This window comes from Homalodisca vitripennis, chromosome 3 (assembly GCF_021130785.1).
Source record: "Homalodisca vitripennis isolate AUS2020 chromosome 3, UT_GWSS_2.1, whole genome shotgun sequence".
Lineage (NCBI taxonomy): Eukaryota > Metazoa > Arthropoda > Insecta > Hemiptera > Cicadellidae > Homalodisca > Homalodisca vitripennis.
In genome coordinates this window covers 82,830,461-82,902,549 of record NC_060209.1, presented here as the reverse complement: position 1 = coordinate 82,902,549, position 72,089 = coordinate 82,830,461, and the positions used below count along the sequence as shown (strand labels likewise).

Below are 72,089 nucleotides of genomic sequence, written 5' to 3'. Positions count from 1 at the left end.
TCTGAGTTTAAAATTGAACAATTTTAAAATAAGTAGAAGTCCCCATGTGTGGAATTTGAATAAGAACTCTTTCTGGAAAAGGTGAGAAGTGTATTCCTTGCATTTGAAATGGCCTGTGTAAGGGCGGAGAAGTTTTATTTAAAAATTACCAGTGGGTAAGGTGGTAATCTCTTCACATTTCAACGAATGGTTTGAAAGGGGCTGTCTCAAGTGCATGATCGACTGATCTTTTGCTGGAATTCCGTCTATAAATCTTCAGTTCGTTCACGTAAAAATAAACTTTTTCCAAACATGAATAAATAATAGAATGCAATGAAATTGGTACTCAGATGTCTAGAGGATATGATTCTGTCTGGACTTTGACATGGAAGCTTATAAGTAAAATGGAATCAGAAAATAATAGTTGAAACGACTGATAAATGAAGTACAGTTAGCCTATACTTGATTTAAGGTTGAGACTGTGCTATAAAACGATTGCAATTAAATCTAGGTCTCCATTCCTGGTGACAATAGCTTGCCCTACCTACGGCTACTGTCATGAACCATGAACCACAGTATTTCGAATGTCAACTGAGGGACTGAAATGTGTAAATAATTGTTTTATAAACAGTGAGAACAACTAGGTTGAGGAAAATCAGTTACAATGTGCAGGGGGTTCTCTGTTTGAAGCATACTACGTAGAAGTGCGAGATTGTGGTTGGTAATTAGGATAGAACAAACTATTCTGGTAAGATATAATCAATATAATGACGGAAAGAATTATCAGGATAGGAAAAAATGTTGAATTTGATATTCTAATGGTGCAGCAACATTAGTAAAGAATATGAAGGTCGTGTTCAAGGATTAGGACACAGAGCATGACAAGAGTAGAATGATTGTGGATAGGAATGATAGATTAGACTGAATTATTACTAAGCACTTGTTAGTGTTCCTTAGAACCGTGTTGTTGTCAGACCGTTTACCCATCTGTGTAATAACTCTTAATAAAAAGGTGCTGGACACTTAAAACTTGGTACATACATTCCTCTTGGTCCGACGAAGAACCCTGTTGATTTGGTGTAAAAAGGCAAAATGTTTGTTTTGTCGTCTGTCTCTCCGTCAGTGCGATAAGTCGTGATGAAAAGGTTCTAGAGTTGAGACGGCATATATTTTCTTCTTGACTCAGAATATGACTGATAATTTTGGTGTTATTACATAAGAAATAAAACTGTGAACATGACTGGTTTATTTACTAACTCAACCAGCAACATACACACAGTAATCAATCACATATTATCTGGGCAACAGAAATATTTCAAAGAGAGTACATATCTGCCGCCAAAGGGTGTAAAGGCTGTACGTACATTTGTCCGTCTATACGATCACTCTTTTTTTACTTTCTGCCGAGCCCATTAACACTCCATTGTAATGGTGTATTTCAGAAAGTGTACATGTATAGAGAAGAAATTGGAGGACAATTAAGTGTGCTGTAGGCTAGGTGAAAGTATTAGTACAAGTTTCATGAGGATCGTGTATCTGGTAAAGACAATATATTGTCAGATAGTAAACTCTGGGCGAGACATTCGAAGGATGTATTTCTTAGACGTCGCGAGTGGAAAACATCAAAGAATGCGTGATTGTAGAAGGGTTATCATTGTTGAAAATGTGAACATGACTTCGTTTGAAAACATCATAGAACCCATGGAAGCCAAAATGTAGACGAATCTTTTCTGGTACATAAATGGAATAAGAATATTTCGTGAGTTAGTTTTGAGTTAAGTAGTGAACCCTCCGGAGCAAAACATCCAGCACAGACATAACTATGGTGACAGAAAGCAAGTGAGTAATTGACAAATAAAGGCCAATAACGAAATGTAATATATCAAATGTATATTTTTATGTAGAAGTAAAATGGATCAAGGAAATTGAGGAAATAATATGCTGGTACTCAAGTGAAAAAATTTTAAGTGGTTTAGTTACCCTGATGGAAAACTATAGGTAGGTGTTATTGAATGAGAGATTGGATATGTAGCATTTATGTACAGATAGAGCGTTGATTAAAATGGCAGCAGTTAAAGCGATCTGAGTGAACGATGCAGGAATATATGATGTTAATGGTGAGTTATGCCAATAGAATGAGGAAGTTAAAAATATGGTGACAAATTTGTTAATGGGAGAAGAGGATACTTGGTCTGGTAATTTAGAGTTAAAGCGAAGAAGGAAGTGCTGCACATAACTTAGCTACGGTGAGAAGGTTTGTTTCAGTGTGAATGTTGAGTTTAGATCCATTTCAAAATCCGCTTAGTGCAGCGTCTGAATACGATACTGCAGTATCAATAAATTTATTTATTCAATTAAAACATGTCCTTACAAGTTTAGGTTTTCCCAAGTCCAGTGTACTAGTCGGCAGACCCCACAATTTCCAAAAACTGTACATTAATTACATTACAATAATATACTTATGATGCATTTACGTTATTCTATCAAATAAATCAAAACTTTTTGTGCCTGGATAGGAGAATTCATTACTTTCAGGTGACAAAATAACACTTTGGGCAAGGGATCATTGCAAAGTGGACAGCACAGAACAACAAGTAAGAGAGAGGAAACATGGACTGTCAATTATTAATTATGGAACAGATTACAGGAATTATGTTAAAAATGGCAATCAGATCAGACTCTAGGTGGTATGGATAGACATTCACATGAATAGAGTGTTCATTCACATTAACATTCACATCAAGAAAGGCCTTCCCATCATAGCTGTTTTATAAGTAGAAGACCCGTTTGCTCCAACTTGCTTTGGGATCGTGTCAGTCAACATCGTAGTTCGCTCAATTGTGCACCTGATGAGACAATGAGAATACCACTGCACCAGATTGCACTACTTTTTGTTGTCTGGGTGTCTCTGATGTCGAAACGGTGGAAGGGGCGTCTTAGTTATTCTTCACCGACTATTTTTGGATTCCTTCAGACGAACATGACTCCAGATTTCTGGAGTCAAGTCTGCAACAGCATCAGGTTTCAGATGTGGAACTAAATAGGAAGGATACTGAAGCTAAATTCAACATTCACAGACAACAACATCTGCTGTTTCATTGGACTAAACTAACTAATAATAAAAAACAGATAAGATAAATCAATTAACAACAATAAACATTTTAATAAATACATCTAAAAATGTAAATAATGTAAAAATATATAGTAAAATATCTAACGGAAAAACTATAAAAAATACTGGAGGTATTGTTCAACCGCTAAAGGCGGTAACAGTAACTACCACAAGAGGCCAGTTTCATTATGCAGTTAGGCTAAACACACTATTTAAGATTATAATCTAACAATTTAACGTACTAATTCAATAAAAATTATAATACTTTAGGTAGATAAATTATAAACTTTGATAAACATTTGAAGTTGGAACTTCAAGTAAAAAATTTCGTTTCACAATAACAACAATAAAATTAACACTACAACTCTGTTTGAATTTTATTTTTGACGATGGAAGGATTGGGAAGGAAAGAGGATTTTCCCGGACATTTGCCATCGTTCAGTGAAACAAAAAATCAGTAATACTACGTTTCGAGATCTGCAATCTGATCTCTTATTCAGATATATAACTAACCTAGCAACTTTTGAGTACAAGTACATGCACATTTTTAGGTTCTATCTAGGATTGTGTGAAATCATTGAATGATTTCACTATGGTCAACAATATAAAAAGCTTTTAAGAAACCTATTATTAAGACAAGTGCATGACTTTTACTATCCATTGAGCTGTGTGTTATATTTACAAAGTTTTCCAGAGCTTATTATGAAGATTTATTATTTTGGAAAGCGTACTGATTGTCACTTAAACAAATATTTAGATGATAGATCAAATGTTTCTCAAAATTTTTCAATTGACGGAAGGAATGCTATAAATCGATCATTCTATTATTGATTAAGTTCTTTGCTTTTATATATTGGTAGGTTTTCTGAATGTTTTTAAAAAGTCTGAAGATGCTCGTATACCTAATTCCAAAGACGTGCTAATAAAATCAGGTAATATTCAAAGTGTGTTTTCAGTTATCAATGTTATATCCTTCATTCTTAAATTATCAATACCAGGTGATTAATCAGTTCTAATCATGTTTATTACTCTTCTAAGATGTTCTGATGTGGCAACTGGAATGTAAAAGTAACTAGTTATCTCATTAATATCTTGTTCATCAACTTTCTTGAGGCATATGTGTCTTAATTCCATCACCCCACTAAGAAATAGTCCGCAAATCCTTCAGCTATTTCCTTATTGTTTTTTACCTTTCCGATGGTGCTAATAAACATCTCGTCAATATTTTTCTTCTTCTGCCTTTCTAACAGTTCATTAACATGTTCCTACATTTTTTAGTGCTTACATTAAACAAATTGTCCCTAAAATGTGCTTTTTTCTGGTCTCCTATAGCATTATGTACTCTGTTTCTGAAACTATTATATGTATATTTATTTCCTATCATTTGTTGAATTTTTTTACCTTTCTAACTTGTGTTATTTTTGTCATTAGTAATAACCTACCACCCATCCATTTATTCCGAGCTTTATTTGAGATTAGTTTCTTTCCAGAGAGTATGTTTCTCTCAAAAGTGTTCCCATCATAAACTTCATTGAATTTTGCTATGAAATATCTAAATTCTTCATTTACTTCTTTGGGTTCTGTTTGTAAATCATTCTAGTTAATTTATTTCTAATGCTTTTAAACTTGCCTTTCATTGTATCTTCTCATTACTAGAGGTCTATAAAAGGCTGCAATATATATGTGCTCTCTGTTTAAAGCATTACTGTTATTGGGTATTTGTCTGATACTTTGGTGTTAATGACTCCTGTATTAATTGTTATTACCGTACTTCTAGTATACAAGTGATCAACGTTGGCTTTGTTTACCATTCCTAGCCTAATCTCTTCTCTTTTACTAGACCATATTCCTCTTTGTAAACCCCATTCTGACATTATTGTTTCAGCATTATTTATATTTATATCACTTACTTCGTCAATTTTAATATTTTTATCTCCAATAAAAATGTACGTTGCTATATTTCTTACCTAGTATACTATTGATTTATTGTACTGTTGTTGATATGGGTATTCTGGTTGACGATGTCGGAGTTCTGTACACAGCATGGATACAATTAGTCTCAGGGTCCATCTGCCATCTGGGCACCACTTCAAGTGTTATGATATCGTATGTGTGTGTGTGTGTGTTTTTTTTTCTAGCACTATTGCACAGAATTTAAATAACAAACAGCTCAAAATCAAACACAATTGATTTTTGTCTGAGGCAGCGTGAAGGTAGTGCATGACCTGCTGTCCTGGTGGATGACAAACTCCTAGAGAAATCTGACTCCATCAAATTCTTAGGGATGTACCTAGATCGAGGTCTGACCTGGGACAATCATGTTGAAAGTGTTTGCGCCAGAGTAAGTTTGCCAGAATCTGGCAAAACACTGTTCTCTCACGACATCCTGAGAATGGCTTATTTTGACCTTGTTTATCCGCACCTTGCATATGGAGTAAGACTCCGGGGCAGCTGTGCAAACAACAAACTGGAAAAAGTGTTTCGCCTTCAAAAGAAAACTGTGCGAATCATCAAAATTAAAGAGCAGAGAGTCGTGCAGAGATGCCTTCAGGGAGCTTGGTTTACTGACATTACCCTGCCTCTACATCTTCGAGGTGACTGTGTTCTGTAAATTAAAGGGCACATTGGCTCAGGGAAGGAACATCTCTCCAGTATGAGACAAGAGGCAGGAACAACTACCGCAGCCATCCTCATCGAACGGTGGCGTCTCACCATTTGCCATCGCAGGCTGGTGTTAGGTTGATCAATAGGCTCACTGAGGATCTTAAAACACTGGCAGATCCCAAACAATTTAAATCTCGTCTTAAACGCCTATTTGTGTCAGGTGCTTTTTACACGGTGGGTGAGTTCATGGAAAGCCGCCTGGGAAATTAAAATCGAAGCACATTTTAACAGGATCCGATATAGGAGTTGCATGTTTGTCTGGATGAGGAACTTTTGGTATGTATGATTGTGTGTGAATGAGTATATAGGCTAATGATTGTTGCTATACAATATTGTATGTTTTTCAAAGGCAATAAAGACTGATTTGATTTGATTATACTTCCAGTTCTCTAAATATTTTTGTGATGGAATTAAATGGATTTAAATTAAATATTTTCTAGTAATAAGTAAGTGTAACTATAATTACTAATACAAACAATAAAGTCTTTTTTATACAAGAAACATAAGTAGTAATAATAAATAACAGGACATAAAATATGCAATAATTCAACAAAATAACTTAACAGTTTTCCAGGAAAGCAAAAACAAACAAATATAAGAATACAATGCAAATTTCCTATCAATAGAGTGCCAAAAATGCATCTATAGCTAGAATATAGTAATCGGGAGGAATAAGGTTTGTAATTTTTCAAAATATTCCTTTTTTAAAACCGTGCTAATAACTTACGATGTTGTTTCAAGCACTAAGTTTGACTAGATCCCAATTACTTTTAATTACTACGATGATTATATCAGACTCCCTGTTCCTCACGAGAATCCTTCCACCCTGAAACCACAAAAAGACAAAATTGTACATTCTGGACTTTTTAGTGCATCTTAGCATAGTCAGGTAATATTTGTTTATGTTTTCATAATAGTAGACTCTGCTATCTTTCCTCTTCTTTACAGCCCTTAGCTAAGAGTCTCTGGTCTCTCTCGAGAAGAACTGGGTAAGCAGAGTTGGATGTTTACCATCCTTCCTTGGTTACAGACGTTGGCCTAAAGAATATCCTTTTCGTCAAATTAAACACTGGTGGATTTAGCAACATTGACAGTTTCTATCACAGCTTAATTTTCTATAGCCTTAAGTCCTTCGATCTCCAGTTTAAAGATTCGGTTATACTTTCAGGTACTTCCTGTTCAAGTGCAAGAATGGTCTCACTGACCTCCTGACCCCTTCTTCTGAGTTTAGAGAACTCCTTTCTCAGGGTTCGGTTTTCTTTCCCCAGCGCCTTGATTTCCGAAAGTATAACCTTTTACATTTCATTGAAGTGAATTCTTGAATTTTATCCAATGCATCATTTATACTTGGTAGAGCACAAATTTTATCTAATATGACTTTGAAATTGCTTGATCAATTGTTTTATCCAGTGGTTATGACATTTTCGTATTAACGAAGACTTATTTCGATATTCTTTTTTCGGTTTTCTACAGGTTAGACATTGCCAACCAATCTGGGAACACTTTTTCCAACGCTTTTCCATGTAGTATTCTGCACGGAACATTTACTAAAGTTGAAATCCTAGTTGCATTGGCCACACTCCAATTTGTTGCCATCAGTTCGTAACTTTTTACTGCATTTGCCACAATTGGGTGCTTCCATTCCGTCAATTCTCCTTAAATACTACTAAATAATAGTGTTATCTCTATTTAATAACTTTTTAATTATACAAATTTGAAAATTATAGCAAGGGTACAAGTAAGTTTAGGTGCCTTGACTAGCCACGGCTACCAAATAAAACAATCGTCTCAAAATTAAACATCGGCAAATTTATGAGACTATGTGAACATCTCTTCATCTGGCCTATATTTGATGGCTACTGGGTAAAATAGATATACGTATTTTGTAGTCTAGATGTCTCTGATGTACAATCAATGTAAGGAGTTCAATTTGAACGCTTTGTCACCTTAATTCTGCATCTTTTCAGACAGATGTGGAGTCCAAATTTCAGGATTCAAGTAAGAGGCTGCGTCAGATTTCAGACGTTGTAATAAGGGGAAGGTTAAATGGACCTAAACTCTTATGGAACACTTACTGTTAAGGAGAATGGCAAATGACGATGGTAAAAAAGGAAGAAAAAGAGGAAACTGGGATTATATCTGGAGCATCCTGGTGTTAAAATGATGTTGATGTGAAGCGGGTGCCAAGGTGCATAGAAATGGGTGAGTTTGAAAAATTACGATGAGAGGACTTTTTACAAATGAAGATATGAGATGTGAAATAAAATAATTTAAAGATGAACACTATGAATCAAGGAATAGAAGTCTTCTAGATTATCAGGACTGAATGGAGTAAATTGTCTGAATGGTGAGATGATCAATGATGTAGTTATAGTAATGAGTACTAAATATGAAACAGAAGAGGATGGGGGAGTGCATGGAAGAAAATTTGTGTAACCAGATCTCTATTAAAATATCTAATATCTTTGACTATACTTTGTGGCAAAAGATAATGGTAGTAACCTTAGAATACTCATAGGCGATATAAGATTATTTCTGAATATATCCTGTGGAGCAGCGTATTGAAATTTCAACGATGGGAAAGGTGGTGACTCCGAATAAGTGTCGTGAAGTTTGCGACTAGATTTTAGTTATAAACATAATCCATTGATTGACGAAGATAATACTTATTGCTGGTATGAGGAGAGGTAGTGAATGTTTTTCAGAGAAAAGCTGCGAAGGTATCAAACAGACTGTGGTCATGGTAAGAATAAGAGGAGCTGAAGTTCAGAGAGGAAAAGTTAATATTTCTGATTGTGAAAAGATTTTACAGGGCAAGATATAATTTAAGATGTAATTTAAGAATATTTTAAGATGTAGATGAGGAAAATATTTGCTGGCACAAGTTAAGGAAATGAAGTATTTGTATGCTAGGACTGTAAATCGATTACAATCGATACGTAGTGCATTTTACACACGCCCTGCAGGCAGTGTTTTCTGAGCTCAGAGGATATTGAGGGCGAAAGGTGGGATATGATGGTCGCATTATGAAATCAGAGTAATGGACGGGGGATATATATTAGGAATGGGGAAGGAAGAGCATGGTAGATAGGTTGTGAAAGAGAGCGAAGAGAAGAGTATGGCACACTAGTAACGTTAGGATATTTTTAAGGAATGACTCTTTAAGATGGAGATCTGGCAAGGAAAGATAATAATTTAAATTAAAGCAAGATCTAAGAGGTATGGTGATGAATTTACGAGCATCCCCCAAATATAACAATATTTCTATGTAATTTTGATTTAAAGTTGAAAGGATTCTTTAATCGAGGAAGTCTAATGTGCGCGATGCTGTGGGTTCCTCTGACATATGTTGACATGCGAGGAGTACGAGAATTGTAAGGAATAAATAAGGAGAATATTCAGAGAAGATGATTTGCAATGTGAGAGGAGATATATGTTGGTTACTGAGGACTTGTTTAGCTGAGTTAGAAGACTGATAAAGAAGCAGAGAAGTAAGAAGGAAGTCAAATACAGTAGAAGAGCAGTAGAAGATTTGTGACGGGGAGGACTTAGCTCTTGCTTTTGCGAACAGAACATACTAACCGTTATAATAAGGAGGAAGTGGTCATAATCTACTTCATTAGTCGTCTGAATAAGAACTTTACATTTGGGTTTAGAGGGAGGGTAAGAATAACGAATACTTATCCTCCTTAGGATAGCACTTTTTGGATTAGAGTACGTTACAGTATAACTACAATCCAATTAGGTTGGTTTCGTGATTTTTTATGAGAAAGAAAGATATGAAATTGTTAGTTGTGTAGTGGAAAGATGCTAAGTAGAGAAAAGGTATCCAATGAACCATAGTATTATGGTCAGAGACACGTGTCAGAACTATACAGATCCTAATTCCCTGAGTAAAGTGTGAACGTGTTACATTACGACAAAACAGAGAATAATTAAGTTTAAGATACCTATTGAGGAGGCTTTTGGCTGACAGTGGAGACTGGTAGTACTTACTTAGTCGGATGCAACCCTGATACGTGTAAAAGAGATGAATTCCCTTTGAGGAATTGACGCTCAGGTAGTTCAAGAAGCTTCTGCATTTGGTAGCATGTAAAAGTATCCAGATAAGAATATAACTAGTCACTAAGGCTTATTATATATCAGAACAGTGGTGGCAACAATTTAATGATAACAGCAATAATATTGTAAATATACATGCTCACTTAATTCGGTTATTTGATAGTCTTAGAGAGTAGACTTTAGTTTGCTTAGACCTAACATGTTGGTTGCTAAGAACATCACTATTAGTATTACAGCCATATGAACTATATTGCGTGGAATAAAACTATCCACACTAACAGTTGCAGATATTATGGATGGTCAAGTAATCCGCCAACATTCTACTCGTGTAAGTCGAGGTTATGAAACAAGCCCCGGGATTCTGCGTAATAGTTTTAATACTGTCATTCATTTTCTTTCTGCTACTTTTACTCAATGCCATTTACATTGCTGTTAACTGTAAATTAAACCTCCCTTACATTAAAGTTATACCTGGTAATGTTTCAAGCGAAAAACTAAAGAAACTACAGTGAAGTAATTGTGGCAACAATTATTTAGCGCTTGTAGTATTTCAAATACCTGATTGAGAAGATGTAAATGTTAATTTCTTCTTTTGCTTGAGGAATCTAAGCCAATACTGAGCTAGTAATATGTCCCGTAACTTCTAGATATGTTCTACAAAGGTAAACGTAGGAATTACTTCATTATTTTTTCAGACCATAAAAAGACATTTCAATTATCTCTTCCGAAGACAACTCTACGAGTAGAAGCATATTTCAGTAATAATTAAGACTTGTCTGAAGGCCTCAATTCGTCACAGTAAAATATAAGAAGTAATTGAGTGCAGAAATACGTATTCTCTTAAATCCTGTATACTTCGTAGGACCTCTAAAATTTGACTAAATGAATCCTTTCTACTCAATTCTTCATCAGGTTTATGGCACACTTTCCATACCAATCTGGTACTACTCATTCAGCAAAATTGTTAAGACATGGAAAGTATTTAATTACTAGGTAATATCTCATGGAAAAATGTGTTATTTAATTTCAATCAGAAATCTAACAAGACATATTCTTTGCTAACACAAGCATAGCCAAAGCAAAGTAGATTATTTTTTATCTATTTTTATCTATAGAATTATACTACTAATATGTGCCCGAACATTGTAATTTGTCAAAGGTTCTCTATCAAAGGTTAATTAGAGTTGAACCTTTCAGCACTGAATGTTCTATCTAAATATGTATTGGGAAGCGTTTTGAGATAACTATGTGATTAAATCAAGTATTCTTGGAATCAAGTACTAATAACTTCATAGCTTTGTGTTTGTTATAGACTTTGGTACAAAGTTTATTTGAATAATAATAGCTATCGGTTTAAAATAATGATAGGAGAGACGTTTTATGAATATCTTGCCATGTTACTGATTATCATCAAGGCCAGAATATAGTAGTCTCGCCTTAATCCAATCGGAGTGAAATTTTACGTCTCCGAAGAATCGGTCAACCTGATAAGACATGGTTTGATAATTGCCAAACAATTAATTACTGTTCTCCGGCATTACGAATAAATAACCGTTGCTTCATGATTTTGATTACACCATCTAATCGTCCCCAATAGCTCAGTTAAATTCGATACCTTTATAGTAAAGGAGGCAAAATCCAATTTACATTTTACAAACATACATATTAATATGCATTGTACAAACATCAGTAATAATAAGAATTAGATTAGTTCAATGAAGAATCAGGTGTTTTCTTCAGAAGGAAAGACATTCTTCATGGTTGTCTACGTCTCTACCTGAAGAAAGAGAGAAAAATGAGACCAATCATTGATTAGAGTATATTAATTATATGGATCTGCTTTGTCGAAGGTTGATACAGATGGTTGAGTCTAATTGTCTATGTACTACAGAATACATTGTTTGAAGAAGCTATTAATATAAAGGGAGAAGTGGAGTTTCTGAATCAAAATTTTACATTAAACCTTCCATGATGGTCTATTGATGTAATCAGAATGTCCGAGGTGTTGTTGTCCATAGAGCTCTCGCCGAGGCAGCACCTGAGGAACTAGAAATTGTCTTTAGATATTTAATACCTCTTATCATTAGCATGCTACTTTCCACCGGCTCTTACGCCCTCCAAACGACTCGCACACGTATCTTCTCCACGTCACTAGAGTGGAGTGTAACGCGAAAGGGTCTTCAGACTCTATCGGGTTTTAGTTGTTGGCACTTTCGAAACATTATTCTCATTCATAACCTTGTGACTATCAATAGTGAGTTCTTTTACAATTATTTTAGTATAAGGGTACGTAGCATATTAGGGCTAACAAGATTCGTCTTTTGGTCAAATCGAGCTGCGTTATCCGTTCTTGTATATATTCTTTAATCTTGTGGGAGATACCTCATTCCTCAGTAATGGTAAATTACAAGAAGTGATGCATTCTCCTTCCTGGTGAAGATATCTCTCTCGTCATCTAAGCCTTATGGCGTTATCAACTCATCGCCTTCAACAACGTGTTAACTCTTTTGCTCAACCATGACCTGGTTTCTGGTAGCAGCACTGATAGTCTTTTGACTATAAGGACTCATTATATTATGTCCAATACTGTTCGGCCAGGCAACTTCCAACCTATCATCATAATTTTTGTATTAGTGAAACATCTCCATGAAATCTTCCCTTGAACTAGAGCTTCAACAGAATGTAACTTACCCAAATTAAATATATCAAATAAAAAAAATTCAATCGTGACTTTCTCTTGAAGGAGAAAGGGGCCCATAATAGCAAGCGAAGTATGTTTATTTCATAGATACCTGCTTCTATATGTCCCTAGAAGCAGATATCTATGAAATATAGGCTACATAGAAGAACACATGTCATCAAGTTCTTGTTTGGAAAGGGTGTGGGAGGTTACACACTCGTTCTTGATGAAATAATCCAATTCAGTTTTAGTGATATTTGTGTGAAAGGTTTAGAAATTTGATATTACTTTATCCGTTGTTCGATTCACTCAAAGGCTGTGGCTGCCCATATGATTATCTATGGTCAGTTCCACGGTAGTGTAAGTTACTGACGACTAGTACTGTTCCACCTCTTGATTTCATCGTTAAAGCAGTTTACTATTACTAGTTGGTTGTGACATCCATATTCTTGACGGTTTCAGCTTTGTGGTTTAGTAGTTTAAGAAGATGATCTGGCACATCTTACACTGATTTTAATGTTTTAACCATTTGTAGCTAGTATGACTTTTTGAACGATTTACTGCATTTTATAACACAGTTTTGAATTTGAAATTTGGTATATTTGAGTTTTTCCCGAGGTGGAAGAATACTACGGGTTACCCAAGTAAATTTTTGTAACAGGTGACTTTTGGTTCCTTTAAATTAAAATTGTCTCCTTTAGTATTATTACGAGTATTATTATTCGGAGGCAATCTACTCTTTTAAGTTTTTAAACAGTTAAATCGTGCACTAGGGAATATCCACGATTGACAACCTCCTGTAACTTAGTGTTCATAGATGGCCATCTCAAGAAGCGGAACCTAAGTGATAGAGATATATTTGTTACAACATTGCCGATGATCCTGATCGTTGAAGCTGTCACTCAGAACTGTAAATCTATGAAACAGTTACTGCGAAAGCTTCAAAATATATTACTCAACAACTTGGAAGTTATTGTGGTTTGAAGTTTAATGGCACGTCTGCAGTTACCGCTGAAGTTTAGGAGTTGAATAGCCAGAGTGCTTCACACAGATATTTCAAAGAAATAATTCACGAGCAGATTTATCGGTGTACGAGATGTTGGGTGGGAAGGTCATGGTTAAGTGAACACAGAGACAGTAGTTTTTGTTGGCTGTGAATGTTGAATTTAGCTCCAGTTCACCTTCCTCTTCCGTGCAGCATCTGAAATCTGATGCTATTGCAGACTTGACTCTTGGAATCTGGAGTCATGTTTGTCTGAAAAGACCCAAAAAAGTCGGCGACGAAAATTTTAAAGTGACTCTTTATATCAGTTTTGACATCAGAGACACCTACCAATACTACAAAATATAGTACATCTAGGTGAATAGGTATTCTCATTGTCTCTTCTGGTGAACAATTAGGTAAACTACAACGTTTAGATACGATCTTTAAGCACGATGAAGCAAACAAAATTCTTACACATAACGTAGGTGTAGTGCCAAGTTTAATTCAAGGAGAAAGTTGAGTTTATCTCCCCAGTTCACCTCCCTCGTAGTACAGCGTTAGGAACTTGACGCTGTCAACAGATTTGACTCCTGGAATCTGGAGTCATATTCGTCTCCATTCTGGACGATTTGTCGCTGTCGTTTTTTATCTCATCAGGCAGATATGACTCAAGATTCTAGGATTCAAGTTTGATGTCAGATGCTGCACTGAAAGGAAGGTATACTGGAACTGAACTCAAAATTAACTGTGTTTAAAGTGCTGAAAAATATTTTTTGATCTACACTTCGTTAGTTTAGGCAAAGCTAGTAGTTCAGCCATCAGAAAAAAGAGCCATCACGGGAACCACCTAACAGGCTCTTACTGGGTCTTCAGAAGCCTCCAACAAGTGTTTTTTTTTTATTCTAGCAATACCGCCAAAGTCACGGACATTAATATCATTTTAACTTGTAACCTGGAACTATGGAAAAAGTAAGTGGCGCCTTAGTTTCTTCCTCGAAGGTTGTTTACGTCTTCTTTTCGATGACTGGTTGTGTTTTAGACTGAGCTGGCGTATAAGGCTAGTCTCTACTACTAATGGTGACCTCGGGAACACGTCTTGGAGTGTAGATGGCTGTGGAAGAACTTTGATGCTATAGTACTAGTAGGAGATGCTGGTGCAGGAGATGCGGACTTGTTGGAACTTACTGCAATTCAAGTATTTTTAGAAACTAAACCACTTCTTCAAGAGCCTCCTTAGTTGAAGTTATTATTTTGAAGAGATGAAAGGAGTTATTAAAAAAAATAATCAAGATTTTATACATTTCAATATACTTTAATCTTCAAATATAGCTGTTACAGGTCGCATTCTTTGTAGCATACAATGTAATATGATACTATACTTGACTTATATAAAGAGTAATTCAATGTCATTTCATGTAATTTTCTATTTTATTTTATTTGAAATTTAAAAATATATAGTTATCTTCAGAAAATTTCTATTGTAAATTTTTATATTTTGTTGGTAAATCTTGTTGTTATGGTATTATTTATACCTAAAAAGTGATCATCAGGTATGATAGCAGTAGTATGAAAGATAATTCAACACAGTAAATTTAATTTCTATATAAATAATATGCAAAAGGCTTTGAGTTAGTCCCTTATTTAGTCAGATATATACCTGATTGAGAACTATTTTTGAGTAAAATTAATTTAATATTCTTATGAATTATCTACAGTTGAAATTATTTTCAGTTAATGATACCGTACATTATTTTGGATTTTTTGCATTTGTTTAATAATTATTTATATTAAATTTACTTAAAATGTTGCCATTGCAATTAATCATAGTTTTATTTGTTTTACAGTTAAAATGCGTTATGTATTATAATCATTGCTTAGCACTCTTAAAAATTAATTATCATAAATATATTTCCAGTAATTAAACACAGAAATAAGTGTGCGATATATTTTCTTATTGTTTCTTTGTATTATAAATGTGGTAGCTTTGTTTCATAAATTCTCTTGGTTTTAATAATGCACTAGGGATGGCGGCAGCCGGAGGAGGGCTGTGATTGGTCAGGCTGTGGACCAATGGTAGGCCGCCTCCCAGTCATTAATTGTATGCATACAACAGGTGCATATGGGTAATGGAAACTGTGATCTGAGACTTCATTTGGCCGCTATAGTAGTTCCACTGAAGCATGAGCCTACAGACGCCCGGGTTTTTAATTAAAACCTGGACACGATACGCACTACTTCAATTAATGACATGTTATTATATTTCTCTCCGTAATGCAGCGATAACGACACTCTATCCCCCACATGTAGTAGATCTAGGGAGTCTTAAGCGGTAGTAGAATCGCTAGTATTCTTCAAATTGACCGTTATTTAGTATTGCTCATTAAGGATTTATGAGTAGCAATAGCAAATGTTTAATTAATGCCATTAAACGAACTCTGGACGTAGTATGCCTATATAAATTTAATAAAACTGCATTACTTCTTTGATGTCTGATATGTTTTCAATTGCAAATAAAAAAAATTATCTCGTAATTATTTTATAACAGTATGAACTATATTACAAAAGGTTAATACCTTAGAATAGATTTTATAAGTAGTCTATTATAATGTTTATGTAAAAAAGTTATGTTGTAAACCGCTGTAACTGAATATTAAAAAGAACCCTGATAGGGCTTTCTTTCTTTTACAAATTTCTTTCATTTGTAAAACTGTACATATCACCTTAGGACAAAAGACAATACTTTTTGTAAGATATTAATTAGATATTTCAGGAGAAAATGTCACTAAAGGGGATAGTCAGGGAAATTTTAAATGGAGACAGAGGAATAATGTTTCTACTTTTAAGTCTTATGTGACCAAGAATATTGGATAGCAAAAATTAATGCCAAAATGCGTTGCACTTTGTAATAACTTAGCAGGATTTGTAATTGTATACATAAACTGAATAAAATTTAAAAATGAAAGAAAATACTTTTAGAATACTATGTGGGGGTAGGAAATTGTGTGTTGCAAATGAGGTTTCCTTGAAAATTATTTTTTCCCCTCAGACTGTTCTCAAATCCCCAAAATATGTGTATATTTAAGGGAGGGTACAACTTGTGTATAAGTTTTTAGTTCCATTATGTATTCTAAACTAATATTATTTATTAAATACTATAGAAAATTCATCATAAACAATACGTAAACAGTCATCTGTTTTTTAAAGCAGTAAATATTTTCTTTCTTGATTTCATTTTGTTGTGTTTGTAACGTTTAAAATCACTTTCATCTCAATTATATGCACTTCATTTTAATCAGAATGTTCATAGGACGTATTACAGTGGGACAGAAGACAGGGTCACTTCTATTAGTTGTGGCGGTAACGTGTCAAGATATATAGATTTCTTACATACTCATTGCCAAACAATGTGGGGTAGTCAATGGTCCGTTGGTAGTTTAAGGTAATTTATGTTAATCTTTACTTAAAAATGTGATCAATAGCTTAGGGTGACCTTTGATTTACAACTATTTTCCAATATTTAAGACTATTGAACCCAACAAATCGTTGTTATAAAACTAATAAGTTAAACAATCATAAAGCTTTTTATAAATCTTTTAGCATTTATAAGTAATTAAATTACTCTATTTGTTGCTAAAACGGCAATCTTGAACAATTGAAATTCTCTACAATCTGATATAACAAATATACATTTCATTAATCTTAATGTTGCTATAAAAAGACGACTGGAAGAAAGAAACTGCTTAAGATGTACGAGTACTTCGCTCATTGCGACAGTGTGCTTTTTACTTCTCCTCCCGCTTTTAAATATGATTGAGCAAATCTTGTTCTTAAATACTTCTATAAACGTGTCGTGGTATTAAAGCTTATTTCTGAAGTTCTGTGTAGACGGTTTCACATGTGGTTTATTTTAGATGCCGTAATATTTGCAAAAATTTATAAATATATAGACTTTTAGCTAAATGAGGTAGGTCTAATATCTCCAATATATTCTACGCAATTGAAATAAATTCTTCTTGATTTTAATATCGTATTTTCTACGTTCTTATGAATCTATTTTACTTCACGATTGAGTACCAACATTTACTCAGACACACTAATGTCATCAAGTTTTATTTAAGAATATCTTATCTTTAACATTTATAAAACCATACCCATTCCAAAGTAATATATATTCTATTTACTATTTATATATTGCGAAGTTTTGCCAGATCAATGTACATGAATTTTGTTTTAGAATAGGATCCAACAATTTTTGCAAAAGTCGAACACGTTTTGTTCTTCTGTAAATTAACTAAGCTTATAGGCTAACTGTTTGTTATTTATGTGTTTTTTATACAAATAAAAAAGGACTCTTTTCAAATTGTGACTTTGTCATCAGTCAATAAAAACTGGAGTGTTATATCCAGACAGTTTTAGGGTTATGTTATAAAATATTAATATTGAAATAATTAAAGACAAAGAATAAAATTGCAAATCTAAGAGGCAGCTTAATAACTTTCGTTAATGATTAAAATTATAGCTACCTTATGATAGTATCATAGTATTATTTTTATTAACATTAAGACTGGCGGTCAACATTGATCTTACTAGAAAAGAGAACCAGAAATATTTACTTAAATATAATATTCCCAGTAAAAAATTGGCTATTCTTTATGTAAGTTCTTTACTAAATATTGATGGTTTGAAAGGATGAGAGTATAAAAGTATTTCTGTTGTAACACATTCATGCATATGTATGTAATCCTGTTATTTCAACACGAGCAGCGGCGTAGCGCAGTGGGCCAAAGGTAACAACAGTTAGATTTTATAAAACTAAACATTTTATTGAACTAATACATAGATTTTTTATTACAACTTCTACAAATAGTAACAATGTTTTGTCCATAAACATCTTTCATTCAGAAATTTTTGACTTCAAGATGAAGAACAGGATGGTTATTAAAATAATGAGTAATTTTCCAAGATGCCGATAAATTATACAGTTTATTAAAAATCCGCTACAAAAGGAACTAGCGTTAAACAAACAATATATTACAATCGTACAAACGTTTTATGATAGGTTTCTTAATCTCACGTATTTTCAAGATGAAAACTGTAAGTTATAAAACTCGTTTGAATCTTAAACTTTTTAATAAATTCTTAACGATGATTTAAATAGGTTCTTAACTAAATATGTTAAATAGGGAACAGAATAAATTATAGCTGCCAATATTTGCGTACCGATTTTGACTTTGGATAGAGAAGGAACGTTATCTTGATATAAGTAGGAGAGGGACGCGTAGAACAGGTTTGTACAAACACGATGCACCGCTTATTATAAAGTTTAATAGTGTTGTTAATATAGACACTGCCCTGATTTGATAAATTGTAGTCTTTAAATATAATTATAATAATTGGAAGTATGAGTTAATCTTTAACTCAGTTTTTACGTGATTAATCTTTTAAAATGGAAACAAATACAAATAATACGTTATAGTGCTGGTATGTGAAGTGCTTTTTAATGGCGGGAAGAATTCCGGAATTCAGAACAACAATGATATTTCCCCAAAAGTGTTAGAATCTCCTGACCTAGACATGAGGCACTTTTAGACCATAATAGAACAAAAACATCTTCCTAGAAGATGGCGCATTTTAAATGCTTTTAAACTACTTTAAATTTTCAAGTCAAGATTTCCCCTTTGTTCAGTTTGCAAATCCTTCTGAGTAGAGAAAGATTTTGTGCAACAAACTTAGGTGGTATAAATGAAATATACGTGGTACTTAACGAAAAAAAATACAAAAGTAGTGTGAAATTTAAGAAATAAAAATATTTTATGTTTGCATCAAACTTAAGAAAAATTGCGTTAAAAATATTAACGCATCAAAAAAGTATGGTCGTTTAAATATTATTTTCAAAATTCTTTGAAAATTGTGATTTGTTTTTTGATATGTAGCAAAAATGCAATCCGATAATACACCTAAAGTATTTGAAACGTCAAATAGATCTCTAATTTCCATAAATTATAATTCCATTAAATTGGTAATAAATATTTTATAGCTTAAAATATTCAATGTGTTCTCTAAATTTTATTGTTTCGCACAGTAAGTTGTAAACAGTATACACTAAATTTATGCTAATATATATATATATATATATATATATATATATATATATATATATATATATATATATATATATATATTTATGAAAATGCAGCTCATTAGTCTTGCTTGATTTTTCACAAGCCTTTGATGCGATCAACCACGAACTGCTGATAGCTAAGATGAAGTCCTACAGTTTTGGTGAAAATGTAATTGAATGGATTCAATCTTACATGAATGGAAGAAGCCAGGTGACAAGGCTGGGGAGTGAGACATCATCTCCACTTTATAAGCAGCGAGGAGTACCTCAGGGCAGTTGCCTTGGCCCTGTGTTGTTCAATTTGTACACCTCTGATTTTCCCAGTTGTGTGCAAAACTGAAAAGTGCACCTGTATGCGGATGACTGCCAGCTGCACTTGTCTTATGACGCTTCCTCCGCTGAGGACGCTCTGTTTCGAATCAATGCTGACCTGGAGGAAATATTCTCTTGGTCGACTGCAAATGGTTTGAAACTGAACGTAGACAAGTGTAGTGTTTTGCATATAGCACCACGTGATCTGGTAGAGACACTGAGGGAGAGAGGTGTGGGTGTTGTGCTCGGGGGTGTGAGTTTGCAAGTCTGCGACCAGGTGAAAACACTCGGTGTCGTACTTGACAGCGAACTCTCATTCTCCGACCATGTCACGCATGCTACTCAACGCGCCTTAGGGCGACTAAGGGGTCTCTACAGATTTAGATTATTGCTTCCCGAGTCTGCTAAATTGCAGATCGTGTTGTCCTTGGTGCTCTCTGTATTCTACTACTGCTATCCGGCGTATGGGAACAGCATTTCAAAGGGTGATATTGCCAGAATTCAACGAGTTCAAAACTCGGCTGTGCGCTTCGTGTTCTCACTCCGCAAATTCGATCACGTATCACCCCAACGAGAAGCTGCGAACATAATGCCTATGGACACAGTTTGTAGAGTACTGTCCTCATGTATGGTCCACAAGATCCTTACCATTGAGGAACCTCAGTACCTCAGGGAAAGACTACTGTATCGGGATCAAGTGTCACAAAGGGCCTCTCGACATGGAGGAAATCTTAATCTTCTAAGAGTAAATTTAGAGCTCGGAAGGAAGAGTTTCTCTTATTTCGGACCAAAGGTGTACAATGACCTTCCTGATGGCCTAAAAGGTCTTGTAAATATTGTTAAATTTAAGAAAAGGGTTAAAGAAAGATTTTGTACATAGGAACTAGCATAATAAGTGATGTGTTTTAAATGTAAATATTCCATTATATGATTAGCTCTGTTAAGTTTAGTTGTTAGAATGTTTGTGTAGTAACTTGAGTAATTCTGTAAAACAGTAATGTAACTGAGAAACGCTCCAATAAAAAGGCATTTTTATTTATTTATTTATTTAATGATTTGGAACAAATCCCTTTTTTTGCAAATTAAGTTTAAGAAGTTTTGCTGGAAAATTATTGCTTCGTTCCACTGTAGGTGAGCCTTAGGCCTAATTTTCAACATGTCTGTAGCCTTTCTAGTGAAAAAACGTTATGAAGGAATGTATCGCTATGATATTTTTTCAAATGGAAGTAATCATCTATCAAGTAAATATAATTTTAGTGTTCATGGTTAAGAGGATCAGATATTATGCAAAACGTGTGTAAGGAGCACTTCTGCTTAGAATGAATATTATATTTACGACACCGGTTTTTTCAAATATATAAAAATTTCGATCTCTGAAATCTACTTCATTCAAACATCGTATACTTTGGCCTTAGTAATCTACCGTTGGAACCAAAACCCAATGGGTGGTACATTCTCCCCATACTCATTCTCTTTAGATCTGTTTAGATTGTTTGGTAAATGCGTATCCAATTAGATTGTCAAGAACATCAGGTAGTTGAAAAACAAAAAATACAAACAACCACAAACAAAATACAAACAATAAGGTTTACAAACAACCACAACGGTTGGTTGATCTTCATGAAAATTCCTTTATCTAATTAACTCATATGACGTAAAGTATGACAAATTCAAAATTTATGACATACCAGAAGGTTCTAAAACTACTTACATGAGGCATTCCTTTTATTAAATTCACTTTATTACAAATAATAAAAATCTATAAATGGTGTCAAAGCCTTTAAAACTCAATTACATTAAAGCATCACTTTTCAATTTTATATGAAACTTTTAAATATTTAAAAAGGAGTAAACTTTGCACTGGACGGTTATTGAAAATTATTTATTTATACTATCACAATATTTTTCTTCTCAATAAGGAATTTATATAGCAAGTCTTTCGTGCATATATAATGGGAAAGCACAACATTTAAAAAATATTTGGAGTAAATCCCCGAATAAAGTATATTTAAAATCTTAGTATTTTAAAACGTACAAACTCATTACTGCTAATATATCACCTAGACTTTCGTAAACAAGATACTCCAATACTAACGAATGGATTAAAAATGGCACGGAGTTTATAAACATCACTATCAGCTTTATCCTAAAAAGAATGTTACAAACATTTCCGAGTAATTCCCCACATTGCAAATAGATCTTTGCTTTCTTAAAAAACCTTAGAGCGATTTTTTTTTTTTTATATGTATTTCAAGATTCCTAACACATCAAAAATTATTTTCTGTCACCTTCTGTTATAAATGACAAATATGTTTAATTTTAGAACAGAATAAGTACACTCGCGCTTATTGCTACCTTACAGACTACTCATGTATGTATATTTATTATTTTTCAAAACGAAAATAAATAGGTACTACTAGTAAAATATATATATATATATATATATATATATATATATATATATATATATATATATATATTTTTTTTTTTTTATTTTAAGATTGACTTATATTGGTTATTTATAATCGTATTTGTTATCAAATTAAAAACTTATGTAAACCAATAGTTAACAACACGTTTTATTTTTATTTCATCAGCAAACAAAAAATTTATAAAAATAGAATTGGCTTTTGTTAATTTAAAATTTTGAAGATTCAGTTAAAAGACCGACAGCTATTTTAATTTTTTTAAGAAATCGAAGTAAAAATTTTAAATTGGTAGCCCCTATGTGATAATTAAGTTTGATCAATCGAACGTCAATATTTTTGACCATTTTATACTTTTTTACCAATATTTGATTACGTACTGTACTCTTATCTATTAAACGGGCAGTACGTGAAAGTATGAGTTCGTAACAAAGAGGAAACGAAAGGAGCCCTTATTCTATAACTCAATAACTTGTTTGGAGAAGTTGGCAGGCCTGGCTGTAGAGTAAGACAGAGGAAGTAACCGCCCTGGCTGTCGTCAGAAGAGAGACTGAGGTCTTGTTAGGGGAAAGTAGGTGGAATCAAAACTTGCCTGATTGTCCGTATAGGCGTCATCACATTAAGGGGGGGGGGGGTGTGATTGGGTTAGTTACGGGAAGACACCCGACCCGGGCGCTCTCCTAACACCAAATCTTACCTGACAGCCCTTAAGTGACATTAAACGTTGTCTGCTGAAACTCCGATTATTTTGACGCTTGTCCAATTTATCACTCAGCTTGTTTTAGTTTTTAGAAAAATAATATTTGAAGAATGATTCATCCTGCTTACGTTCTTTCCTTATTAGTAACATTCCATGTATTATGGAAGTCTCAGATATAATATAATAATAATAGTCTCAGAAGCATTGATTTTTACGAACAAACAAAAGTAAAACAAGGACTCCCTCTTAATCTTCCCATTGCTACAGATGTTTTGTATGTTTCTCATAGCAAAAAACAATATTACAATTTGATTTTTATGTTTTAATCGCTCTGAAATAGTACTGATAATAAAGAACACTCTTCTATTACAATAAAATATTGTACAAACTCAAAATAGTGGCGGCTGGCATACTTCCTTGATTTGAAATTATTCCTTAAGTTAAAACATTATTAGTAATGATTTTTAGCGACATTTTCGTCTTCGCATCTGTCTGTCCAATAAACCAGTTTTAAATTTCTTAGATCCTTATGTTTTGTCATCGTCCATTAGTAAAAATGGTTTCTAAAGCTACGCAGAAGGCAGAAAGAGGTAGAAATCAAATGTTGATCCACATACACATTATCGTTAAGTTTAGGTAACTTCGGACATTATGGATTCCAAAAGAGGTGTATTGGAGTATCAATACTTACAAGTTCGTATATTTATTATTGATTTTGAATTAATTATTACTTTTATTTATCGTACAAGTTCGTTAGGATAGTTACAAGATCATAGGAATAACAGTGACTAGTTATATTTATTTGAAAACATCCTCCAGGAATCTGGAATCATGTTCGGCTGAAGAGATCCAAAAGAATTTGGCAACAATGAAGCTCAAAATGAACTAACTTACAGCTTTTCGACATCAGAGACATCTATAATACAAAAAATAGTGTATTGTAGATAAGGGGTATTTTCTCGTGAGACTGAAACGACCAACAATTGCTTGTTTTCAATGCAGTACAAAAATGATGACAAACGTTGTTCACTTGTTAATCCAATTACACTCAATATTTTCTATCTACCACGACTTGGTTAACTACTTACGCATTTCCTTGAGTATTGTCGTTGCATAATTCATAAACTAAATCAATGTTTGCATGGTGTGGTTTGCAATTTTGTGGAGAAACTGTCAGTTTCATCACTCTGTAACGTCACTTTGTTTATACTTTAGAACAATACAGCACTGCGCCGATGAAATAAAACTGATGTTCAGGGTAGATCTTCTTGGATTTTCTTAAACTTAATATACATTTTGTAATTAAATTAATAACTTTAACTAATACAAATATTTTAATAAAAACTGAAGTAGTTCTGAAGTAATTCGAAATCTAACATAATAAGAGCTGTCATATTTTTAATGTACGGGAAAGCTTTATGTTTTGTGCAATGACATATGACCAACTCATAACAATGTACCAAGTGTGTATCTGCATCTAAAAGAGGGAAGTAAAATAAATTTGAAATTTTGTTCATTCCTAATTTTATAAACTCTACTCTAATGTGTATTTTTCGATACCTTGTTGAAAGAAAGTGGAATTATTTTCATAACATTATGAGGGGGAAGGGGGTTTATAAGCGTTTGTAAGGTGTTTACGAGGAATGATATTTCTCAAGTTGTGTTGTTGTGCTTCAAATTTATTTTTGGGTTTTCTAAATATAAATAGATTATTTTTGTAAACTTAATTTTTGTTCATTGGTTCATTTTTTAAATATCTTAATGGTCATTTTTCAAAACTCTTACTATATTTGAAAGACCTTAATTGGTTGAACTAAAAATATCATCCATCTATATTTTATAGAACTTCAGAAATTTACTTCCTCATAAAAAACAGTTAACTTCCGGCAAACGCACAAAACCCAAAGCGCTGCACCAATTACTGTACAGAAGCCTACTAACATTGAATTAAGGAATGAAACCACCACTTTCATATGGATCACGTTCCTTCCTTCTTTCTTTCTTCTTCTTGGATGTTTTTCAATGTCAAGTAGTGCCGTCTTAGCTTTTGGGATATTTCTATTTTCTTTCAGCGACGCTGGTCACGTAATTTTGCGATTCTCTAACTCTTGCCAGGCGTCAGGAATGCTCTCATGAGACTTGACACACCAGCGACACTTCCAAAGTTATATTAACTATCAGCATCTGATACTGCAGTTTCAACTAGCCTTCTAGAAGTATTTATCCTTATCACATCTGAGCCAAATATGACTATGAAGACGTTCATAAGAAACACCAACTGTGTTCACCTTGTTGACATTTAAAATGCGTTCTGTTATAATTCGTCGAAATACAGTGATGCAAAGTACACAAAATGGAATTTTTCACTGAGTCCTTAATCACATTTTCTGCTATTGCATTATGGTAGTACTTGATTGGTAGGAAAGTTTTTCCTACAAGAGTAACCGTCTCGGCTTTACTTGTATCTTTAACTAGTTTCAGTAAAGCCGTTCTAAACCTTTGAAATCGTGGTTGATACACTCATATGTTTTATGGTTACATATTTTCCATACATAGACATCTCCTTCAAGTGACTAAACACTTTTGAATCACCGTCACTGACTAGTGATGTAACGAAAATACACGCCTCCATAGTACATCTGTTGCAGTGACTTTCATTGCTGGTGAAGAACCTGTGTAATTAATATTACAGTCTACACTATTTTCTTTGTACCAAAAACACATCTCAGGACTATTTTTCCAAAATTTTGTTTAGTGAGAGCGCAGTTATGACAATACTTGGAAAGAACGCATTGATCAATAATCCCGTGTCTATATCAATAACACTACCGACATAGTAATTGGATGGAAAGCCAAACTTATGCTATGTTTTCAAAAATCATTATTTTAAGAAAATGAGTATTTCTACATATAGTAAATTTTCAACTATACAGGTAGTCAGCAACTAGTTCTCACAGTATCAAGATATTATTATAAATTTTAAAGTAAGGAGCACGATCTCTTTGTTTAAATGTTGCATTATCCTCCTGAATTCATGCTCTTCTGTCATTATTATTGGGGATAATAATTTACCATTCTTTGGTTCAAATGTAATTGACCATCATTTCACTCACTGGTTATGTGATTGGGGTGTTAAATGAATCAAGCCTCCTTATCTTTAGAAATTTCAATTTGATCCAACTTTTACCACTTTTTGATTAATAGAGTACTTTGATATTTAATGTCGCTGTGCTTCAAGGGCCTGACGGATCTACTGCATCGATTAACAGTTTTCTTTTTCTTTTTGGAGTGGGAATGTTGTACATTCATTATATCAGTATGAATAGAAGAAGAAAATTGATGCAGAAACCCGTAAGATAAATTTCGGCAAGCAATGTCAGTTTACAATATGTTTGTTACTTTAAAATGTGTTTGAGGTTGACATGGCAACTTTTCCTTCATTTCAGTTAAGGTGGGATGAAGAGGAATGAAACATTTAACAGAGTGTGAGTTTATTTATTACGTCTATTCAGTACCTTCATGTATTTAATGTCGTGGATTAGACTTGGCTAGGTATACAAGCACTGACGAGTACTTACATAGTACATGACTGTCCTAATCTTTTACTTTTATGAAGTTATATCAATGTGTGATTATTAAAACCATGACAACTATGTTGCACATTTTTGAGCACACATATTTGATTGAGTTTTGGAACATTTAAAAAATTTTAAGTACACCAAACTAATTAGCAGTTATATATTTTTCAACTTATAGTCTAAAAAATTACAAAACATAAGTGAACAGCAATAACCAAAATTTGTTGGGAGGTGAGGATGGCTGAAACAGGTACGTTCAAGGTTAATCAATTATTTAGTGACCATTTATAATGGATAGAATTATAATTTTCTCCATAGATACGGTAGCTTGTACACAACGCCTCTTCTCAACAATGAAACTGGACAGCTATATAGTATTTCGTATAGTATCGGTTATAGATATTTCTTATAACCTGATATGACACAGTTAGTTTAATAACCTAAATATTACTGTATCCTAATTTATTCGTAAATATTTTCCGTTTTACACTATTCAGATTAAACACGTTACAAAATAATTGTATTTAACGTACAAATAGAAATGCAGATTGATAAGGTACCATCTTTCCTCGTTTTTCTACGTATGTGTTTTCTATTTAAAAAATAATGAATGAATTATAAAAGGTTTGTTTCACAGTCTATACTAATTATTTTAATTGGGTCTTCGAAGAACTTTAAACTAAGAATAAAAAAAAACACTATTAGATCACAAATGTTTTATTGTAACTATGCATGATTAAAAAATGTAATAAAGATCCAAAATGTATAAAGAATCCCTAAAATTTCAAATTCAGTACAAAAAGAATTATTTAAATAATTTTATAACAAATCTAATTACGTTTACATTCAAACGTAAACATAAATTAAGTTTACGTCAAAAAGTTATACAGAACAATAAAATGTTGGTTGCATCTGGAAATATAATAAGCTATTAAGGGTTTTTCCTTTAAATTAAATTAAATATATTAAATAACTTAAATAACTAAAAGGTGTGTAAAGAATTTCTATACTTGATTACTACATATATTAATTTGTTAGTTACGAGGAAACTTAGGTATAAAATAGATTATTATCTATACATTTTATCATTATTTTATAAATATCTGTTTCATTTATACTTTTTTTACGATACAAAATTAAATAAGTAAAAATAAACACTTAATTTGGCTTTTCGGACCCTAGTACAAATCCAACTAAACCTTTTGATACAAAAGTGCTTCTTTAAAGCGATACAATCGTTGTGCGTGTGTGTTTTTTTTTTTTTTTTTTTTTTTTTTTTTTTTTTTTTTTTTTTTTTTTTTTTTTTTTTTTTTTTTATAATGAGGCTTTTAATTTTCAAACAACATTTTAATCACAGCCCTTTGACACATGTTCTGAAGGGCAGAAAATATTCAAATTTTACGAAGAGTTGTAGGTATTCGAAGTACAATTTAAATATATCTGCCTATCTCATAATCGACCCCAAAGGAAACGGTTCTAGATCAAGGTGTGATTTTTACAGTATTTATATGAAGGATTACTGGAAGGATTGGTGTAATTTTTATTTATTCTTTTCTTTGTAGAATTTTTTATTAAAAAAGTGTATATTTAAGGTACATTTCACTAAAATTTAATCTCTTTAATTCATAAATCAATTAATAAACGTATTATCCCTAGAAAATACAGCTCACTTATATACTGTAAAACTCACATTTTTTGCCTGATTATAACATTGCTTACACTTCTTATTAAATTCATGTAATTCCTTGTGGAGCGATGTATGACATAAGGGGCAGTCATTATGGAGAGCTATTATTTATAACTGCAATTTAATTAAATTTTAATAAAAATCATTGACTCAACCAAACACTACTTGCACCACCAACTTTGTTGTAATCAGCTATTCGGAAGTTGGAGGTTTTTTAATATTTTTAAATTTGCTTTATAGTATTTGAACTGCGTATAAATTCACAGTAATCATCTCCAGTTTACTGAATGGTTATGGGTATGAAGAATTTTTATAAATACTGTAAAAATGTTACACGAAAATTTAGTTCAAAACGCATTCAGTTTTATATTCTCTGTTGGACAGGCCGACAGGAAGAACGGGCGTCATTCCTGGACGGAATGACCAAAGTATGGAATGACTTAAGGAAGAATAATCAGCTTATTGACGCCACCCTCATCAGCAGCGATGGCATCTCCTATCCTGTGCATAGGGCAGTCTTGGCAGGCTACAGCAGATTCTTCAGGTATTGTTCTACTCTCACATTACAGTATTGAGGAATGTATCTTAGTTTTAAACAACATTATATTTGTTAGAGCCTATTTAAAAAATGATACAACTATACAACTATAACTAAGTAACAAGGTTCAAAACCAAATGTCTAACGAAGCAGGGAAAGACACTTTAACAAATTACTGTAAAATAATTTAGAACCCCCACACATTTGGTGATTTAAAATTCCTGATACGATTCAAACTTTGCTAAGTCTTGAAACGCTGCAGTAAATTTGAGAAGGAATTGGTTAATTTGCTAAAAGCCCTCAAATATATTCCTGTAAATATTGACAGATTCAACAGGAATAGGGAGGTTGTGTCCTCAATAAATTATCTACTGATATGATTTATGATGATGGTAGCAGTATGATTTATATGGTAATTCACATAACAAACAAAAATGTGAATCGTATCAATTTAATTAAAGATACTGACAATTTTTAAAAAGCAATGTAAAAAATGCAAAGGCAAAGTTAACTAGAACAACGTTTTCCTTTGTATAATATGCCATAATGTTTATTCTTGTTAAGGAAATTAAACATAATTCAGTTTTTTTTTAGTTTTAGTAAATTTGCGCTATATTACAAATTTTATTTAAATGCATTAATAATCTATTTGGAATTATTTATCAACTAATTAATTTTTAAATATTAAAATGTTTAAAATTAGAAATATAGGAATCCTTGGAAAAAATTAAATTTCAAAACTCCGATATTAGCCTCAAATTAATCCGGTAATTTTACCTCCATTAGGAAATTTATAAATAATATTATTAAATAAATTAATATTAAGAAATTTATTTAAATGTATAGTGATTTTCTACTACATTTTTTATTTACTTATTCAAATATTACGCCTAAAACTTGGGAAGTAAAATTACAGTGCCAATCTGGCAAAACTAAGCACTGAAACTATAATATAGTTATTTAAATGTTTTGAAAAGAAACATTAAAATTGTATTTATAATACTTTTATTCAAGGGCCATTGAAATGTGCTAAAATACTTTCCACGATTGAGGCTTTGTGTGTAAAAAAACAGCGAGAAAATGAATGTTTGCCTTCTTTCCAGACTTGAATAATGGTAAATCAATCACAGAAATCAGGGTTTGTCAGTGAAGTAGGTAGTATATTTCTTAGTAAATAGAAATATGCATTTTAATTTAAATGTGTGAATCTCGTTTTTTCTATAATTTTCATGTTTTCCTCACCAATTTCCAGGGCTCTGTTCACGAATCCTCTGCACACTGATGAGAAGAACCGTGTGCACTTGCAGAACGTCAGCAGTGACGTGCTGAGCTCCTTGCTGACGTACATCTATGACAAGAAGTTGGACATTGACAACAACACTGTGACTAAACTGCTGCACGCCTCCGACTACCTCAGCATCCTCGAAGTCCACCAGGCCTGCGTCACCTTCCTCAAGTCCAGCATCTGCCCCTCCAAACTGCCTGAGCATCCGCCAGTTCGCCAGGTTAGTGTGGTGACCAATTATCCCATTTATAAGTCTAATTTTATTATGGTTTCATAATGAAGGCTCCTTGAGAATTACATATCTCGTTAAACGAGACCTTGGTTTATTCAATCCATTATTGAGAATACATAGCTGATTACCTGTGGCTGAAAAGTTGATAAAACTGGAACAACATCCTGAAATTAATTTATCTTTGAAACATTTTAAATCAGACAAGTAAAATCAACAAATACAAATTTCATCATCTTTTAGTCTTATATTATCAATAGATCTAATAATATTACAGGTCACATATCTTTAAATTGTTTTTTTCATTCGTAGATACCACAAATTCAGGAAAATATTTTTCCTTTATTCAGTTCATAACATGAACGTTCACCGTTGCTTTGGAGTTTTTTAAGAGGCGAATCTCCTTTTAAGCATTTTTCTGCCCGTAACAGAATAAGTGGGAGAGTCGGTACAGTACAAAATCGATGGTACTGATAAAAAGTGCTACGGTCACAGACAGGACTTGAAAATGCCATATCTTTAACTAAGATCCAATGTCCGACGTCTTAGACCGCTTGGAAACTGGTTCTGTATATTTAAAGCTGGAGTATAGTCACATTCGGTATACATGGTTCAATCAGTAACTTTTAATTAAAGATTTAATTACTTGGAATCTTATCTGGTGCGTTAATGTACACGTATGTAGTGTTCGTTAAACAGTAGAACAAGATCAATTGTTCAAAGGGAATAAAGTTGTATTTTTATTGGCCGAAACATTAAAATTCCTAAATTGATCAAATTTAGTGTATGAAAACCAAAATTCACAAATTTTGTATCTCCAGTAACGATCCCATTCAAGATCATCGAAAGTGTTCTAGGGTATAAGATCAGTATATAGGCCGAAGTTTTTACAATTATCACGCGGGTTTTACAAAGAAATACAATTTGTAAATACGTTTCTTGTTTTCATGTCTGTTGAAAAATATTATATATTAACAAGTGTAACAAAATTGATAGAATTATTTGGTCATGTATTAGTCAACGGTAAATTTAATACCAGTACAGTAGTTTTATTTTGGCTTTGATATAATGTAGGAGTTTGGTTTTCGAAATATATTGAGATTTTCATACTTTGAACATTTGATATTAGTTTGAATTGATTTATTTTCTTGTTTATTTATACAGATTATAACTTACAAACAATCTTTACAAATGTGTTTAAACATTCTTCTAGATATATGATTGTAAGAGTTACATTATTATGTGCCTGTTCGGTGAATCTTACAACTGACTATTAATGTAAGTGATTATTATGGATTATTATGTTTTTCACATTTCATATTTTAGCTAAAAAAATCTAAAAACCGGGATAAATACAAGAGCTTTTACAGCTAGAGATGAAAAGAATGTAGAAAGGATGAGTAACCTTTTACATATTTCCAGTACAGGATGTTTTAAAAAATTATTAAAATATATATAACACTTGCTAAAATCTTATGTTCATTCCCCTTCCGCTACATTTTTTCATAGTTATCAATATTCAAAATATATAATTGTAACCAAACATTGTATTCTAAAACTTTAAATCCCACTTCAATAATAAATCTATAAAATATCTCACCAGAGTATTTTTATTCTAAACGTTCTCTGTAATACGTTCCCCTGAAAATCTTCGCTCCGAAGTTTGCAAGTGATAAGTTCATTGAAACTTCGGTGTCGGATTACCGATCATTAGAAGTTGAAGAGTCGTAGTTAAGGGAACACAATTTTAAAATGAACAACCTCTCAAGAAGTCTAACAAGCGAGTCCCTGAAGGATTACTTTGGTGATCAACATATCGCGATCTTGTTTCAAAGAGACAAAACTTGTAACGAACATCGGTGCCTCACGCAAATCAAACCAATTCAATATTTCCGTTCAACTCCTTAGGGAGGGATCGTTCCAATTTCTTCTCCCTTTTAGATATTTATCGCGATCCTTCGATGCTTAGGTTGGTTTCGTGAATTCAAAGAAAAAAACGCGAGTAATATTCACTGGTTAAATATGGTTCACTACAATCATATATACATTTTTTGTTCGATTGTGTCTTAATTTATAATACAGGTTGAAACAAAACTCTCTACACAAACTTAAAGATATTGTTGCATAGACGAAGAAGAGCTAAAAACTAAATGCAACCAATGGTCTATATATTTTCGTTTGCAGTCGTTTTGTATTTATGTGTCCATTATTTTTTTTTATTTCAGTAACCAGTAGAGATAAAAATTTTAAATTCATTGCAGTTTTAGATCAAGAGAAAACTCAATATTATATTATCATATCACATTTTTACAAATGTTTTACAACAAAATTGTTAAAAGTAATAAGATTATTAAAGTTTTTAGAGAATAATACAAATTACTACATCTAATTTTGATAATAGTTTGTAGCCAAAACATAACAAATGTACTAATAAATAATGCAAACATAATGGTTTAATTGTTGTAATCCACGTTTTATGATGCATTGTTAAACATTTTAACAATTATTTAAAATTTTGCAGTGGATGACAAAATTTAAACGCTTACAGTTTGTTTCTAGGTAGATTCTTATGTTTTATGTGTCTCAATGTTTTTAATTAGATTTTTAAACTTTCGATTATCTTTTTAGTCTTTTTAAAATAAGCTTTAAGAAAGTCAACAATCCGCTACCTTGAAACGTAATACGATAATATATTATAAGTTTTTCTATTTTTGCAAGGATGTAAAAAAATAATTGTAAGAAAGTTAAGTTTTGTATCTCAGCTGGATTCTGAAATAAAACATAAATAAAAAAGGTAAGTACTACATAAAGACAGGCAGACAGTAAATGAAAATAGTAAGACTATTGATTGCATTTAGTTTTTATATCCTCTTGGTGTATGCAAAAGTATCCTAAAACGTGTTTAAAGTGTTTTTTACACCATGTATTACAGTATAGTAAAATGGTTAATCGTTACTCACAGTCAGGAACTTAAATCGCAACAGATATAAAAATTATATGAATAAGGATGAAAACATATGACAGATTTGTTTAAATTAACTACTTGACGTGGTATATTCCTCTCAGTGTCTGCAGTGTTGTAAAGGTCATACGCTTTGACCTTGCAAAATTATATGGTTGAATTAGAGTGACCAAGTTTAATCTCGGCAACCAATACGAAAGTCCTGGAATCACCGATAATTCAAAGCTTCAGACCACCAGACACTACAACGAAGGGTCGTACTTGAGAAAAATAGAGTATCTTTGGACTTAAAATTGTACTTGTGATATACTCGATGATCATTTTAGTCATGTTTTCAGCACGCAACCACTTAAAAATTGTAGTTACCTCTTTTAAACACAATTGATGAGATAAAGTGGGTAAATCGTCTCAGTATTCCTTTATTAAATTTGTAATTTAGTATTAGAGAATGTCATCTCATTACATTGCATTGTAGGCTACATTACATTATCTATGGAAGATTCTAATTTGATTATTCACTGCAAAAATATACTATTGTAGTTCACGCAAAGGACTTTTTCCTTAATTTTCCGCAGGTCACCGAGAATTCGTTGATGAGTCTACCGATGATTAAGCTGTTGTCATAATTACGCTTAGTTTTGTTTGTTGTACCAGAGATAATTTTCTGGAGACTCTTGAGCAAAACGACCAGAGGTGGCAGAGAAGTCTCTAGAGATTATGATTCTACCAGTGTATGAGCTTGTTCATAAATATAGTTTTATATTTTACACCAGAGTTCACTTCCTGGAGGACCTGGAGAGAGATGCCCAAATGTATATGCTCCGGAACTTCCCGCAGGTGGCAGAGAAGTCTCTGGAGATCATGATTCTACCAGTGTATGAGCTTGTTCATAAATATAGTGTTTATATTTTATACCAGAGATCACTTCCTGGAGGACCTGGAGAGAGATGCCCAAATGTATCTACTTCGGAACTTCCCGCAGGTGGCAGAGAAGTCTCTAGAGATCATGATTCTTCCAGTGTATGAGCTTGTTCATAAATATAGTTTTATATTTAATACCAGAGATCACTTCCTGGAGGACCTGGAGAGAGATGCCCAAATGTATCTGCTCCGGAACTTCCCGCAGGTGGCAGAAAAGTCTCTGGAGATCATGAGTCTGCCGGTAGATGAGCTGGTTCCTGTCCTCGCCTCCGACTACCTGAACGTGAGGAACGAAGAGGTGGTGTGGCGACTAGTGTTGCGCTGGGTAGATCATGAGAAGGATGATCGGCTCCCGCACTTCACCTCCTTGCTGAAGTGCATCCGCCTCGGCCTCATGGATGTACAGTACTTCCTTGAACATGTGCGTATTAGTACAGATTATATACAAGCTTTTAATCTTAACTAAGAACTTGTCCGATGGAGATTAAATGTTGAAGTCAATCGTACATTGATTTCTTTTGAATTTTAGTTTGAAATTGAATACAAATTCTCCATGCTTCCAGACAAAAATACTGTCAGATTGGGCAGAGGAAATATTAAAAGAATTTATATAAAATCTTTATTTATAGTTATAACAATATCAATTTCTGTATCCCAAAAACTAAAATTTCCAGTATTATTTAAAAACTGTATTGCAGGATTGAAAGTTTGAACATGAATTCCTATCATGCATGACCACTTTTTGACATCATTACCAACGATTGGAACATAAAATTGTAAGCTAGCCGTCTGTGACAAATCGACTGAAGACATAACAGAGGTTATTTAACTATTTTTGTATGTTCAAGATTCTACATTAACATACTAGTTGATATTCCCAAATCGGTCAAAGGTTGAGAAGAAAGTTTTGATCTAATTAATTTAAGTTTATGAAAAGTAGAGATGAATAACAGCTTTTTTGACTTCATTAGACTGTTAATTCACTAATTATGTTAATTCGATTCCTTCCTCTAGGTAGGAATAGTTGTATAATGGTGTTATACACTAGAATATACACATACTAGTGTAGTAGTTTTTTTTATTGTCTGTGAATCTAATAGCCATTTATGAAAATTGTTAGAATGTATTTAAAACGCTGTTAGTTTGTTGGCAAGGGAAACAAACCTATTTGACGGGTTTTGTACAAAACATAAAATTTTAATTGCAAGTAAAAATAATTGAATTAGTTTTATATACAATTTTTATTATTAATTTGTTAATGTTAAATTCTTGTTGTGGTTTTTCAATACATCCCTATGTTTGCGAGCAAAATAAGGAAAATAACTAGGCCTATATCAAAAATACCGTTTCATGCGTTGTTGTCTTTTATCTGTTGCATATTTTACACATTTCTTACTTGCTGCTAGATTTTTTGTTTATTTTTGTTATCTCTAATGAAGTATCTTCTACACTTAGGTTACATTTGCAATCAAAAATTTAATTTCACGTTAAAATCACATTATTGATGTATTTTAAAAAAAAATTTGCGTCTGGGTCATATTTAAGTTATTTTATGCAGATTGATGACAGTGAGCGTATTTTAGCTGAAACATCACATTCTGTAAATATGTATTTGGATTTACGTTTGTAAGAGAAGTGAGTTTAGCTTTCGATAACACACATAATGTAAAAGGTTCATTCAAGAATATGATTGTTTCCACCACTTCAGGTGAAGAACCACCCGTACGTGCTGGGTAACGTGGTGTGTCGGCCAGTAATCATTGACACCCTGAAGGTCCTGATGGACGTGGAGACCATCACGCAGAAGGACGGGGTGATGCAGACGCCGGAGTGTGCTCGCCCCAGGATACCCCACGAGGTGATGTTCGCCATCGGGGGATGGAGCGGCGGCAGCCCCACTAACGCCGTCGAAACTTACGACACCCGCGCCGACCGCTGGATCAGGGTATAGACCATAGTGTAGTGCTCACAGAAAACTGTTTTGCTACATGGTGACATGTAAAGACGTTATGTTTTAACATTAAGTGTGAACTGTACTAGGAAGTACCTGACAGGTGAGGGCGAGATGAAGTTTGAGCAAAACTTGAACCGTACAGTGAATGATCTAACTATTCAATGACATTTTCATAAAAACGCTTTAGTAACTTTTTTTGAGGCCGAAACACCTTTTTATTTTGCCACTTTATAGCCGGTGTCAAAATTTGTATGAGTTTACAAGAGGATAAAGTCCAAGTCTATGAAACTTATCTGTAAAGGTGATAAACATCTTGAGGTTAACAACGGACTTATACAAAGGGATGGGGCGTGTGATACAAAAGGAGTAATATTCGTGAAATTTTCCGTTAATTTTCGGATCTATTATTGGTGGTGTCATAACCAAAACAGAAATAGAAATATTGTCTTACAATTGTTGCCAAAAAATAGAACAATGGTCATTAAACGTTACTAAAAAAACAATATGTAACACATTCTGAATGTTATATGTGCACGTTATTTTATTGAACTTTCTTCATTTCGTAATTTAGTAAGCTGTACCATCATCATCTACTTTTGAGTATCATGTTATAAATTTAAATGAATCGCAAAATATGTCGCTAAGCGCTTATCTCGAGAACGGCTGGACTAATTCGGCTAATTCTTTTTCTTAATTGTTTGTTGAAATCCCAGGTGGCTTTTTTAAGAAGAGATCAATAAAAAAGTTAACTGGAATTTTTGGAATTCAGCAAAAATTATAGTATATTTATGTTTTATAATCCAAATTTAACTGACACTAAACAACTGTTGAAACTTTCAACTGAAGTTCAACAAATTGGCTGAAACATTTGTTAAGATTAACATTTTATAAAATACTAAATATACAGTGCTTGGTCAGTAGTGTACTGCAGATAGCAAATAAAAAGTTAATATCTAGTGTTTACTCCAGATTGCGCCAGTGACGAATTTAAAGTATTTTATAATATATCGAAAATATTTTTAACGCCATAATAAAGCCAACCATAATAAACAAAGCTGTGAATGTTTTCACGTAAGGTACTGTAAACTCGTGAATTTCATTGACATGTTGATATGGTGTTTTAACAGTGGAAATGGGTCAACGATCGATTCTTTCATAGACTAGAGTCCGAAAAACAAGTCGTCACAACGCAAAACCTTATACATGATTATTTTGGAAAGTTGAATGAATTTTATAAGAATTACCCCCTTACCGGAAGTAGATAAGAACTAGGTAGGATTTTCCCCTAGACCACCGTATGCTTCTCAGTCTTGCGTATGTATATATATTTTCTTTCGTCGTATTTTCTTCAAGCAATTGAGTTATGTCACTGGAAATATCTGACACCGGAAGTACATGAAAAGGATTGAAGTAAACGCTTTTTGACCGAAGTAGGTTTCCGAGACCTATCTATGTATTTGTATTTTGTATCGGGTGCAACTCAGCAAACACAGCTGTGGCGCTGGAAATATAATTAATTCGAACCTGAAATGCTCCTAAACGTGCAAAACATATTATAACAGTCAGGTTAAATTCTGACACTCTTAAGCTTGCACACTGAATAAATAATCTACACCTACTTACTCGTACATTTCTAAAAGCATTATAAGGACTTTGAGTTTGAAAATTGCGTGTGAAGTGATTTCTAACAGCTATTATTCTATATTAATTCCTATTACTGACAATCATAAATCACTATTATATTGGACTTTTGTGTATTTATGAGACACTAATATGGATTTTTAAATATTTTTCATTTAGTTTTACATGACTTTTTTGTTATTTATACTTTCAATCATACGCCTTTCACATTAAAAAGAAGAACAAATACAAGATTTAATATGTTTTTAGCTTCAGGCCATATGTTTAAACTTTAAAAAATATGTTGGATATAAAAGAAACCTCTTTCTGACAAACTACCTGTTTTATACATTTCTTTTGGGGAAACACTTATGTAATACCTTTGTCCAAACATTTTTAATTTTTATAATTTTATTTATTAAGAAACATTTTAATGACTATAATACTAATAAATTAAATTCATTTTGTTTTACATGTCACGGTACATTCTATTTTTCCCAGTAGTGAAGCTTGTAACCGGGAACGTACATAATTTCAGAGATCAAAAGATCTTGTTATTGATTTACTCATGTTCCAGGTAGAAGAAATCGACCCTTCAGGGCCCAGAGCGTACCATGGTACAGCCGTTATTGGGTTCGATATCTATGTTATTGGTGGATTTGATGGTATGGAAAATTTCAATTCCTGCAGGTGTTTCAATGCAGTGACAAAAACGTGGAAAGAAATTGCCCCGATGCATGAAAGAAGGTAAAAATAGTAAACAATTATTATTTCAAGATAAATGTAATAAAAATAATTAAATATAATTTTCAACTATTTCGGCATCAATTTTAAGTCTTTTTAAGCTTTATGAATTGTGTTTAAGGTCCTCGTTCACTTTACTTACAGAATGGATTTCCCGTGTTAGTATGTATATTATGTCACTGCTCATTCAGGTAACAATAAAATGGAAAAACCATGAGCCTGACTTTGGTAGCTTTTATGATCTTTAGCTTTTAAACCATTTTCAGTAACTCCATCAGAAAATATTTAAGGAATACAAAGAATGCCTACAACTTACTCAGTAAAACTTCTCCATTTGATTTCTCTGGTAAAAAGAGAACGAAACTTCATATTAAAGGACAGTTATACTATATTTCTTAGTTTACAATCTGTCTGTTTGTATTTAAAAATATTATATCTTTAAAATTAATAAAAGTGTAAAAGTTCAAAGTTATCAAAATGTTGCGTGTAATTACGACTTGTTTTTCTTAAATCTCAGACAAATATAAAGTTTAAAAGAATGGCGATCATACGCAGTTATTAAACTGTACTAACTGTTTATTTTAACTGATTTAAGTAACAGCGTAATATATAACAAAATTCTAATATATATAGAGGAGGAAAATTACTTTTGTAAGAAAATACGGAGCTCCTTTTCTACCTTAGATGTAATACTGTAACTGCGTAATCTAGGGGTATCGAGTTCTATTTCCTAGTAAGTATTGTTATTTGTTACAGTAGGTATGTACTTACATGCCAGAATGGCTTTGACTTAAAACAATATATTAGAATGCTTGTTTAATTTTTAAAATACACATTTATCTATAGTTGTCTAACCATGTATATGCTAAACGACTCATTGAATAAAACTAAAACTCTTGTGGAAACCTCATGTTATAACGGGAATTGTGAAACTGTACATGTAGGTGGAACATGTATGAGAATAAGTGTATAAATCACCCCTGATAATTAATTCTAACCTTAACCTTAGGCATATACTGTACAATAACGTGTATGCAGTGTTGGCCACAGACATTTCAATGTGCATGGTAACATCTGTGCTGACAATTTGACCTAATGTAACCTTAACTAGTCTAACCTTACATCACATAACCTAAGCCCTAATCTAGCTCAACCTAACCAAAGCTAACGACAGACCTTTATTGTATTCGTTCCTGACCTTACAAAAAACATTTGTGGGTTTTTTATTTGACTTAAAATTAAAAAATGTATTAACGTTAAATCAGAGCTGTATACGGATTAGACGACTGTATCTTTTATTATAAAATTATCTGGTGGTTTAAAAAATAATATTTAATTCGGAATATATAACATTTTTTGTATATTTAAAACGTAGAGAAAAGAACACTTCCTTTAGATGGAAATAATGTAAGAATTTGTTTAGTATCCATTAAGTAAAAACAGTAATGATGATTTATAGCTGCAATTATAGTTTATTATGTTAGTATGTTGACAAGACAATATTGCAGCACAGGTGGTAATTTGCTGTAATCAAAATGTTTCCAAGTTTTATGTTTGCAGGGATCTCAATAGTCTGCCATCATAGATGCGTATTAATGCTTATTATGTAACTACAGAAAATAATTCTTGTGTACAAAACATGTTCTATTATACATTTTTAAAAGCATCATGGGTTCTTTTTGAGAATCTTCTTGAGCCGGAATATCCTTTACAGATGCTACGTTAGTGTGGTAGTGATAGACGAAACCATTTACGCTATGGGGGGCTACAACGGGCACCACCGCCAGAACACTGCCGAGAAGTACGACTACCGCTCCAACCAGTGGACGATGATCGCCCCCATGCATGTCCAGAGGAGTGATGCCTCTGCAACCGTCCTCAGTGGTATGGCCCAACAAATTATTCTAATCCACGTTTGAAAATTCACAAATTTGCCTGAAACATAATCGACTAGTAGTATGTAGTATTATAGTTGATGAAATCCAAAGAACATTGAATTTTTCGTAACGTATTGCATAATTAATTACGAAAAAAACCTTGATTACGCAAAACATAACACTTCAAATAAAGCAACTTACAGGCAAAATCTACATCACTGGAGGTTTCGATGGACGGGAGTGCCTGAGCTCAGCGGAAGTGTATGATCCTGTCACTAACGTGTGGACTCAGCTGCCACCTATGAGGTCTCGGCGCAGTGGAGTGTCATGTATCGCCTACCATGATTCTGTGTATGTCCTCGGTGAGTATCAAATGCTTTTGAGTTCTGACTGATTTACATTTTTTTCTGAAACCCTGATGTCAAGTCTCTTGGCTCAATATATGATTTGGAACAGGTCTGATAGGATTTGGTTTTCTTTTTAATCTAAATATTAGGTATGTTACAGGATAGGTATCAACCCGAAGATATGATGTTGTAACTTTGTAAGATTGAGTGTTGAGATAGTGTCTTTTGATGGTGGTAAGGGACAGGAAGGAGGAGATAACAGTAAAGGGGGGAGAGGGGAGAGAGAGTGTGAGAGAGATAGAGCGAGAAAGAGAGGGAGAAAGAGAGAGAGAGAGATTATTTTGGTTATGTTTGGCGTGAGTGTATAAGTGTGTGAGAGGTTCCAAGCCTCCTAATAAACCGATATACTGTTTTTATTTTGGATAAATTAAGTTTATATTGTTATTATTATTTATTAATCATTCATTATCACATTATCATTTCTGCTGTTGTTATCTGGTTGTCATCTTATTGTCAAACACTTGCTTTGTTGTAGCTATGATGTATTTGTATTTTCTTATATTACGAGTATACATAAGTTGTATTTCATGTTGTCATTACGAAGATTTTACATTACTTATTATGTTGATAATTACATATTCATTTGGAGATCATTTCCTGTTTTTGCATATATACTTTGAGATCTTTGTATCAAATTGCTTGTAACTAATTGTCGTTTTCTTCTCATTAACCTCTTTAAAACTGTTTATGCTTAGAGTACGTTAAATTGATCTTTTAATTAATAGTGTATTTAATTAATTATTGTATAATTAATAATGTATTTTTAACGCAAAATTATTTAAATGTATAATAATTCATATCGTAACTGAATAAGTCTGTAATTGTATCAAACATACTTTTTACATAACGGACAATTGATTACGTCATCCTTGTTCATAAGTTAAATTTACTAAATTTGTATGTCTGTCTTGAAAACCTTAGGTTTAAACATGAGTCAATTCACTAAAGACCACCTTTTAAATTCGATATTTAAAGACTTTCATCGTAATGTAAGGCTGCGGCTATTTAGGGGAGATGAATAAAATTCTGCAAATGGTCTTAGACAGCCTTTTCAAAAAATATCGTTTATCAATTAAAATTCCATTTAAAAAGCTACTGGCGTAGAAATAAATCCCCATAAGGAAAATATCTCTTACAACAGAGCTAAACTCAATAACTGGTTTCTCGGTACTATTTCGGTGGTACAAATAATGAACAAACCAGTAACATAACAAATTACAATTAAACAATAGTGAAATGGTGATTTATACATCTTTGCTTTATTAAATTAGGTAATCAATTATTAAAAACAGTTCAAGCAAAGAATTCCATTCTATCACCACCATTCTTCTACAGCTACACCAATCTTTACTTTCAGCTCGAGACGTACGAATCAACTCTGTGATGTTTCTTGTGGAGAGTAACCAACCATTTCATTAAACAAATAACATATCATATTAACATAAACTGTGCCTGTAATCCTTCTCCCAAGAACATACACACTGGTTTATATCGATTCTCAAGGCCAAAAATTAAAAATACAATTTACAAACACTAGTTATTCTAGATGTTTCCTGTATAATATTTTGTTGTGTAAATGGAAGACCTCAGATTTATTTGGAGCCCTCAGCATGCGATCTTGTACGGAGTTTGAGGAGATGCTTTTGAAGATACTTAACACCAAAAATGTGTTTTTGTAGTAGTTGTTATGTGGTGCTATGAGAGATCAGGGACAGCTGGGAGGCAGTGGTGGCGTATAGTTGGCCAGAGATAAATACCAGAAATAACAAAAAAAATGGATTCTGATTGAACTATTCAACCGATTATTAAATTAGTATAAGATTATTACCTACAAAATTACCACCTTAAAATTTTGGAATTCAAATTTAAATAGAAGTTAGAATAATAATTTTTTTATTATCAGTAAAATAATTGTTTTTCTTCTATACTGCAAACTTAAAAGTTCTTAAAATTAAAACTAGTTGAAAATTAAAGGAAAAGCGTTAAAATAAATATGACCACAGAGGTGCTGCCATCCATCGCATAAATGTTGTAACATTTTCCTTTATGTTTAGCCTTACCTCCCGCGGTGTTACAGGTGGCTTCAACGGGGTGTCACGTATGTGTAGTGTGGAGAAGTTCAGTCCTGTCACGAACCAGTGGACCCCGCTACCTGACATGTACACGACCCGCAGCAACTTCGCCATAGAGGTCATCGACGACATGGTGTTCGCCATCGGAGGGTTCAACGGCATCGCCACGATCCACCAGGTCGAGTGCTTCGACGACCGAGCAAACGAGTGGTATGACCTCATTGTTCTTTTAGTTTGGAGCAATACGTGAATGCGAAGAACTTCGTAATATACTGTAAAATCATAACTTTTTAATCTTAATGCTCAAGCTGCTTTATATTTGTCTGATCATACAGAAACTAAAATTTCTGTATTATGACAGGTATTTAATCTCGTCTCTAAAGTAGAAACAAATAATTCATTAAGATGTGTATCCTTCATTGCACGTATTACACGTGGAATACGTAAAGCTGTGTTATTATTTTAAACAATGATAGAAGAACGGAATGTGTCATCAAATTTCGATTACTTGTACGTTCTATTTCATACTTAAAGTCTTCATTGTTGCTCTATAATGAGTAAAACCTGCTAATTTTCCCGCAGTGAATGAGTTAATAGATTTCTTACTGTCCCAAAAGTCTTTTTTCACTATACCGTTAATGAAATGAACAATAAAAGTTGTAAGTTGATAAATAATTGTTTTTATTTTAAAGAAGATTCTATTTGGCTCCTCTGATCCATAATTCATGTTCTGGTTGAGAATTTCTTAAAAGGATTGTTATTTTTTTTTAAATTAAGATGGACATGTAAAATGAATTTTTAAGGATACGTGTTTTAAGATTCAAAAAGGGTGTGCTTAATAAGTATTTTTACAGGTATGAAAAAACAGGAGGATAGATTGTTTTCCTATAAGTAGTTTACTGTAACAAATATGATACAAGATGTAAGGGGTTTCTCTACTAATTATTTTTACTTCTCCTGGTATGAGGTAATATTAGGATGGATTACTTTCCTAATAATTATTTGATTGTTGCAAGAGCGAGAGAAGATACAAATAGATAAGGGGTTCCCCTACTAATTATTTTTACTGCTGCTGGCATGAGGCATGATAAGGAATGGGCTGCTGTCCTAATAAATATTTTACTGTTGCAAGTATGAGGGAAGATAAAAAATAAGTAGGGAGTTCCTCTACTAATTATTTTTACTGCTATTGATATGAGGCAAGATAAGGATGGATTGGTTTCGTAGTAAGTATTTGCTGTTGTAAGTAAATATTAAGATACAAATAACGAAGTGGTTCCTGTAATAAGTAATTTTACTGCTGTAGATACAAAGCAGGATAAGGATAGAGTATTTTCCTAATAATATTTTAACTGTTACATATACAAGACAAGATATTAGGGGGCTTCTGTAATAAATATTTTAATGCTGCAGGTATGAAGCGACCGACATGAACGTGTTCCGCTCAGCGTTGTCAGCCTGCGTGGTAGCGAACTTACCCAACATCAACGACTACATCCACAAGAATCGACACATGCTTATGGAGGAGAAACGGCAGAAGTTGCTGGCCCTCAACCAGAACAGTGCGGTGGCAGTCAGCACACAGACCAACCCGGCCGTCATCAACATTACCCAGGCTATAGAAGAAGTAAACAACGCGGTGGACAATCAGAACAACATGGAGGTAGAGGATAACCCCCCAAACCTTCTGTGAGCCGAAACATCTTGTTGTGATACATTCATGCAATTCATTTAGCACAAGATTCCACCACAGCAATGGTGTCAAGAAGCAAATCATCGTTGAATAAAAATTTGGAGTCTACTTTGAGTCTTTAAATTTCTCCAGCAAAATTTAGGGTTCCACAGTGCTCTATAAACAATGTAGGAGTACGCTACAAAACGTGTACCGTAACAGGCTTCTCTGAGGTTGCTTGTCAAATTTCAAATCTATAGCTTATTAGAGATGTCCTGCCATCAAATAGATTGACAGACAACTATTATGAAACAGATTTTACGTTTTTCTCCTTGAGACGAAAGAAGTTGTGTCGGCTTACTGTGTTATAGGCTTCAATGACTCTTAAAGTAGATTGACATGTGTTATCACTGAACTTAACGTTGTCTATATAGAAATGAAGCTGTTTTCAAAAGCAAAATTTCAAATCTATACATCATTATTTGTTTTCGGGATACAGTGTGGACAGACAGACAGAAATGAAATGTTTGCAGCCCCTCGAGTGAGTAGGCTTCATTACCGCTCATCCAAAAATTAAATTCAGCCCCTCGAAAATCCTTAGTGTGCAATTCTTGTTTTCCCTTAGAAGCTTCCATCGTATTCCTAATAATTGAAAATTTTGTAACCCCATCCTACTCCAACCCAAAGAATCTTCTTGTTATCAAAATCTGATGCTTTTGGATGCCTCGTCTCTAGGTTCCTGAGATCTGCTACATTTCCTCTAAAACACCCTTCCTAGAGACTACATTTAATAGCCCCAGTGCATTGAAACTGGAGGTTGTGATTTCAGGGGGATAGTGGGCGCTAAGAGTACCTCTCAAATACAGTGATATTGGAATGAGTGTAGAAGCGAGGATTTATTCCATTGTCAATTACTAAAATCATGATTGCTGTTAGTATCTCACCATCCCGAATCCTTTGGTGCGTGTTTTAGAGCCTGTTCATAATAACTATGTACGGAAGTAAGTGGATCGTCCTAATGACTGGTAATTGTTATCAAGAGCTTGCGTCCCACCTTGCAATGATCTGGTAAAACAAAACTAAAAAGATACGGAGTTTTGTTACCTTTAAAATCACTGACTTTGGAACAGACACAATTCCCATCCCCTTAAGGATACTAGATTTAGCTGTTATAAAATTAACCAGATAAATAAAAGTGGGATCTTTCAAGGAATAAGAAAGGGAATATATAAATATACCAACAGTCTAGAACGAGTTCGAACTTTTAACATTAAAAAAATCATCTCAACGCCCAGGATGTGTTCTACGACCAAATTTAATTAAGTGGATTGTACATTATAACAAGTTAGCATTATCACATTGTTTTCACAAAACAAAGCTTATTTCACAAAAGACGCATCCAAATATGCTGTCTCCCAAAATATTTCTATTCATAGAATAAACATTGAAAATCAAAAGTGTAAATAATAAATGTATGAGTGAATTTAATAAGAAAATAACGTATAGCAAAGTATGGGTGGTTGTTGTTCCTTATTACAGCATGCAACTGATCCTAAGTGTCATTTATAAATTGCTCTTCTATATCTAGCATCAGGACACTTGAAAACAATCTTTAATACAAAAATGTGATAAAAAGTACTTCAAGTTCATCCCCAGTAAAGATTATAATTAGTGTCGTTAGTTGGATTAAAATAATCGAATTATTTATAATCTGTATAATATTCTATAAAATCGTTGTTTTCCAATTCGAGCAAATGGGCGAATTAAACATTTATCAGCTAGTTGTATTAAATCTATTATGAGTTTCAACTTAAACAAACAATATTAATCCCTGAACCATATTCTCCTCGTACTTCGTGTTAGGAATGATTAGTTCTAAATGTATATTAAATATACAATATATATATATATATATATATATATATATATATATATATAAACAATATACAATATACAAATATATAAACATACTCATTTCACAAGAACATATTGTATACACAAAATTTAATATGTTAGGAAAATATTATTGTGGCTGTAGTAACCAACAGCTTACCGCTTTTCATTTTGATTTCAGCTTTACATTTTTATAAATAATATAAAAATATTCTTACCTTTATCTAATATGTTCTGATATTAAAAATTTCTTTAAAGTTTTTGGCCGTATAATTTAACACTTTTAGACCACAGACTCCTCTTATTTCACTTGGAAAAGCAGGTAGAGATCAAATTGGTATCTAAAAACTTAATAAGTATTTACGTCATTTTCTGGGATTTTGTCTGACTATGTCATATTGTACTATATATACGTATATGCCATCAATAAAATTCATCATAACAGATCTGTTAAACATAAGGCAAATTAATATTTCAGTGAGACCGTACATTTTAATCAACTTGTATGCTCTCAAAAGAAGACTTCTGACTATCCTTTGTACTCGTATAGCTAGCTCTTTGTACCTAGCGCAACTCCATGGTCTTCGTACCTTCAATAAAAGAAAGAACAAGGGTGAGTCTAGTTTGTCTTTCAATGCTAACCCTTTGTGCATTACAGGTTTGGCACAGACGGTGCTCCAGTTTCAACGCTGGTGTGTATTGCAATGTACCATATAATTATTATAAACATTTTGTTAATTTTACAAATAAAATACTTAACTAGCGATGTTGAAAAATTAGAGATAACTGTAAAAGGAGAATGTTTACCTGCTATAATGTTAACCACAGTAGCCACGAGTAACGTAGCGATAGACATGTATTACATAAAACTTAGTAATAATAAATGCTTGGAGAACGTATACTTTATCAAATTTTCCGATACTCCAAATAATAAAATACAATACCACATGTCTTTTCATTTTAAGTGTTTTTTGACGTACTTTCGGAAAGCTTTTGTTGTTATCGTTTGCTCTGTTATTATGCCTGAATTTACGTAATTTCTCAAAGTAAATTTAAAAATCTGATTGCTTAAATTATTTTGAATTTTAAACTATTTATTTGTTTTAACCATACCATTTGATGATTTAAATTTAATTAATGCAATTGAAGCTGTTGTTATTTCTTTTAGTCATAAATTAATTATGTGTGTTTCGTTTTCATTCGAAACTCCCATAATTGCAGCAAATAATTACTAAGCATACTAACCTAAGCTTATACTAGGGATTTTAATTTGAAAACTAAAGAAACGAAAAGAAATAATCAAATAATTGAATGAAGTTGTAAGATGACAGGTTTTACGTTATTTAGTGTGATTTTTTTGCAACTGGGGTATTATCTCGGGTTGGTGTAAATTTAATAACAGCCTATATTAGCATAACTGGTCCTAATCTGGGACGCATGTAACCATATATCTATTAGAACGATCCTAAAGGTGTGCCAGAAGGGATGTTCTATGTCTATTCAGGCTCTGCTCCCGTCTATACAATTTTAGACATCTACAATTCTTACCAATATGGAGTATTTACTATCTGACTACGTTGTTATTCAGCAACCCAAATCAAAAATCAAGAGTGTAAAGCTAGATGCTCTAATTTGTCTTTGTTTAAAGTTAACTAAACAAACAAAATCCTGCAACATTTACATGTCGGGGATATGTAAATATCAAACGTCTCTAGGTTGTACGCATATTCCACTTAAAATAAAAAGCATAGCGAATAATAGCACAATCAATACATAACGCTCCAGTGTTAGACAACTGCTAGACTACGCGTGTTTAACCTATACAGAGGGAAAATTCGTAACAACTTTAAGGGGATTTCACATCTTGCCCCCCGAAATATAAGGTACGTCATACCAAGTTCATCCTGGTTACTTCAAGGGTGTGCCTATAGCAGATCGATACAAAATCTATATTTGAAATTAAAATGAAATGACAATTTTTAGGCCGAGTTAGGGCTGTTTTAGCCCTCTCTTCCCCTCAACCACAAGATATTTATGCACCCTCGTGTAAACAACACTAGTAAAATATACTTACAAGCCGAAGAACATAATAAACAAAATTGAAAATGAAACTGAGCTATACAATATTTATGAGATGACATTAACATTACACAAATACGATTAAAGCTGAAATATATTCAGTTACTAACTTACTAAAAAATATAGATTAAACGAATGGTAAATTAGTACATGAAGTATGTTCAAACAAAATTTATTAAAACTTAGTTATATTCAATTGATCAATACAATTATTGCTACATTTCAAACAGTTATTATACTTAAAATAATGTTGAAACCTACTCAATCAACCATTCATGCCACCCGCCTACACGCACTCCACGGGCTCCGACCACCACCCTTCCCGACCCGCAACATGTCCTTGACCATCTCACGGAAGAGGGTACGGCTCTCAATTTTTGAGATACTGTCATAGAGCGAATTCCACGGACGGCATGCTTGAGTAGTAAACAACGTATTAAAAACTAATGAACGCTGGACAGGAATAGCAAGTATAGAACTTCACCTACGCGAGGATCTTTCACTCATATCAGATATGAAACTAAACTTCTTGGACAGGTTACTAGGGAACTTTGATTTTATGATTGAATATAAAAGTTAGAGTATGATAATCTCGCAGTTGCTGAAGCTTCCGGAGAGATAGTTGTTAGAAATAAGGAGAAATGTGTTCCGCACGGACAAACAAAATAAATCTGGTACAATAGTTGGGCTTGCTGAAGCCTTAACAGTCACGTCGTTTATCACTATGTAACAGTAGTTAAAGTGTGGAAACACAAGTCTTAACTAGCATAATTTTTCCTTTGAGTGGCAGGTATAGAGTAAACCGTTTAAAACTGTAAATGCTGGGCAAAAACTCTGTTACAAGTTACAGATACTTGAGTAGTCTATTACACATGTGTGTTCATAACTAGTCCAGTGTTTAATATTTAACCTTCGCTTACGACCATTGAACTTTGGCTACCACGTAGCCTATTATTCAGAAAATGTGGAATATGTACACTATTTTCTAAAAGAATTATCCTTAGGCATTTTGAAGCTCACTGATTCACCATCTGAATTTCACAACAATGCACAGGTTAATCATTAACCCAATGACGCCAAACAGTGGGTTTATTAGGATTAGGATATCCACTGTTCATAATACCACTGACATTTTTTGTACCTTTTGCGATTTAGACTGGACTTCTGACCGGTCCACCTAAGGCATGTTCTGCCTGTCCTTACTAAGAGTAGCCTAATTTTGCCCACGATCACAGTTGATTTATCCGAACACTCCAATTAATAAACTTGGCATTAAAAATATCTAGTGGAATATGAGAATGAAATCATTTGCAGTATATTTCTTCTGCAATAAATAATGTTTTATATTGATCATAACAATTCTTAAAAGGTACCATACTTATAAACTATGGCATATGTGCTGCGAAAGAATTTTCGAATTATTAAAATCGCTTCAGTAGAAACCAAAATTTAATTATCGAAAGAAATTCAAAATGTTTAGTATGCAATGTGGATACTTAACATTCGCACGTAGATTCGGCATCTTCATTTTCAACAAAGACGTGGAGGTTCACTTTTTCTCAGATGACATCTCTCAAAAGGTACCAAGCATTGTGGTATACATTAGGATGAAGTTCATCATCTGCGAACCATTTGCTCCAACAGGGAAATCTCACTACATCCCTTATTCCTACTATTGCCTTAGAACCCTGTGCTTTCCAGCACGGGGTACTGGAAGCACGGGGTTTAAGAAACACAATAGCCCAACTTGGAAATTCAATAACAAACAAGGTGGAGGCTTAAAGTCGGAGAGCAAAACTAATACAGAAGCCAGATAGTTCTTTCTCTGTAAACTATAGACTAAACTGTAACTTTCTCTGTAACCTTATTCCATTTCCATTCTCAGTGGCCCGTGCGAGAATCCTATCAAATATAATTAGGGTGAGATTCCGTACATTACAAGATCGATAGTACTGATCAAAGGTGCTGAGGTTTATAGAGAACAATTGCACTAAGGGGTATGTCTGACTTAGTTCCCAATAGATGGGCCGTGTGACCACCGGTTTTCCCAGAATGTTTATTTATTTGTTTTATACGTAATTTATATTTTTTTAAGCTGGCCAATCTCACTCAAAATTTTAATCGGTACAAAGTTGTATGCGATTCGGCTCCTTTTTACGGAACTTGTGGTCAGTGTCACACATTTGAACTTTAAAATTAGTTCATGAAGATGTTGACCATTAATTTTTTGTTTGTGATTACCTGTACATCCAAATGAATCTTCAATGCCAGAATGGTTGGATATTTTATGTTTTGGAATTATTTTCAACAACGTCTGCGTGAACTACTATACGAATTACATACGTTGTATTATTCAGAAAATAAGGGGGCCACGGGCCTGTACAGAATCTTATGAAACAGAATAAGGGGGAGAGTCAGTACAGTTCAAGGTAGATGGTAGTGATAAAGAGTGCTATGGTCACAGGATTCAGACCTACTCAGGACTTTGCTATCTTAGAGTCCAACGTCATAGACCCCATGGCAGTCGACACTTCCAAGTTTCATATCAATCCATTACACCGTTTACAGATCGAAGCATACTCGATATTTAACCACACTGAAATGGATTTGTTTGTTATTAAGGGCACGACAAAACATTCTTAATGTTGTGCCATTGTCCGTCTTTACGTGAGATAACTCTTGATAGGAAGCTCCTAGACACTTGAAACTTCGACAAAGGAAAATCTCTGTTGAATTTGGTGTCAAAATGTCAATATAAAAATACAATTCTAACTTTCTTACATTGGTTTTTTGGTAACCATAGTACAAAAGAGAAATTGGCATATTAATCAAATTAGTTAACATATTGATTACCAGCATTTGCACATTAAAAATAACAAAACTACTTTGTTGGATTTGTTTATATGGTTTGTATTATTACCGTCAATACTTCGTTGTATCGTTTTATTAGTAGTAAATTGTTAGTAGTATCGTTTTATTATAGTAATAAATAACATTAATATTATTGACATTAAATACTTGTGTAATTAGTGTTGTACTTTGTTCCTGCAAGCAAAGTGACAAATCTCTACTCGTTCACTTCTAGTGGCAGGAGTTACGGCACACCGACACACCGACTGGTGTAATTACTTCTGCCGACATGCGACAAGAGATACAACCCGGAGACATGATACAGCGCGACAGTGAGGGAGACAACGGCAGGACGATGACACAATTGAGTTAGCTTTCGACAATTATTAGCGGATCAACACGTGTCTAACACGGCTCAATTTGGTGTAACGAGCGGCACGGCGCTGATAGCGCGTAATGAGACGAGGCCCCGGGCGTCGCGGCGCGGGCGGCACGGGCGGCACGGCGGGTGCTGGTGCTGGTGCTGCGGCGGGCGGTGAGTCATGCGTCTTGGCCCGATCTTGTGTGGCTGGGTCTACATTGTCTTTCTCGCTATCAAAGATGAATCCTTCGTCATCTTTAGTAATGCAAAGTAAATTTGGTTCGGCAGTGCTGTATATATAACGAGCCATTCATCTCACGTCCCTCAATATAAAATAATGCAAGTTAGGACGTTACTTAGTCCTGTGGTTTTAACAGCACCGTTGCACAAACTGAATTACACTATTTTACAACTTAAACTTTTTTTTGTAAAATTGTGTACAGTAATAGTAGGTTGCAAATTATAGAATAAAAACACCTACAAATCCATTATAAAAAGCTATATTAGCCACCAGAAACATATTTAATCATAAGTTTGAGATTTATTAATGATAATGGTGGGATTAAAGCAGCATTAAAATGTTTTATTTTATTCTTAATTTTATGTCTGCTCTAATACTTCATTATGTATTTTTGTTTCTTAGATACTGCAGTAAATAATCTTGTTTTGCCTCCCTGAAACTGTTTTTATTTTTAGTTCTTATACTTTTGAAAATGTTTTCTACTCGATACGTGACAGCGTCTATTGTTCCCTTAGTTAGAATGTATATTTATCCTCAATTTTAATTTGTTATTTCACTTTCGTTGTTGCTATAACTGTTTTGGTTATAAAACATGTGCAGATTTTAAAATAAGTAAATATTTAACTTTTTCCAGATCAATATTATAATTTCACAGGTTAAGAAATGTTAAACTGATTAATTCATGCTTACAACCAGAACTTAATCTAAATTATACATTACAATGTTATACCGTATTGTATTTTTTACCGTCACAAAGATTCGATCTTTTATACTTTTAATATTTGTTTAAAGCAAAAGATTTAGGAGTATTACATATCCTACAATCAAACTTATAATGAAAAATGTTTGTCTCTACTAGAAGGTCTTAAAACGAAGTATGTCTACTAAAACAATGCCGTTTTCCACTAAAACAATTAAACATGAATATGTAAATGAAAATTTTGACCAAAGGTTACGAAGTGAATTAATTGTTTTAAATTGATGTAGAATGCCTTATGAATCTTCAAGTAAGTCGTGTTTATTTAGTTGAAAAATGAGATATAGGCTACTCCATTATGGTTATTTCTTCATGAACGATGCAGCATACAATTACAGTTAACACTATCTTGAGTGCATTAAGATTTACTTACACAACATAATATGTAAGGATAATACGATTTCAGACATTTTCCATTGTTATACGTTACACAAAACATACGTATCGAGCATTGAAATCTAGCTTCTTCCAAAGATGTAAAAATCTGATAGACTCACATATTAATATAATGTGTAGGCCTACTTGACGATATTTTGCAGTAATAAATATTTCAAGTGTTAAGTTGTCTATTTTACGTTTAAGGCACATGGAAACAATTATTTAACAGCTTCATATGATTTTTTTTAATTCCTTGGAGTCCTGCAGTAGACGGGGTTTAAGATTAGATTAATCGTGATGACTATTTTTTTTTTAGTTTTAACAATGGATGACTAATGATGAATGCAAAGATAGCAACATTTTCATGAACGTTTAGTGTTCGTGGTAACATCACCTTTTACAAACCACAAAACACAATGGTGGGTATAGGTAGCCTAAATTAGTATAGTATCATTCATGTTTAAATGATCAACCTGGCCATTTTATGTTCTCACTTATAGAACAACGTTTCTGTTCGCTTTATCCGAGAACCTGATAACTGCCTATTTTGTGTTCGTAATTATTGCAATAAGAAAAAAGAATAGTATTATTCTAAGGTTGAATTACTAACTAAACTTGCCTCCGTAAAAATATTAACAGTTTACAAAATCCTACGCAAAATAGAATTATTCACCGATGTATTGAATGAAAGTTGTATTAAAAAAATATATTAATACATAAGGGATATTTTTATTATTTTCAAATGTATTATTCCAAGCGATAAGTTTTTTTTTTCAAAATGATATAACTTATGCAGTGTTAAATTGAGTAACTACACTGATTTATAGCAACATGGTAATGATTTTCATATAAAAAAATAGTATAATAATCTTTACTTTGACTGTAACAAGCAATTTTTAATAAAACAAGCCCGAGGAGTAGAGAGCCGCGCTCCACGCTGTGCCCGCGGGCGAGGCGGAACGTGCTCCTGCCTTCCCCAAGCGCATGATTTTTACTCTATACACCCAATTTAAGCAAATGATGCTCAGCTATTTTTTGCCTGTTGTATCCTGGATGTGCTTTTTCCGAGTGGCACGATCGGCAAGGCAATGTGATTTGGTTAGGCTCGTTGTTCTCGTTACCCGGAACACATCTCGCAAACGATGGCAAAACGACGCTCACATTGCTCGATGCGGATTGGGTATCAGATTTGCTTAGCTGTGTGATCGGAAACCATAATTGGAGCCAGGCTTGTTTTATTTTTACCTAAACGACAATCAACGTTTCACAGTGTTGTACCTTTTTATTACACACAAACATAATTGAAGTTTAGTGCATCCTGTCAAACTGAGGTAATTGAGAATTAATAATTTTAGTTTTAAATTGGTAAAATTAACATATTTTATAAGTAGTATAACTACTATATACCATAAGCAAATTGACAATTTTAGTTACTTCAATTATTGCTAATATTTTGGTATTGCAATTGTAGTTTCATAAAAACATGAAGAACGAATTTCAAAATTCAATATCTGAAACCCAGATAATTAAACATACAATCCTACAAACCGCACTCATTATTGTTTTACGCTCATTCCACGAAGTAAAAAATAGCATGAGTTTTGTATGAATCGTAATTCTCTTACTTAAACATTAATTTACATTTTGATATAGGCCTATAAAGAAACACTCAAAGACAGTAATTAAATTATACAATGAACCTTTGAATATTTATAGTAATGTTACGTAGGTTTATTTAGGTAGGCGCTTATACTATTACAATTTCAATTCACAACATCATTTTGAAACGTTAATAAGTTTATCGAGAGGAAACATTCATCCCAAAGATCGTTTTAAGTGAGAGAAATAATGCGTCATGGTATTTGGTTTCCAATTCAAATTAAATTGCAATTTTCAACCGGATTGACAAAAACTTTCATAGTTTATGTTTTGAAGGTTTGTTGGGCATGTAAATATGAAGTTTTCATCTTATTTAATTCATGCTAATTTGAGTTAACTAGAAATTTAAATAAACGTAAGTTATCTAATTTTAAAATAAACGGATAAATAGATCAATTTTTTGTGGATTCAGAAGATTTCATGATGTATTATAATAATAACCAATAAATATTTATAAGTAGTATATTAATTATTAAATACATACATACGTGAAAAGCTCGGACAGGTTCGATTTTTGACACCGACATTTGTTAAATATACTTAAATATAAATATGAGTCTGCCAACCGAGCGAGGGGTAATTAATTAAGGTATTTATTTTGGAAAATAAACTATTCCACAATCGAATTCTAAGGATTATTTACCACATCCAGTTTGTAAGTCATCTGACTATGTGAACCTGGGTGTGGGTGCCTTGGAGTCCATCACAAAGATTACTACACGTTTGCGCACACAATAGATTGTAATGCGCTTCAGAGTGAAGGTGTAAAATATATACCTTTGAAGAGCTGTTTTTGACCACAGAAGAAATAATTGGTCTTTAAAATCAACAGGAGAACTAAATGTACTATACGTGTTTAATGATTATTTTTGAAGGGTTGACATAATGCGTAGGTATCAAAGAAATAACCAAGCGTTTAAAACTTCAACCGTAATAATATTAATTTACATTTAACTTTAAACTTTAAAATACTTTTCCATACTCTTTAAAATGAATAAACAACACGTTATTGTTATAAATAACGTCGTTTAAAGTACATTTTTTACAAATACATATTCCAGTATATGTTGCAAATAAAAAATAATCTCATGTAAATCTACGCCTTAAACCAATTAAAGCTTCTATTTTATAGTCATCTTCAATGGATTTTAAAAGCGCCTCTTTTTCTTAAGAACATATATTTGGCTCCTTTTGAAAGCAATTCCTGCTCACTGCATGTACCCGTGATTTATTAGAATTTCTTAGCGTCGGCCATTAAAAATCTTTGATGCCGACTGCGATGCGTGAAGAAGTTCACACAACATCCGACAGGTGCCACTAGCAGCGCTCGACGACCCGTCAGGCAACGAACACTGGTGGCCGGATATGGAACTACTGCCCCTGCCTACTTCTCCCATTCAGGGGTTTGATTGTTTAAAACCTCCGCCCCTAATTATTATTCTACTCCCAATAATCTCGGGGCCTACTAGGTAATGATTTTTCTCACTTCCGTTTATTACGTTAGCATACCAATTTAAATCCTTCCACCAGCTAAAATTAATTTTAATTAGAATGTATTTATTGCACTATAAATTTGCTCAGCTGTTGATGTGGATAGTAATTGTTTAAAATTAGTAGCTATGTTATGTTGAAACAAAAACAAAAATTGCGTGTTTTAGTGTTACTACACAACGTCGTAAACACGTTCAATTGCATCCTTGTTTTAAAAATTATTCACAACTCAATCAGTCAATCGAATTAAAGCTGGTAACATTTTTCAGAAGTAACATTAATTTTTATAATATGGTATGGTAGTATGATAATTTCAGTATGCCATAGTCTACTAATAATTAATGGTTTTCTCAGTTCTTACTTAGTTTGAAATACAAGGTCTAACCTTTGTACAGATTCATTTTGTAATTGTTATTAATAAATTAGCAACTCTTTATTATGCATTATTTGCTTGAAAGGTTTACACAAATCTACATAAATAAAATAAAATTAGTTCAGTATTTCTAAGTTTAAACATTTTATTTATACACTACAATTTTAGTGTTAAACGAGAAGTTTAAGCTTTAGTTTAGGAAAAAAAGTTTAAACCACTCTAAGAAAGCAGTTATTTATTATGTCACTACTTTACTGTCTTAATTCCATCACATAACGTTCCATAATTGCAAATTAACTTTAGCAATTGCTTTTTTAAATGAGATAGTTATATGAAGTAGGTAATTTGAACGGAACCACTTTGCCTCAATGCCTCAATTTGTGTATTTTATTCAAAAATGTATGTTTATTAAGTAACTAAATCTATTTCGAATGACAGGCTAAAAAGGATTTTGTAAATTCTCTGCAAAGACAGTAAACAAATGTGGTGTTTTTTTAATATTTCGAGTTTATACATTGTACATATATATATATATATATATATATATATATATATATATATATATATATATATATATGGGTTTGTTTGTAATCTTTCAAAAAACTGTATTTAATACAATCTAATAATGATTACAAAAATATGTTCCTATAACTAGACCGGGTCTTCACAGTGATAGTATACTATCAGCCATGTATAAGTATATATAGCCTACATTAATGACTGGTAACATCGTGAATCGCGACTTAACCTCTTTGTTTACATTCCCAGTTATCAATAGTGGGTCACTGTTCTCCTGAAAATGAAAAGAGGAAGATAACTTATCGGACTTTCTTTCCTTAACCTCTTTAGCTGGTTTACGACGACGCAAACATTAATTTCACTTTAAACTTCGTATCTATGTCGTTAGAGTCTGTTCTCAGAAATAACTAACAGGATATAGGTAGTGTGGGTTATTATTTAACATGAATTTTATTTGTTTTGGTATTTCCCATTAATTTTTTTACATTAAATCGCAAAATATTTTTAATTTTGTAAAGAAACCCCCTAACTCCTTACAAATGTATAAGACATTATTGTGTAAAAGTCAAAATGCCACATGTAAAAGCTATGCTCAACGAATTGTAAATATTCATGTGGCAAATCTACAATCATAATAGTACTTCTTTCAAGTAAGGCCTATGAAATAATGTTTCTCTACACATACGAGATATTTGTGTATATACAAACGGTCAAAATACTAAAGGAATAGGGCCTATTAAGTTACCACTAACAAAATGAATGAATATATAGCCTACCTGAATCACGAAAACGTATGCATTAAAAGACGTAGGAAATCTTACAATGTATGATTGTAGCCTATTTTCAACAGTCTATAATATTAACAACATTCTGTTAGTTTGAAAGGATAGACGAGTAACGTTTTTACTGCTGAATACCCCATAACTTTTAATGTTGTAATTTATAGGCCTATTCGTTTTGTGTGTTGATAGTAATTTTAGATTTTTATAGAAAAGGAGATTATACTATTCAAATTGATAACATTTGTAAAGATAGGTTGTACTCATTTTATAAATATGTAAATTATGTTCGGGTATGAAGTAATTGTTTTACGTTAAAAGTGCTACTCCAGGTGCTGTTCTTCTTGATTCTTTTAAATTATATCACGATTAAAGTTACGATATGACTTTATATACAAAACACGATTCAGTAAATTTTTAACTGGGTACTTCATTTGCAACTTTAAATAGAAGCTGTAGATTAATATTACCTTCGAGTAGGCTACGTATCCAGATCGCAATACTCAAATTAATAAGAATGGTTTATTTCTAACATTTTATAGTAGTCCTTAATAATAGGCCTTCTATTGTTTTATAGATTGTACCTCACGAAGCTACATCACTGTAAAAACCGATAAAATTGGGAAGAGTAGTCAAAGTTTAAATACTTTTATTTTATTTATTAATAATGTTCAAATGTATAATACAAACTCTTGTAAATATTAATTAGGATTTAGTTCCCTGAAATAAATTTAAAGGAAAATTTAATCAAATTATATTGTTTTCTTGGCAACAAATTATTAATAGCTCAAATACAAGTTTAAGTTTTTAACACATGATCGATTGCCAACATAGTACACAAATCCTGTAGTGCATGGCATACAGGAAATCGTAGAGGAAAAACAAAATAGGCCTACCCGTCAGCAATAATCTAATAATAATAATAACGATCATACAGTAAATACGAGTATGATTTCAGTATATACATTTTTAAAAGTTTATTAAGGCTCATGCCAACTATTGTGAATGTATTGTCTAGTTTTCACAACCAAAGTACTATACTAGTCAAAGAGGGGTGATTTTTAAATTGTATACTTGAAAAAGTAACGTTATAAGTGAAAAAGTTCTTACACCATGTTTACGTGTGGGCTAATTATCATTAGTACTCATATTGAAAATGAGCTGTTCTAATGTCAAGTCGATTGCTCTGTTGGCCACAAGAGAAGAAAAGATAAAACAAAGAAGCCGCAATAAAACAACCGCTCGAAGCGCGATCCTACGGCCAGGCATGGTACTACCATCTTATGCAACATTACCGAATTCTGTCGACTGGTTTCTATTTACTGTCAGACGTCCAGTTTCAAAATTGTCTTTGGTCGCAAGTTTGTAAGTTGAATGGTGGCGCTATCTGGTGGTACAAAAGGCAATGTCTTGTGGCAGCCTCTGAACGCTAAATAAATTTGTAAATAAAATTCTTCTTGGCAGTATAAAGGCTACTGAGTGTTTCACACAACTGTGTATACACACAAAGTTAGGTCATCGTATCTAAATGGAGACGTTCTTTTGTAAATGGTTTAAACCTGTGACGACCTGTTGCTTATTGCCATTGCACCATTACTACCAGTACAGCAGTTGTAATATGGTATCGAAGCAGACAACTCAAAGTTGTGTCAAATGTAAAAACCAAATCAAAAGTTTACCTAAACTGTTACATGGATTCTCAAGTAGTTTTCCCTTCATTGACGGGTTGTTAGACATTACAAGTAATTATTTCTTAACTCCTTTGTACACATTTTGGAACCTGTAGCTAAAAGCTCAGTATGTACTAGGAATTTGGGTTTAAATAAATTAAGTCATTTCTGCCATTAACTAGATACAGTCATATTAAAAGATTGTATGACTTAAAGCAAACATTAATCCTATCAAAGGTTGCTGAAATGATGTTAATGTGATTTAATCAAACTACATTTATACACAAATGTTCTCAATTATAAAATTAAATTTTTGTTGCATTTATATATGATTTATCGCTTAATTACTTGAAATTTGTCATAATAAATTGAGAATTACTGAAACTTTTAAGATAACGAAGATTTCGTTTTGATCTTAAATTAGGCATTAATAAGTAGAATAGTTTTTGATTATTGAGATTCTCGAAGTAATTTGATTCTTTTTAGAACATAATTCACACGGATAAATAGACAATTTAGAAACAAAGTTGTGGTACCCAACACAATTCTTGAAATTTGTTATTGAAAATAATTCGTTGATTTATCATACAGGTTAGACCATCCAAACTAAAAGGGTTTATGCTAGTTAAAACTTAAATGTCACACCAAAATTTTAATGAAAACAATCACAGCAGACCTTTTAAGGAAAATCCTTGAAAGGTGTTGATTGTTCTCTAATAGTTTATTCGCCTTTATTTTTGCTCTAATAACATAGGTATAACTTCAACATATTTCTTTGCAGATTAAGCCTTATGAATGCTTTTAATACCGTTTGAAGTTTACGTATAGTACACAGAAATAGGATGTAAAACAAACCTACTTTATGGATATTTATCTTAATTCAGTTAAACAAGGCCTATTATTTACCGCCAAACTTGACAGTAGTTACCATTTGGACTTTTATAAATGAACTGATTTAGTTAAATCAAAGTGTAGCCACCTTTAATGTAGTCATTTAAATGCTAGTTAGTACACAATGTCCTGACTGGTTCAGAATTGTAACTACGGGCTATTTCGTCTACAATTTAATTAATTAACGTCTTGTCCTAAAATAAACAATAAAATATTACTGAATAACTATACATTTTTTACTGTGGGTGACTGCCCCGGCAATAGAGCTCAGATTCACTTTACTCCTTTGTAGGCGTTAAGGATGGAAAAAAAATATATCATATTGTATCATCCTTAGATAATAACAGTAAATAACCTTTCTGTATTTTAGGTGGCCTGCGACTTCATACATAAATGATAAATTTAAAGTAAATTCGTCTAGGATGTTGGGTGTTGTAGACAGTATAACTTGCAGCCAGTATATTTTAAAATTTATTTTAATTTTTTTTTTTTAATTTCTACCATTTTCTACAACAGTTTTATCTAACAATAGTGTAAGAGATGCATAACAAAAACTAACAATCTGTAACTACACTAATATAAGCACAAGGTTAACTGCAATAACCATACAAAAATCGTATACAGACACAATTTGTATAGATTAATATAACAATGAAAGATAATACTAATCATTATATTGCTGTCTTACTGCAGCGTTATAATATATAAATCGGAGTAAATCTTTAACATATACATGTTTGTTATTCTGCTACAAAATTCAATAAATATGAAGATTAATAGCAGAAACAATAATTGTAAAATAAAAATATAATGTAAATTACATTACACCTTTTTATTACAATGAACAATGAAGATTATAACCGTGTTATAACGAGTAAAAAATATAATGCTGATAGTGGGTGTACTTTTTACACTCGAATGTTGGATGTGGTTTGAGGTTGGAAGCACAGTGTAGAGAAGTTCTAGCCAAAACAACACATGTTTCTTTTAAATATCTATAGTTATATCTAACAGATGTCCTATACCATGTCTTGAATAGTTTGTGTTTTTTATGTAAAGCACTGAATGTTAAAATATGCGGAATTATGTGCTTAGCCTAATCTGTTATTAAGTCCTGAGTTCAGGGCTTTTTGTAGTTACACAATCACCAAATGTTATGCTATAAGCGTTGTTACATCCAGTAACGTAGCCAATTGGAGTCTACAACCCCCCCCTCCCCCCATAGCAAAACTACAAGGTAAATAGATAGAATAAACATTGCAAAGAATTGATCCACGCTATGGAAAAAAACAGTTGCCAATCAGCTATTTGTGATTGGTAAGACTAACTTTTTAGTGGTTTTACTGGGATTGTTTGATTGGGCGTGGGCATAACATTCAATTCTCGGTCAAACATTCTTTAGATATTCCTGGCTACACCACTTGATAAAAAGTAAAGTAAGAATATTATAGAAACATTGGATTTAATGGACTACACCAACCATTCTTGCGAAAAGGTCAGTCCACTAGCAACTTAAAAGTTTTTCGATCCTTTTGTCACCCTCCATGTCCATCCTTTCTGGTAAAATTATGCACGATTCCCGGAAGAGTTGGAGATGAACGAAGCATGACATTTAAAATCTTTTAGCTAGAAAGGCAGCCAAAATCTTGACGCGTACTTTCCTGTCAGTTTTATTTGGGGGGTTTTTTACTAGAAAATTCATGAAAATGTTTGTAAAAGAGTTGCTATTATACACGTGATCTCTCTTAATAATATAAATTAGGACTCACGTTTTATTCACTTTTGTTACCTACTGCACATGGGGATCTTTTTTAAAGTAAAACACGTACTTGTGGGATAGATGGAAAGCTAAATATTTTACACATATTTACAAGAAATTTCGGGATTGTTCGGGCTCAATAAAAAACACACAAAAATAAAGTGAATGAATACAGAAACGTTCTTTATTTCAATCTACTGGAACGTATGTGAACTTACAAAATAAAAAATCTTACGCAATACAATTATTTTAACCATAGTCTTGTCTTAGTGAAATATTTCAAATTTGTTGTATTGCTTTTTACGTTTCTGTTAATGTAAAACATTACAACAAAATATAAATGGATCAAATTATAGAAATAATTCAACTTCATAGGAAAACATCGCTACCTAGTGGTGTAATAAATGTTAACATTATTATCATCAAATGTGTTATTTCAAATGTGTAAGCAATACGAATAATTATTTTTTAATAGAATTGAATACTGGGTGCGTAAATAATTCCAAAATAATTTCACTGTATATAATACTACAGAATTAAACTAAACATATTCATCCAAAGAATATATTGAATTTCTATCAAAGGATATAAATATTTGCCTATTAGTTAGTGATTTATTTGTAAAAATCGATTGATTTATTATTACATATTTGTATAAAGTAATAGGATAATTGTTTGATCATTTTAAAAAAGTTTTTTGTAGTATTCAGGTAAATTCATAGTTGATTTTGAATCATTAGAAAAATACTGAGCATGAATTACAGAATATTACGTTTGAGGATTTACTAATAAATACGTAATTAGTCTAAAGCAAAGTATTCATGTGGGTTGAAACCGAAACGTGAATACTACGTGTCTTGTTACGTTAGTATTTACTAGACGAATATTGAGAAGATTAATGAAATAATAAGAAACGATCCATTTTATTCGTGGTGTAATTGGGAACTGCTATTTTTAAGAATGTCCAAGTTTTGGAAATGTCAGAAATAGGCCATAAAAGACATAACATTTTGACATTAATTTATACAGCAAATCTCGCTGAAATACATTAATGATGACCAATTATAAAATTTCATATTAAAATATGAAATCGAATTAAATTAATTAGTTATTATTTTACGGTACAAACGGATTTAAAAGATCTTATTTGATGCCTTCTCACTTGAAATAGGATATTTTATATCAGTTCAGTACCAATGTTCAATACACCAAACTTAGTTGGTAACAACTTTATATACATAAATAACTCATCCCTTATAAACTGTATAGCTACCTGAAAATTGAATGTTAAAATTACATACAAAATAATACTAAAAGAAAACGATTGCGTTTATGGATTCAAAGAAGAGAAAGATCATACTCACTGATTGACTGAGGTCGGATTTCGGAATAAACATACGTATTGAAAATCTTCGACTCCGGATTTAAAATAATTAATTTCCAAAGCTTAGGTCCTCAAAGGGGATTGAGTTCCTTAGCCAGCATGCAGGGTTAACGAGTAGAAGATTAAGGCGCGAGAGCTTGTTTCGCTGAAGAAGGTTGCGGACGTGGAGGGGGGATATCCAGTTTACTCAAAACGTGTCCGAGATGGAAGTGATTACAGGCCATAATACGAACACAATTAATTACATAAAGCGAATTGAAAAGGCCAGTGAAACCCGGGGTGGACGAAACCTTTCTCTATTAAGTGAGCGTCTTTCAGTATTATTGATCCCCGTGGATGGCGGGGTGAGAGGGGAAGGGGTAGATCATAAACCACGATGTGAATTAACGCGACTCGGGCTTGTTTAAGTCGACGACGGGGGACGGGGAAGAGAAGACAACGTTAGTTCGGTGAGGAGCGGGAGAGCGGGTGGCCTGGCAGAGGGGGCAGGGGTGTCTTGCAAGGGTGGCTTTATCTACCCCACTACTAGCTCTCCCTGCGGTGCACTCTTAAACCACTCGCAATCCTCACCGAGTAAATAGGCGCATCAGACTGTGTAATAATAATAATACATACAAGTAGGGGAACGAGTCACCATATCGTGTTTCAGACACTGTCACTGCAATATTTTTTAAAAGCTGTGCTGATGGAATGACATTTCTACAAATAGGATGCGAGGTATATAATATGAAAGTTGCCTTTTTCAAAGAGCGCGAGTAAGTATTACTTAAAGCATTCTTACAGATATTGATCCCATGTAAGTATTACGCTTATCAACATTCACACTAGAACGGTTACGTGATTCAATGGCACGTGCGTCGAGGTGTTAAAAAGGATAAAGAATTTCAATGACTTTTATTAAGACAAACTCGATTATCAGGTAATTAGAATAAAGCGTGGAACGGCAAACATGCAAATATTTTTAAATTAATATAGTCTAATTAAGTAATACTGACATAACTAACGGGTTACCCTATAATAATATTCACTTTTAAATCCATAAAGACATGAACTAAAGCTTAGTTATATTAATACTAAACGAAAAAGCTATGTGTATTATGACAAATTATCGCAATATGTTTAATTTACTATAAGATATACCTGAATTATAAAGGTTATAATCCTTGAAAATAAAAAATTGTAAACCAGGTGTTGAAAATGAACCTTTTTAGGATGTATTTACTGTATCTGGTAAGTGGGAGTGACTTTTAGTATTAGTACGTTTCGTTACAACCAAATCAGTGAATCAGAAGATTGGTATTACTGGTTGGTTTCGATGACGCCTTATTTGTAGGTCACAAGATCTGGGTCAAGATGGATGAAGTCTAAAAGTGTCTTTTCCAAATAACCTTCACAGGCGTTCATAACTAGAGTGATTTCACTACCCAGTGGAAAGTTTCGGATGATGATCTTATAAGAATTCATAAGCTTTTGCGCCTTCGTAAAATTATGGAGAATTAATTGTAAAGGCATTCTTTCCAATGTTGATAACCACTGGAACACATTCGTTCATATCATCACCAAGGAATGAAAATTTGCTAAAAGGCTGTGTTTGAGGTCTAGAATACCTTTATAGGAATCCACTATATATCGGGCATAACAGACCAAGAAGGTAAGCTGAGTAGCTTCTGGGGTGGTTCGGTATATTTAAGATATCCCAAAGACTGTTATTTTGGATTAAATGGAATTTATGGTATAGGTTTCAAGAGACAATGTGACGAGATTCACGGTAAAGAAGATTACGGTAATCTTCTGTACTCAAAATGGGACTACGGCTTACCAATAATATAGAAGAATTGGCTACAGTATTGTAATAAGTAACATCATAAGAGCATATTCGCAAACGAGGTAAATCGTAGCTTGAATATGTAGCAACAAAACAGCGTAGCAGACTAAATCTGTTTAACAAACGAAAATAGGACTATAAATCCCTTCTTAATAATGAACTTATTTATTAACAGCTTATGGGGCTTTAATCCCAACTTTTGATAATTTATAAATTCAAAATTTCTTTATTTAATCTCATAATATTCATAGCCAATTTAAAAAAATTGCAAATATATTTTATGTGGGTTTTCAAAGTTTAATTCGAGTTTAAGCTGGAATTAAACTTTAAAATGTATTATAGTTTTCTGTACCTTTGATGTCTTCATTTGTTTATAAGATATGGCATTTTGTGTTGGCCACTTGATTGATATACTCTACCGATATATATTCTTTTTTTAATCATAGAAATCTTTCAATTGCCATTGATTCTTTGTTTACCAAATCATTCTTTAATTTTCTAAACGACAAACAAACACAACTATTAACAAAGCTACATCTCACCATTATATGCATCACTTATTGTAATCAGACCTTCTTTACTTCTCCTTGCATCGACACTCTTATCTCCAGAGTCATTAGAAATCTTGACAAATTACGCTGATTCCTCCCGAGAAATTTCTTACATCAATGATACACTCCATTAGAGAAGCATCATCATACTACATAGTTCAAACGAGGCTGTAAACTATTGTTATCAGTAGCTCTCCACTGGATTACTAATCACCTCAAGAAGCCGTGAGCTCAGCAATTTTTAAAGGAAGTATATGGAAGTATACTTTTATTTATCCCTACTATAGTATACTCTATAGTTTTATTTACTCTATCAGGTTGTACTAGTATTACAATTTACAATTTTCAAGAAAAATTAGTGATTATTTAATTAGGAAGAATGTTTCTGTAGTTTATTACAGCCTTGGCGTTGGACTGACAAGTTTTATATTTCAAACTTTCATTACAACTTTATGTCCCAACTAGGGTATGCTGTGAAATTTTACAATCTTTATCTACGAGATATCAAGCAATGTTTTACTACATCTAGTAGTTCGTTGCTTGACGGTAAAATCAGAAGACTTATAGTAGCTCGTCCTTGTATACATTACTCTTCACACTTTTTTGGTTTGTTTATATGTCTTCCTCGAATTTCCTTTAGTTATCCTTAACGCGAAGGTTGATATTTCCTAATGTTGATGGTTCAAAAGTGACTACCCAACAGTATGTATCAAAATGTTAATGATTTCACCAAATGCTAATGTATATTTCATATTAAGGAGCAAAATACTGCATGTGCTATTTCACATCAAAGTCTACTGAAACTGTAGGAATAAAATCAACTCTCGAATCACACCAAAAGTTGACTAAACATTTTGACTTTTATAGTTAGACATACCCATCGTAATATGGTAAACTGACAAATATGACACTGGAAAGTGTGAGTCTTTTCAAGAATAACTTTTAACTAACTTTTAATATGCCTCTTAAATACTTGTTGTGTTACAAAGTTTGGAAAATCATTTGTTAAATAACATTTCGAACTTAAGAGTTTAAATTTATAACCACGATTGTGAAAGGTAGAGTATTTGATGTTTAAAATTAAGAAGTTAATATTTTACAGAGTTTTGAGAAAAATATAAATATGTTTGAAAGAAACATTTTAGAAATTATCTTGCATATCGCCACCTAAAGGGTGCTGGTTAAAGTTAGTTATTTGGTGCTATTTTTAAAAGGTTTATTTGTACAATATATGTTTGGGAGTTTTTTGGGGTCATATTAAAAAGAATTTGTAACTATCGCATTTTCTACCTATTTAAATAATCGGAGAAAGTTATAGAATAACAAAACAATTAGGCTATCGTTGTTTGTTTGTGAATTCTTACACATTAGAGATACAACTTTTGTGTATCTCGAATGTGTGGATGATCATACATAATTCGTGTTATTTACTTCTGTATTTTATGTCATCTCATTATTTTCCAGTTTTGTTGGAATAACATGAAGGCGGAACCTTGAATTAGGAGAGAACTTCTAAACGCTCACTATAAATTAACATCCAGTGTTTTGTGACATTTAAGATATTTTATTCCTACAGTTTCAGTAGACTTTTGAAGCGAAATACCTAAAGAGTAATATGTATTATTTAATGATTTGGTTATAGCAAAATTTCATGATACTAGTTGAGTATTTTATGATTCCTATGAGTAGTTTACATTCCTGTAACTAAAAACAATAGATAAATAATTTCCTATTCCTTAATCCCACTTTGGTGAAAATTATCTAATTCAATTATTTTAAAGTTTGAACTTTTAAAGCAATTCTGTTTCGTGATTAACACATCAGAATTCGAGTTCCTCAAAAGTAAACAACGCAATAGTAAGCCTGAAAGGTATAAATGTATGAGATTTGTTCTTTGTTTAAAGACCCATAAAACGTTTGTCAAGCGGATAACAACTCGCATTAAATGTTTTAATTTGAAAATAAAACAAATAATATATTGATTCCTTCAAATTTGTCATATGGGTATGTTTTTATGTTATGTAATAAAATTCCTGTCAAAAAAACTATTTAAATGTAAAATAATGGAGTAGAGTTACTCAGTTTTCCAGGTTAGTATCAGCTAAGAATTGCCTTTCATCAAATTATTTTTCCAATTATTAAAACATATTTAAAACTTAGTCAATAAACTAGACCCACGCTATATGTCACTGAAAATATAAAACGCTACTCTTGAACGCATTTTGTGATTTACAGTTTTCTCAATTCCTTTAGCATTGAGTTGAAATGTTAGAAACACTTTGCCCTCTTTGCTATCTTCAGAAATTATCTTTTTAGTAATTTATTGTCCATCCTGGATGAAAATTCATTGAGGACATTTTCAAATTTCTATGCAATACAAAAATGCCCGAAAATGATATCATTTCGTATTTTCGTTGTTCGATACTAACCAACTAAACTTGTTATTACATCTGTAAAATTATACAATCATATTTATTTATTAATTATGATATATATTGTAACTCATACCATGAATATAGATTATTATTATGAGTGGACGAATAATTTTATCATACGAAGAAAATTGCGCTTACGAAGAAATACATTTATGACTTCAGCAGTAGAAACCTGAACGAAAAAGATCAGAAACTTTAACATGTGTGTGAAAGAGGAATTGAAGTACGTTTTAATACCGCAAATGTAATGGTGTGTATACAGCTGACAAGTTGACAAACGCGAGGGTTGCATCAGCTGAAAAACTTTGAAAATTCATTGCCTATTTTCAGACGTGAGTTAATGATCGCGGTGGGTTTCAGGAAAAGTCAGCGCCATTCAATAAACCACGAGTGTTTTACAAGACGCGTCTCTCTCTTAGTGAACAATTTACACTCTCTCGTATCCCTTGGTTACATCACAGACACATAAATGCCTCAGAGAGAAGTGTAACATTCAGTTCTCTTTCATGTAGGGAACACGCATCAGAGTGTAGTGGTTGGGTCCCCAAATGGCTCCAAATGGGCCCGCCACTGACGTCATAGTTCTGCACGTTCTGACACTTCAGCGTCCTTCACTCGTGCTGGCAGGACCTGTCCTAGACCGGCTGCTTCAGCGCAGCTAATCTGTAAGTGATACGGAGCCGGGAGACGAGAGGGAACCATTTCTTACCGTGTGGTGAATGCTAAATTAGATAGTGGTAAGATTCCTTATCTCTATAGTTTAACCTACATTTTTTACTCTCCAATAAGGTTGTTCCATTGTTTTCCAAGGGTATCCTTGTGTATTAGGATTAAAAGGAAACAGAAAACAATCTATGTTTAGAAAAAATTATAAAAAGTACTGCACGTACTGAGTTCGTGTATTAATCTTACTGAAAATATTAATTCAAATATTAAAAGATAATATTATAGCCTACCCATTCTTTGTGACAAATGAGCTAATCCAAAATTCAAAAGTCTATGAAACCTTAGAAATACTAGTTACAGTAAACGAATAATCTACGACACAATGGCCATTGTTTAATCACTTGATATAAAGATGAGGAATATTTCGGAACTCAATTCGATCGGTTTGGAAGTATATTCATATGGAATCTTTTGAGTTTAATAAATAGAAATTGCAAAAATATATTGTGCATAATGTATACAAGCTTTGTGCAATGGATGCAAATGTAATATGTCAAATTGTTTTCTTGAAAAACTATTTGTGCGACACAAAGTAAAAAATAGTAAATATATTGATGTTTTTAAACCATTTCTAAAATTATACCAATAAAATGTTTCTTTAAAAAATTTCTTTTCATTAAAGAACCTCCTTACAATTTCAATTACAATGGTTGCCACACTTGAATAATTCCTAAGATGACTGATTGATTTGAGTAACATAATAAATATACCGTGTTAAAAAGCGTGCTTGTCTTGTTAATCTCCTCAAAATTATTTTCCATTGTTTGAGATGTAATATTAAAAATATCGTATACGACATGTAGACAAGGAATGCACAAGGTAAACAAATATATATATATATATATATATATATATATATATATATATCATTACTCTGTGGTGTAATGGTAGCACATTCACCCGGCAAGTGAGAGATCCGGGTTCGACTCCCGGCGGAGCAAGTACTTTTTGTGATTCAATGTTTATTGAAATTAAATAAGGCTATAGCCAGTTATACAATTTAATGTAAATAAAAGTCATTTGACAGGTATTTGGTCTTCCGATCATATGTTAGTTTGCTTATTTAAACTCATATGTGACAGATACGGCCAAATACAAAATAATTGAATCGGAAAAAGTAAGCGCTCTGTGGTGTAATGGTAGCACATTCACCCGGCAAGTGAGAGATCCGGGTTCGACTCCCGGCGGAGCAAGTACTTTTTGTGATTCAATGTTTATTGAAATTATATATATATATATATATATATATATATATATATATATATTTATTTATTTATAAGACCAAAAATTGGACTAGGATCGTACATGCGCTGAGATACGTTTCCGTAATGGTTATTAAACTGTACAAAATGTCGAACTTTTAATTGTTAATAATTTCTTCGCGGTAGAATAAATACATACACGCTTTAATAATATTAAAATATTGAATAACATCTGCACGATTGAATTAATAAATATATTAATAATATATATATATATATATATATATATATATATATATATATCGAACTACTGTTTCCTTCTAATACAGCAAACAGAAATAGATAAAGAAACAACCACCGCATTAATATAACACTATGACTGGCCGTGACACATCAAGCGATTTGTAGCAATTTAGAGTTAATGATAAACTCTTAAAATAGCAACTTAACTAGTAATGAAAGGTTGTCATTGCCATAAATGGCATAAAAAGCGCTTAAATAAAATAATTTAATGTGAAACCACTAAGATATTATTCAATGTATCAATGTGCAATCAAACTCGAACTAATTGAAATTAACCTCGATCTGGAATTCCAAGGGAATCAAATTCATCGATTTAAATTAATCTGTGATTTAAATGAATGTTTTTAGTTGTGGTATTCTTCAACCGGGCACTATAGAAGCAGGTACTTTGAAGGTGGGATTTTTCACCACCATAAGAACATGTCGAGCCCAAGCCATCTCCTTTTATACTAAATCGAAACAGAACACTACTTTAAGCGAACTTCAATAAATTTTCCAAACTATTTGCTGAGATTTAGCAAAAATTAACACTTGTGGGAATTAAATTTCATTTTTGTCTATCCATCAGACAATGTTCATAAAGTTGTCACTCCATGGCATTTGGCTGAGCGTTGGCGAATATATTTAATTGGCTTTATGGGTAACTATGATGGCAACGAGAAAATACCAGAATAATAAATTTGTATCAAACCCAATACCTCCATAAGAGATTCAAACAAGAGATACATTATTACATGTAGCCTAACAATCACAAAAAATACATTATTTTATAGTGGCTTGGAGTATAGGCTTTTACTTTTTATTTAATGATATGGAACCCAATTTAATGAACAAAAATGTGAATTCAGTATCTGAATAGATATGTCGAGTAATATTTCATATGTAGATTTTAAATTTAGCATGAAACTTAAATTCTAGAATAATTTTCGTATCAACCTCTTTTTTATGGTTCTCTGTCTTTATATCTGTCCGCGGAACATCTAGAGAATGAACATCTAGAAAATGTCAAATCTATAGCTCATTTGAAATCATTAGAAATGAGCTATAGATTTAAAATTTGGTATGCAACCTCAGTGAAGTCTGTTGAAGATACGTACTTTTTCCTTGTTGATGATCCATAGTATTGACACATTTACATAACTTACTGTACATGAGAACTTTTGTAATATGAGAGGACATCGTGTTTTTTTACACAAGGCTCATTTAGAGTGAAATAAAAAAAGATTTTTGAGGAGAAGTAATATCAGAATATCAAAAAGTAAACAAAAGTATCAAAATAAAACTGAACTGAAAGATCAAATTATTTTAAAAAATTTAAAAAAAGTCCGAACATATTATCCCGTCATTCAATTTGGTTTCCTCAGTGGTTGGCAATG

At 32.7% G+C, this 72,089-nt stretch overlaps 1 protein-coding gene across 1 annotated transcript; it reads left to right on the top strand.

Annotated features, from left to right (window-relative positions):
• The first annotated feature begins 26,707 nt into the window (after nt 1–26,707).
• Nucleotides 26,708–44,716, top strand: LOC124358674 (kelch-like protein 10). The gene is given in 11 exon segments (XM_046810979.1): nt 26,708–26,869; nt 28,691–28,850; nt 30,097–30,310; nt 30,312–30,349; nt 34,383–34,662; nt 35,950–36,186; nt 38,393–38,562; nt 40,274–40,443; nt 40,640–40,798; nt 42,921–43,125; nt 44,329–44,716. Coding segments are annotated over 11 exon segments (1,926 nt in total). The 5' UTR covers nt 26,708–26,856; the 3' UTR covers nt 44,609–44,716.
• Nucleotides 44,717–72,089: the final 27,373 nt, after the last annotated feature.